General features: G+C 42.1%; 2 protein-coding genes across 4 annotated transcripts; one reads left to right on the top strand and one right to left on the bottom strand.

The window, feature by feature from the left end:
- Nucleotides 1-16,847: 16,847 nt before the first annotated feature.
- LOC102686087 (serine protease 23) lies at nt 16,848-30,437 on the top strand. Of its 2 annotated transcripts, none has more exons than XM_015364164.2 (2): nt 16,848-17,205; nt 26,081-30,437. In XM_015364164.2, the coding sequence occupies exon 2, from the start codon at nt 26,094-26,096 to the stop codon at nt 27,219-27,221; it is 1,128 nt and encodes a 375-aa protein (XP_015219650.1). In that variant the 5' UTR covers nt 16,848-17,205; nt 26,081-26,093; the 3' UTR covers nt 27,222-30,437. The 2 variants fall into 2 exon arrangements, with proteins under 2 accessions (XP_015219650.1, XP_015219649.1); XM_015364163.2 differs by having other exon boundaries at nt 16,849-17,226.
- A 125-nt stretch (nt 30,438-30,562) lies between these two features.
- Nucleotides 30,563-54,724, bottom strand: tmem39a (transmembrane protein 39A). 2 transcript variants are annotated; one of them, XM_006639190.3, is made up of 9 exons: nt 54,429-54,724; nt 44,113-44,306; nt 40,207-40,429; nt 39,517-39,600; nt 39,057-39,211; nt 37,250-37,577; nt 32,479-32,666; nt 31,978-32,098; nt 30,563-31,126 (listed from the first exon to the last, which is right to left on the bottom strand). In XM_006639190.3, exons 2-9 carry the CDS (start codon nt 44,223-44,225, stop codon nt 30,893-30,895), a joined length of 1,446 nt encoding a protein of 481 aa, XP_006639253.1. In that variant the 5' UTR covers nt 44,226-44,306; nt 54,429-54,724; the 3' UTR covers nt 30,563-30,892. The 2 variants fall into 2 exon arrangements, with proteins under 2 accessions (XP_006639253.1, XP_015219648.1); XM_015364162.2 differs by lacking the exon at nt 39,517-39,600.
- Nucleotides 54,725-55,036: the final 312 nt, after the last annotated feature.

Here is a 55,036-nt window from a genome sequence, read left to right on the forward strand (position 1 = left end):
TAATGCATTTTTTGTAATGAAGATACTGTAACACTTTGAAATAATTCACTATTTGAGTTTGTGTGATAGAGAGCAGGGGTTTCAAAATCATCTGAACTGGAATGCTAGAAGAATGTTATTTAATTGGATGCAGGTGGCCTAGATCAGTCCTGGTCTCTAATCATCTAATATTACTGCTCACAGAATTATGGCTATATTGTGTTCACCAATGGTGATCCTCCTGTCAGTATGTAGTTTCTCCTCAGTAAAGAGAGGAGATTTCATTTCATTTCCTGACTGCTGAACCGATCCTTGATTCCTGTCCTCAAAATCCCCAAGTGGACAGGGAGTTCATCAAGTATCATGCTAATTTAATTTTAATGTTTCAGGGGATATTTCAGCTTGAATATTTCAGGCTACATGGCTAAAGTAGATGATTACATTGGTTGGCAAGGATGCTGGTAAAAAAAAAGGGATTCTCAGGCACAACAACATTAAAAAGTTTCAAGTTCCCAAAAACGTTTACGAAGCAAACGTCTTCTTTTGATGTATACAATGCTGGCATGGACTTTCCTTTGTATCCAGTAGGTTTTAATTTAATGTCGCTTTTTTGAGCAGATCCAGTTCCCGTAATGAACCACCATGAAAGGAGGATGGAGTCACCATAAGGACAAATCTTTAGTCTGATGACATAACTCGTCAAGGGACTTGTCACAAAACCAGTTGCCCCACCCTTGAATCCTTTAGCCTGGACATTATTCAGCAGCTGATGAGCTTTTCTGCCTCAGGCCTGGCTAACAGGACACAAACTGCCGAGGACCATGTGTTTCTGATCAGAATGGCCACTTGTAAACAACACAATCTCTGACAACAGCAATTATCTTGAATGCCTTTCCAGTGACCCATATTAAGAATGTGCATGTCCTTCAATTTAGCCTCTTCTTGCAAGATTTTATCTGTTTGACATTTTCACTGTTTCCACAATGTCCAGATTTTCTACAGGTTGAAAATATGTATGAGGGTACAGTCTTCCAAAAGTATACATTTTGCAATTCTAACACTTTCTAACTTACATTATTGATAACATGCATATAATGGACAAATATGTGGAGTATAATAAGTAAACACAGACACAGCCAGACCTGCACAAATCTAAGTGCTGTAAGCTATAATCAAAAGTGGCCTGATTTAAGTCCATTGCTATGTTATCATCTGAAGAAAGATTTCCTTTATATCATTTCAGATTCCTGCAGGCACATATACTCACCACAATGTGGGGACCTTTATCCCAAAGCCAGGTGAATGTTTAGCACATAGGAAGAATTTTAAAGTGACCTGTCAGGTGTTTATAATGTTGGCTGAGTGAAAGCAGCTGTTCTCATTAAAAGCGACCTTTGAAGCGAAAGATGAGAACAGGTTCTTCTACAATACAGCCTTCACAAAGGGCTGTGACTTGGCACTGGTTTTGTCCAGAGAGGAGAGTCTCACCTGCTCCAGCTGTGATCAAATTGTCTAAGTGTCACTCTCGCTTTGCCTCTGAGATACGACAGATCAAAGGTTCCTAATGATATTACTGCCCCCAGCGGAATAAGATGTATTTTAGTCTATGTTTGCTTCACAAATAAATTACTGTAGCAGGCAAAAAGCTTCTCAGTAGAAGATTCAAAATGAGCCAAATGAACGGTCCTGCAGTAAAGTATCCCATAGGTAGGCATTATACACAAAATGTAACTTCGCAGCATATTTACCTCACAAGGGTTGATTGACTTAACACAATTGACTCACAGAATATTGAAAATGTAGTTCACATCCCTTCTAACATATCAGAAACTGAACTGGAGACTATGTTTCAGAACTGTGGGCTATGTTCTGAAAGAAGAAAACGCAAACACAAATTGTACATTGTCAGAAGGGAGAGAAAAGGTGGTGGAATAAACAGAATCTGCATTTGCTTCTACTTGTTTTGATAATGGTTTCTTAACACAGGCATGATGAGTAACTCTCTCCGTGTCATGAAGCGGAACACCCACACTGTTCTTCAGAAAATAGTGTAATAGGAGCAGCCAGAGCCCAGTATGACTATTGTGCCTAGGAGGCAGGGCAGCAACAGGACAGGGGCTGGAAATCACGTTGGTGTGACAGCAGCCACACCCAGGAGAAGAGAGCTACAGCACTTTCAGTGCTGTGACTGTCCTCCCTGCACCAGGGACACAGTGCTTGCTAGACCTCACCCCTCTGTCCCATCCATCCTCAATCTAGAATAGCCACAAACTGGTAGATGAAGCAGTCATGATTATTCATTATTCCTTAGGTAAGGAAATACAGAAGGTATGAGACATCACAATGCTTTGCGTTTTTCCGGAGGGCCGCTGGGTATATTGTACAGTAACTGCTGTGCTGCTCCAGCAGCTCACAGCACAGCAGATAAAAGGGGGAGGTGAGAAATCAGTACAGCAAATTCATCTTGGGACTAAACTCAAGATTCAGCAATCCCCCGTCGAACAGTAGCCAGCACATGTGGATATGTACCCCTGCACTCGGGAAGAATGGGGAAATTCAATAAAAGTGCAGTTTAAAATCTCATCAAAAGGATGGTTTGTTCCACGGCGCAGGATCCACTATGACTGCCATAGTGAATATTGTTGTTTCTGGGCCAGCATCATTGCTTGATGGTCCACCAAAATCACACAGAGGAGCGAAGACGAGGGCCAGTCTTTGCCTGGCTTATGTCAATCAGCAAGATCAGACTTCAAACTGCTAACTTGCAATCAGTATTCATCAGCATATCACGGGAACGAAGTCAGGCCATCCACATCAGGATCACAGGATAGGTAATAATAATTACCATGTAGGTGGTTCGACGGTGGTATATTGGCCAGCAGCCATATCACCCTGCAACTCACAACTGCCAACCCACTGAAGCTAAGCAGGTGTGAGCCTGGTGAGCACCTGGATGGGAGACCTCCTGGGAAAAACTAAGGTTGCTGCTGGAAGAGGTGTTAGTGGGGCCAGCAGGGGGCGCTCACCCTGCAGTCTATGTGGGTCCTAATGCCCCAGTATAGTGACAGGGACACTATACTGTAAAAACAGGCGCCAGATGAAACGTAAAACCGAGGTCCTGACTCTCTGTGGTCATTAAAAATCCCAAGGTGTTTCTTGAAAAGAGTAGGGGTGTAGCAAAGCTGTCAGAATACAATTATAATAATTGCTTACACTTATATAGCGCTTTTCTGGACACTCCACTTAAAGCGCTTTACAGGTAATGGGGACTTCCCTCCACCACCACCAATGTGCAGCATCCACCTGGATGATGTGACGGCAGCCATAGTGCACCAGAACGCTCACCACACATCAGCTATCAGTGTGGAGGAGAGCAGAGTAATGTAGCCAATTCATAGAGGGGGATTATTAGGAGGGCATGATGGGTAAGGGCCAATGGGAAATTTGGTCAGGACTAATATAAGGCTATATAAGTGTAAGCAATTATTATAATTAATTATTATTTTCTGAGAACTAAGAAGGGCAAGGAAAGATGATAAACATAGTGATGCACGCTGTGAAAAATCTCAGAGAGGCATTTATGGAAGGGTGAGGCATAATTCTTGGCTAAAGCGTATAGCTAAGATAAACGAGCGTTGGCACTGTCAGTGTTTTTGACAGTCCAGAAGCTCTAGCATGTTGAACGGGCCATTTCACCCCAGAACTGAAGAGCTGCAGAGGAATAGAAGCTGATGTGGCAAGAAGGAAGCAGACACCCCAGCCAAGCTTTCAAGTCTTCAAAGAAATGGTCAGTTACCATGGCAAAAGCACATTTTCATAAACAAATACCACCTTTCACACACTAATTCAACACACGTGGACAAAACCGGGATGTAATATTTTCTTAAATGCTCATACTTCCCTTGCACAGCAAGTCATTTCAGACTCCATGATCCAGCGGACATGCCAGTTGACATTTAGCAGAATTTGTTCTGTTTTCTGTTTGAGTGTCTTTATTTAACAATTAATTCAGCCGATTAAGAGAGAAATAAAACAAGATCTCTGAAGCACCCCTGTAATCACCATGTGTATGTTTTCATATCCACTCAGGATTCAATGAGGTGGTCATGGAAGAATTTTAAAACAAAAGGTTAGATCCTTCACTACCTTCCAGTGTCTCTATTTTCACTCCAAAAATGTCTGTGTGAGGTTATGAAAAAACACAGGGACATAATCCAATACACGTGGATTACAGCTGCTAGTTAATACAAGTTAGTTTAAGTATAGATATAGATTTGGGAAACTCAATAATATTTTTTTGAAAAAGTGCATCACAGAATTGTATTACTTTAGGTTTTAAAGTCCATAACGCTGGTCCCAGGGACACACATGTGTGCTCATTTGTTCGAGCTGAGCTTTCAGTTACATAATTAATTGCTATATTGATCTAATAATCTACTTAATCTGAACTCTTTAGTTGTTTTAATTTCCTAAGCACATCAAACCCTGCCTTTTAATTACTGTGCTCCTTAAGTAACTTAAGATTTCCCGTTTTAAGGAGTTTAAAGCATTTTACAAAGTTCCATTCAAGGAACTTGTTATTAACTTGAGCAAAGGGCTTGGCTGGACAGGAAAGTGGGTGGGGGGAGACCCAGGGCCAAGAGACAAACGAAAACAGGGAATACAAGGGAACATTTTTTCCTCCGAAAAGTGGAGTCATCCCAACATTCGTCCATCAGCCCGTGATGGGTTTTATTCTGCGCCGGTCATCTGGTTTTCATTCTGCAGTGCAGACATGGGGTCAGGAAGCGTCTGCCAATGGGCAGTGTTGGCATGCTGGAAGTTTTTTAGCTCTCCTCAAAGCACCAGCAGCTGAAGAGCTGGGAGAAGCGCTTACATGGGTCCCATTAAGCCCATAACAAGCTGATTTAGATCATTAAGAATTGAACTGGGACTAAAACGTTGCAGACACACCAGCCCTCCGCAACAATCCCTGCTCTGGCCCATCTCTGTTATTTTATTACCCAAAGGGCAACTTCAGGAACATTAACAATGTCCTCCTGTGTTAAGTTCAAGTTCATAAAATAAAGGTCAGTGTATTCAAGAGCTTTTAAAAGCGCCATCTGTCAATGAAACGTAAGGAGTGGAAAACACCCATCAGTGTGAAGGGGATCACAGCTGCAAAGCTCTACAATTTTATATTCAGAAGCATTTAATTCTAATAACTTTGCCTGGATGAAACAAAACCCAGAGAAAAAACAATGTTTATCCAAATAGTGCCATCAACGTATTAAGGGTAGAACTTTGGCAAAGCCCAGTGATTTTTTACAATGATGAAATCCTCTGAAAACAATCTTTGGAAAAAAGTGCAAAATGGAGCAAATTTGCTTCTAAACTAGCAGTTATGTATAACATTCCAAAAATAGGTCAGCCTCGGAAAATACTTTGCATTTCAAAGGACTGTCATTTTTTCAGTTAAACGTGCAAATTAGTTTTATGTTCCCCCCCACACACATAACTATTACAAAGCGATTACTTATCAGTTTCCTTAGAAATGTTTGAGGCACTTCTGCTGCAAAGATCAATTCACTGTGCTCTTTATGTTTTGACTTCATAAACACCAATTTTAACAGATGTTGGAGTATCCAAAGCAAAAACAAAACACGGACTCCTCTGTCACGTTCCAGATTTCAGAAACCAGGTACCAGACAGCAAGGCTATTTTGCCTGGGAGCTGTCTACTGGTCTTGAAGAACTAGGATGTGAGTATGTGTAGCCAACAGAGCCCCAGAGATGTAAATGTCCATTCATGGTGGAATGTGCTGAAGGCTGTTGACTGCAGACGTAGGTGGGTGACAGCAGCCTCAGGACGATACCATGGTGACATAACAGAAAACAGAAAGGCTCTTTCATCTCCTCCGTGCCCTCTCAATGCTAAATGTCACCAAAGCAAAGAAAACAAATGTAGTTATTTCAGTTTTCGTACCCAGACACCCATCCAGGAACCTCTTAAGCAGGCAAATTGTACAAAAACCCGCTTGTGAATCTAGGCAATTTTTAAAAAAAAAGTTAGCTTTTGAATGAGGCAAATTCCTTATTTTTCAAGAGAGCTTTTACAAGAGATGGTCGCTGCCGGTGATACCCCTCCAAGCTGCTGAGATGCACAACCATGTGTTCTTTCCAGCTTTGTGTACAGATTTCTGAAGAGCCACGCAGATCAACCCACAGCTATACACAGGCCTTGCCAGCTGCCATTTCAGTGCTAACAGAGCTTATTGTCTGCAGCACGAATTTACTGGATCTCTCTCAGCTTGAAAACACAATCAATTCCCCAGCCTCTGTACGTGGGGGTGAGATGTGACAAGCAGGAAAGCAGCAAGAGAAATATTTTGTGTTACATGACACTGAATTTATATACCATGAGGCTAAAACACATCTCACTGCCATCGATCCTACTGTAGAATATTCCAGTGCAATACACGATCAAACTATGAAAAATTCACAATGATTTAATTTACTATAATTACAATTATAGCACTACATTTTGTAGTGCTTTCAGCTGAAAGGAGTCCAAAAAGTTATCTTCCCTGGAACACATATATATATATATCAGTGCTGTAATTCTTAAAGCTCTCAGCATTCTTCCCTAGGTATAGTGTATGAAACAGTCCACAAAGACAATGCTGCATAGTTGTAGAAGTATATTCTATTGATTCTGTCTTCCAACACACGTGAGCAAAAGGAATAGGTATTAGGGCTATAACCAGGCCTAAAATTGGCAATCCTAGTTACATCCATAGTATAAGAAGAAAACCTTATAAATAGACAGGGATTACTGAACCTATTATTATGTTATATGATAAGCATTCATATATTATTTATTCATAATGGGATCTCACTGCGGACCAGAATTTGTGCAGAATTTATTATGAGTAAACAGTTTATAACAATATTCAGTTATTCACAGATAACCACAAAATTCCTGGATCTTTCAAAGTGGAAATTAATGGACAAGTACATTAAGAGACAAAAATATAGTTTAATATTGTTTTGGACAACAGAAACAGGAAATAAGACATAATTCTCGGACTGACTTTACCATACAGGGTGTCTCTGTGTTACAGTGCCATAGCACATCTTCTCTCTTTGGAAGACTGCGTGCCAAGAAATCATCCTCAGTCAGGACTCTCAGATACACCTGTGCAAAAAATGTCTAAAAGCAATATATTGCCATTCTTAATGATCCTGTGATTCTACTATTAATCCTAAAGTATTAGATGCAGAATTAAGGGCAATCTTTCCTCCTTAAGAATTGTCATTGTCAGAGGAGATGTACTATGTAGGAGTGTCAATCTTACACTTGTTAGAAAAATGTTACCTTTATTTCTGGGGTCACAGTGGGCTTTGGGGTCTGCTTACCCCTGTTTGAGAGCCATTGCATTGAGCATTCCAGCATAAGAGAACCCACTGATTACACAGGAGAAAAACACTGAAATCTAGTTTTCCTTTCAGTATCATTTAAATATTCATACCAGACTTTTCAAAGAAAGGGCTCAGAATAATGAGTTCATTTATTTTGTGTGTAAAAGCATGGAAGCTCTCATGTTGTTAACTCAATAAAAAATAATGAAACCTGTGTTGGTTGGTAAATTAAAAGCATTGCATAAGTGTAGGTTACATGCAATTGTTTGTTTGGATGTACTCTGTTTTTACTTAAATTCCTTTATCTGAGCCAGCTGTCCACAGCTGTTCAAGTACAAACAACACAGCAAAGGAAAGTCCTGCTCTAACAGGAGCAATCAGAAAGGAGGGCCAGGCACTGATGAAAAGAGCATAACAAGAAGTCTTTGAAGCTGTTTCATGAGATTAATAGCAGAACCACACACCCTCAATTATATATAATCAGACAAACGTCAACAATACCGAAACAAATTTAGGCTGGCAGCAATCCCTGCTTTGTGTCTTAGGAAGTGTAATAGCAATACTCTACAGTAATTCTAGGGATAGACCAGTCCTGTTCTGTCATGGTTAACAGGCGTTTTAAACCTGTAACTAAAGATCACATTAATCTACAGTACAAGAAGTGACAAAAACTGATTCAATTAATGTATTAAAACTGGGTTACAATGAAAACTAGAATACTGTGTGATTTTCCAGGACCAGAGCTGCACAGTGTCTAGTAAATAACCTTTGGTAAATTTCGCCTTCAAAACTAATATAGTGCTTTTCTTTGCATCTGTTTATTTCAAGATTTCACATCTGCCTTGTTAAGTACTGTAATAATGCTTTTAATGTGCCATTAAACAAATGATTCATAGTCTAAATATTTGTGCATCACCACACTGCAGGTCATTATCTTCTATTAAACTTTTTCAGTCCTGTTGTTCAGCACAATAACATTCCTTCATTCTACTGAAAAATCAAATTGTTAGTCTTTGTCAGGTCTTAATTTCTTGCTATTATACAATGAAGAATGCTGAAATCAGAATTACTGTTAAAAGTATGCTTGATAGGCTACAGACTGCCAATCCAGCCAACATCCCAATTTAGAAATTAGCTCTTTTACAGCCAAATATCAACAATCACAGGTGGCCCGTGCTGTTTGAATTAACTGTGCAATTATTTTAATTTCATTTGTAGATATGATAATTAAAGCCAGCTATTTAAAAAAACTTAAGTAGTACAATAGAAATTAAAATCTTTTTTATTAAGACCGTTTTTATAACCTGAGATTAAATATTTCTCCTATAAAGTAGGAAAAAACACATTAAAAAATTACCTTGAGTTTCAGCTACTATATTTCAACTATCTATAATTGAAAATAAGATGGTAAATGTGGCTACAGATTGCTTTCTTTCTTAGTCTGAACACCTACTAGAGGCAACGCCTGTACTGGTCTGGTGTTTAAAAAAATTCAGACAGAGGTGTGAGATTAGAGAATCTTATTTTGGTGTGCTTTAGAGTCTATTCTGAAACCAAACAAGCAGAGACAAAAACAAAGGATTATAATTTTAGGAAAGCAAACTATAAAGTAATGAGTAAGGGATTATAACAGGATGGGACAGAATAAATATGGAATCAGCTGATGGCAAAATCTTAAAGCTATTCCAGTTAAAGCACAGAGCAGATTTATCCCAGGAGTAAGCAAATGCTACAACACAGTGGTCCAAATCACTGCTAACATTTTTCTTCAGTATTACAAGATCAAACAAACAATAAAGAACTAAGTCATGTATACAGTACCAAAGATAAAAATGGGAAACTTTTGGATGATGAAAGGGAAATGGCTGATTAAGCAGAGGCATATCTGTCTCAGTTGTTCGCCAAGGAAAAGCCAGACAACACGCCACAGGTGACGAAAGACAAAGTTCTTTATTAAATAATATTAGCATACAAGAAACAGATGTGTTACAGTATTATTGGAATTACTTCTAATAATTTAATAAATACATCTCCAGGATCTGATACTGACAAGTGTACGCAATGAAACAAGATTACAATCGTCAGTCAAGATAGGGGTAATACCTATTGATTAGAAAATTAGACTAGACTAGACAATAACATAGTATGTAGGGCAATAGAATTTTGTGCATGGATTAAGAAAAGGTATGGTTTCCTTAACTAATTTGTTATAATTTTCTTATTACACAACATAAGTAACAGATACAAATGGAAGGCTCTTGATAAAGTTCAGATCCCAGGAAATTTGAGTTTTTGAATTAAGGTTAATAGAAATAAATCTCAGCACTCAAATAGGTGTTATATCATTAGTGAAGTACCACAGGGAACTGAACAACTCCAGGACCACCACCTTTCCTCATTTAAATCAATGATCTAGATTCTGGTATAGTTAATGTCATGTCTTGACATGGTTAGCATGTCAAGTTCACCGATACTTAAAAAAGGAGGATTGCCAAACACTGTAGAAGGAACTTCAAAAGATTTAGAGTTCAAGGCTGGACAAACATCTCAGAGACAACATTTAATGGAGACAAGTGAGGAATTGTAAATACTTTGTTTTATTACATGCATGTACAAGAAATGGGAATCATTGAACTAGAAACTTTGAAAATGGCTTCGGCATTTATGCTGACACATCATTTTCGTCTTCCAGATAACATTTTATCTGTGTGGAAGCAATAAAAAATTGCTACTATTACGCGCACTAGGGAGCTCAAGGAGAATCCGCAATAGTGAGCGGGGAGGTGAGAAAAAACAGGGGGAACTAAACTGGTGACGGGAGTGAATGGTCATACAGTAGGTAAAGCCAGCAGCCATGTCACCCTGCTACTCACAACTGGCAGCCCACTGAAGCTAAGCAGGTGTGAGCCTGGTCAGTACCTGGATGGGAGACCTAAAAACTAAGGTTGCTGCTGGAAGAGGTGTTAGTGGGGCCAGCAGGGGGCGCTCACCCTGTGGTCCATGTGGGTCCTAATGCCCCAGTATAGTGATGGGGACACTATACTGTAAACAGGCGCCGTCCTTCGTATGAGATGTAAAACCGAGGTCCTGACTCTCTGTGGTCATTAAAAATCCCAGGGCGTTTCTCGTAAAGAGTAGGGGCGTAACCCCGGCGTCCTGGCCAAACTTCCCAATGGCCCTTACCAATCATGGCCTCCTAATAATCCCCCTCTATGAACTGGCTATATTACTCTGACCACTGATAGCTGGTGTGTGGTGAGCGTTCTGGCGCACTATGGCTGCCTGCCAGGTGGATGCTGCACATTGGTGGTGGTGGAGGGGAGTCCCCATTACCTGTAAAGCGCTTTGAGTGGAGTGTCCAGAAAAGTTATTATTAATTATTATTAATTATAAATTAATTGCGGCGTGAGCGTTTGTTAAGCACAGTGCGCGTGGGAATGTGAGACTGGAAGGCGTAACAGGCAGAAACGCAAAACATGGAACTCCAGAAATTCCAAAGTTTCATCCAAGTTACTTCAAGCTCAACTGAGTGCTCACACTCACAGAGAAAGTATATGTTGTTTCATGAGTTAGAGATCAGGACATCTTTGCGTGTACAGCACCTCTATGTGCTTTAAACACCACTGGGAAATGTACCAGTGAAGGACTGCATAACGCGAACTCCAGCTTCCCGGCTCAAAGACCTGCAGATCATATCTAGCTTCGTGGTGCAGTAGAAAACCGATTTCTAACAGTCAGAGAAAAAAGAAAGAAAAAACAGAAAGACACTAGAGATTCATGATGCCAATACTGTAAATATAAGTTGCAATCTTCTATGGACTGTAGGTGAGAACAGGGGGGAAAATTCTCAGGGAATCATTGGGATTGAATAAGTACTAGATAAGACTTGGTTTTAAGATCACATTGTGCCTGATTCCATTACAAGAATGGAAGAAGGCTGTGCAGCACACATCTCAGTAGACAAGCTCATTGCTATGGTATGCTTAATGACTCATTGCCGGGATCTGGTGATAGGCAGACAAAGAATAAGAAACATTCAGGTGTTCGTGTGCCACCAGAAAACCTTGGCACCCCTCCACACTGGAAGAAAAAACTCTCAGTAACAGCTTAGAAACACATTGTACAGACCAATAAGACTGAAACCTACACCGACACATTTTGAGCTATCCTGTTGCTTTACGCAACCAAATATTTATGATCCTGAAGGAAGTTATGGGGAAGTCCAAAAATACTCCTGGTGACAGATGTTAAAATGTTTATAGAACCAATCTCGCCTCTCTTGGTCCTCTGTAAGGCATGTACAGTATCCCTGTCTGGGACACAAGGGCTCCATCACTCCCGACAACATGAGTCATAAGAATCTGGGAGACTGGGAAAGAGGATTTTTCATCATGCAGAATATTCCAGCCACAATTAATAAACCATTAACACCCAGCGATCCTTATCAGGCTGCAGAAGCATTTTACTGAGATTCGTAGCATATGCATGTAAGTGAGACTCTCTGTGTTTAATTATGTCTGCGAAAGATTTAGGCTTAGAACATATTAACAAAATCAACCAAAATAACTATAGCTCCCTTTGCAGCACTTTCCCACAGAGTGCATTACAGCTGCGTATGGCAGTTTACAACATAGCAACAGTTGATCATATGGGCACAGAGGAGAGGAAAACAAAATGACCCGTATTAGAAAAGAAACCTCTGGGGTTCCCCTCCAGGCAAGTTAATCATAATAAATCATGACCAGTTTCTGCAATGTCCTGTCCTGTTTAGTCTGTCGCTGTAGTTCTAGGAGGGAAGAAAACTAAGAAAATCAAAGTTAGGAAAACAGTAGCCCAGATGGTTAAACAAATCAATTTAGAAGAATATTAAGAGAAAGAACACACCCCAGTTCAGGAAAGGCACATACGGCGTAGCAAGTAGAGGCTGGAAAGGATATTTACAAAGGTCAAGAGAGCGAGAAAAAAGGAATATTGCAATGACGGCTAAAATAAAAAAACAGATGGGTTTTTTTTCCAGCATGGCGACAGCAAAAGAACAAAAAAAGATTAAGTAAAGTGTCCCAGAGATAAAAATGGGAGATGACAGGGAAATAGCTGATGTTCTCAAATAATATGTTACTCAGGTGTTTTCCAAGGAAGGAAGAAACATCATTCCACAGGAAAAGAAAAGACAAAGTTAAATAAATTTGATTATTTTTTTCACTGGAGAGGCAGTAGTGTTACAAGTGCTGAAACAACATAAGATAAACACAACTCCAGGGCCAGATGGTACGCTATCAATAGTACCGCAGAAAAAAAAGAAATGTTATTTACATACCATTTCAGCATTCTCTAGACACAGGGGCAATACCCACTGATTGGAAAAATTGCTAATGTAATGCCCATCTAAAAGAGTGATAAAACTAAACTGAGCACTTAAAGACCATAAAGTCTCACTTCTAGTTCCTGCAAAGTTATAGACACCACACAAGAATTAGTACGAAGCAAGATCATATCTATGACAACACAATTCAAAAGATGTGTTTTCCAGTCCTAGTCCTGGAGTACCTTTGTGTCTTCTGGCACTCATTCCAACTGAGCTCTTAATCAATCGTGCTTATTGAACCCTTAATTGGACCAAGTGATTGAGTTTCAGCTGTTTTTTTTTTTTGCACTCCAGACAAAGAATCCTCTTTATCTTTTATGCCATTTCCCAGAAATACTGTATAGTGGCCAAAACTCTGTCTCAGCTCGGTTTACAATTGTTGCTCTCCCTTAGCTTTCTAAACTGCAATTACTGTTTATTAATTAAGGATATGCAGTAGCAGGCGGGAATAAAATCATCAAACACTTTATAATCATCATTCTCAGCACTGCAGGGGCCTCATTAGTTAAATTCAACCATAGAATTCAAGTCATTGAACCATTAAACCTAAGAGAGAGGAGAGCTGAATGCCAGGCCTCTGGTATCTGGCACAGGTTTCATGCTAATTTCTACCCTCTTTCTATGATTTGAGAACTGAGACGTTTCAATCTGGGGGTTTGACGAGCCCAACGGACAAGGTTCAGCTGGAATAAAACACAGAAGAGACAGGGGCTTGAGCATGAGGCCTGGGAAACACCAGTGGATAATCGGAGTGGTGGCTCTGTGGCTCAGGATCTGCGCCTGTGGCTGGAAGGTTGCCGGTTTTTATCCCGTGGCCGGCAGAGGAATCCTACTCTGTTGGGCCCCTGAGCAAGGCCCTTAACCCCAGCTGCTCCAGGGGTGCCGTATAAATGGCTGACCCTGCGCTCTGACCCCAAGCTTCTCTCCCTGCCTGTGTGTCTCATGGAGAGCACATTGGGGTTTGCAAAAAGACAATTTCCTAATACAAGAAATTGTATATGGCCAATAAAGTGATCTAATCTTATCAATATGAGTAAAGAGAAGAACAGGCAACAGCAGAACTGGATACCATTACAGCGTGTGGCGGAGTATGTTTAGCACTTCAGTTGTCTTCTGCTATAACTCCTCATAAAGAAGGCACTCTTAAAATATAAGATGGTGTGCAGCCAAGATAATGTACGTACATTGTGAATTAGACTAAAATCAAGACTGGGCAAATACCTAACTGCAGACATTCAATATAGAAAAGTGCAGGGTGTTGCACAGATGTAGCAGAAATGACCTAAAATGGAAAATACTGAGTTTAATCATTTTTATTCTTTAACAAAGAAGAGAGCGAATGGATTCATGTATTCAAAATCCTCAAAAGCACGGTAGATGTGCCAAGTGGCCTCCTCTCAGTTGTAACTATTTTTTAAGGGAAAATGTCATCAGAGAATCCCGAAACACATGTGCAGATACACAATACGTAGTAGGACACGAAACGAAGCCATTTACAGCTTTAGGAGCTAGCAACAGTGAAGAACAAAATGTGAAACTGACGGAAAAAACACCAAAAAAATGAGCTGTCCGCACAGAGTCATGACCATGGAATAGAGAACTGGACTGAGGGGTTTCTTTTTCATAATATTCCTGTAAATCTGTACTAAACGATAAGGATGAGAATGGTGCGGATTCCAAAGTTCCTTTATCCCCCAAAAATCGTTGTTTTGTAATTGAGAGAGCCGCAGTACATTTCTCCTTAACACACCCTCACGAGCTTTGCTTTGACCCAAACAAACACAGCCCCTGCCTGAACTGCGGCGAGTCCCAGTGATGTGATGAGGGAGGCTGGCAGGAATGTCAGGCAGACTTGCCCGAGCTCTACCAGTCAGGTGGGCTCAAGCACAGCCCCTGGCTGACTGGTGCTCTAATCCGAAGCCTGTCTAGACAGACACAGGCTCTGCCAGCTGTTATCACAACCGAGAGAAGCACAAGCAGAGAAACAATGGCAGCAGCCTCCCAGAGTCATCTGACTAACCACAAAAGCAGGCGTGGTCACCACATTTCCCAGCACTCCACTTCCCCCAGAAAGAATGAACGCAGGCCAGGTGATTGGCATGTGTTCCTGGGTGTCGATAAGACATTCAGGCGCACGGCGCTGAGGCAATAATCGCATCTGAATACTCTGTTACCTGTGACGATCGAACGATTACCATCCTAATAGCCTTGCAGCGTGGGAAAGACTGGGGTCTATGAGAAATAGTTTTTGAGGGTGTCTTCTTTTTGGTACATGGTTAAAGCTTTCCTATGCCAGAAAATAAATATGCTGGAAAAGCTAAGAATACAAGTGCTTCAACTTTCCTCTTTCACATGAAATGTGGGTTGATTAGAACTTGCTTAAGGTGACACTGTGGTTAGCAGAGCAGCCTTGCAATGCTGGAGCCCCAGGTTCAAATCCCTGCCTAGGGTACTGCTTGTGTGGAGACTGGATATTCTTCCTGGGTTTCCTCCAGGTGCTCTGGTTTCCTCCCACAATCCAAAGACACACTGTGGTAAGCTGGCTCTAGTGGGGAGGGGGTGGTGTCAGAAAAATATAATGCACCACACCAGTTTCCCTCTGGCTTTTTGAGCATCAGTCTGGAAATGTATTACTTTTGACTGTGGGGCGACTGCTCTGTGATGGATTGGTGTCTCACCAGGGTGTACCCCGCCCCGTGCCTGTTGCTTGCTGGGATAGGCTCTGGTTCCCCCATGACCCTGAATTGGATGAAGTGGTTGGAAAATGGAAGACCCACTGTTGTATCTCTAAACAGATATACAGCTTTATCTGTGAGCTGTTTTGAAAGTTCCTTGGTCTTCATGGTCGAATCCTTGCTTGAACATCACTATCTTACGAGATGCAGGCAAACACCGTGGATTGCTTTTGGTACTTTGCGAAAGGAGTAACAGGGCAGACCAGCCCAGAAAATACAGCCCATATTGGGAAAATTCTGCCTTACAGAGTAAGAGGAACATCCGCCTTTGGCTGTAAAAAATCTCAGAATATGAATTGCAGAAAATAAAATGATAGGTATGGCACTTACACAGCTTGATCAAAAAGTGGGGAAGAATGACAATCGTTTTCAGAGCCACACTGTCTGAATTTGAAGCTGGAGTGTCTGAGGGGCACCTCATTTTTACTGCTTCTCAGTCACGATCAATCGCTTGCCTTCTTAAACTGCCCACTGACTCGGTATTGTTCTTTTCCGAACAGAAACGTCACGTTCAAAGTTGTGCTTGAAATTCTGCGCTTGAAAAAAAACAACGTCCTTGATTCTTGCAAAGAGCACCTCCACAGCTCAGGTGAGAGCCTCCCTGTTTCTGACAGACTCCTGTAAGACCATGTCCATCCTAACCCCGAGGTTTGAGCAACCAGCACAAGGAGATGAGAGAGCTCATGCAGTTCTTATTCCTTCCATTACCATGAAGGATGCCAGGCAGTTCCAGACCACGGTGGTACTGCAATCCTGACAGAGGTCACAAATTCATCTGGCTTGTGGCCTGAGCCCAATTAAGGCTTGCTAATCAGCTCGGTTAGGTTTGGCTCAGATAGGCTGTGTCTTGGCCTAAAGATGTAAACGGTAACATGTAACAGGACACGTACGCAATCCGTATAAATTTGTAATACCCATCCCAAGAAAAGGGATATTTTTATTTATTCAGCTTTCTCATATCATTGTGTTTGGTTGATACGCTTTAATTTGTGGGGGGAATTCATACAGTACATTGCAGATTTTCCGCACTTAAAGGGGAAAATTGTTTACCTTTGTCGTTTAGTACTGATATGATTTATTTTAAAGGATAAGACTGTTACCTGTCCAGGACGAAATAGGGGTTATACAGGGGTAAGAAGAATATCGTCTCCATTCTGCTGTGCATTTGCTCCTTTCTGAATTCAAATTCGCAGCGTACGGCCGAATCTCCGTGCAACAACACACGTACTGTACAAATATAGAAAAATGCTTTTCGAAAACAATTTAAAAACAAAACCCTCCAGGGGTTGCTTCGCCCCAGCACCGTGCCAAAACGCTGAGCTTTCAGCAGGCTTGGGGCGCCGAAGACGGCGAGGGGCTTGCCGTCACGTGGTCAGAAAGAGGAGGCTGGAGTTCTCGGCGAGCCCGGCCGCGCTCCTGGGGTCCGGCAGTCAGCGGAGTTTCCCCACCGGCCACCTGAGCCTGCTGAAACCCGCCCGTTCACGCTTTCCACCACAGCGTGCGCTGCCAGCGGGGGAGAGAAGGAAATGAATCCCGGAGCAGGAAAGGGGGAGAAGGATTTCCTAGGGCTTTGACTGAAACCGCTAGGATTCGTTCCTGTAACGGAGTCTTTCGGCAAAGCTCCGTCCGTCGAAGAGTTCGCTCCTCGCATCCGCTGATGCCGGTCTAGGGACGCGCTCCAGTGGGTTCTCACCTGCCGCGGAGGCGGAGATCAGCTCCTTCTGCGGTGCGTTTTAAACTCGAATAGGTAAGGCTGTGATTCACTCATGTCAGAATGAGCCTGCGTTTACCACAAAAAAAAAGCATAGCGAAATAATGAACTTGATGGATATAAATGAGCAGACTTCAGATGCGCACAGGGTGTGTGAACAGAGCTGCTTTTATATTGTCCGAGAAGGTTAATGGTGAATGCATGACAGGTATTGTGTATCGCAAACATTGTGTTGTTACACAGCAGGGAAAAAAATGCTGCATTTTGATTTCCTTTGAATTAAAAGTTAGAAAATCGATGAGGATAAAAATGCCTTGTCGAATAAATAGAAACATAATACATTGGATTTAACAGTCGTTAAAATAAGCATTTTCCAAAAATACAGTTTTCAAATATTATAACTAACTGTTTTTTTGTTAAAGAATAGCTTTGTCGCTGTTTTCCTCATGGTACTCGTTAACCTTTAACCACATATGAATGTCAACGAAGCGCTAGAGAAAGCTGGTCACTGATGAATAATTTTCAAGCAGATTTAGTTTCTGGATCCATGTGAACGAGGAAGTACAATCTAAGGGATAGTTAAACTAAAGCTTAACTATCGATTTAATTGATATGACTTTAAAGTAAGTCGGTTATCCCATTATCTTATCCGTATTTGTCTTCAGGATGGGATTGTTCTTCCAGAAGCAATACTAGATAAGGCAAAAGTCAAACAGCTTTCACAAAATCCTGACATTGTCTAGAGCTTACATAAAGCGTCGTGTTTGTTCTACGCGCTAGTGTGCTTGACATATTAATGTGACGATTAGGTTGGCATTCATATAATTACACAGCGATGTATCAAAAAGTAGAACAGGCGGAAAAAGTCGACTGTACAGATCTACCTTAAGAGTTTCATTAAGTCAGAGCTAAATTTCAGTTTCATTATGTTACTCCTTTTACATATCAAATTATTTACATATCGTTATTTTTATATTAAAAAGGCTTCTGTTCAAATAACATAAAAATGGTTTAAATGCTGACATCACTAAGAACATTACATTTCTTTAAAAAACATCTAGGTACTGTATTAAGGAAAATGTGGTTCTTCATTCGACTGCGCAACTTGCTAAATAGACTGACTTTATTCTATATGTATAACGCAATCAGAGGAGTTACTTAAATATGGTGATAGAGTTTAGCATTAATTAAAGCATGGAGAAGACTACCCAGTATATCTTAGTGCCGATTCTTTATGTGATAACTACAATTCTCGTCCAATACATTGGAATCAATATCTGAATTGTTTAAATATGTGAGATCAGACGTTTATTTCTGGTGACATTTGAATGAATATTGCGTTCTTAATCGAGCAGTGCAAATACAATGACAGGCGATGTTATAAAATGATGAAAAACGTGTGTTTGATAGTTAAACCCTTGGTTTTGGGGTACGGTGTGGTCATCTCGCTTGCACTGCAAATAATGGGTGTTGTCTTTCGTATCAATCGTAAAAAGTAACAGACTGGTTAGGGAAAAGTACAGCGCTGATAATGTACTATCTAAAATAAACTTAAGCGAGTTTCAGCAACTTTAATACAATTTCATTTTACCGAAAGTTTGGGCTTGGAGTTCAGATTTAAAGCAAAAATTGGGGTTTTCCCCCTCTCGAAGGAGCTGTGCTCTCGAGATAAGACTTCTACAGAAAAGAAGAACGCCCCCCTAAACTGTTCGGGTTTTAATGATCTGGTGAAGATCCTATCATCAATTAACGGTAATTGCGCGCAAAGTACGAGCTCCGTCCAAATACCGCCTGCCTCCTTCTAGCCAGGCGAAAACCCCTCTCCTTTTTTCGCTCTTGCTCCGTGAAGGAACTGGACCGTGAGCACGAAGTGGGGGCATGGCAGTATTCTGGAGATTGTCACTGAGCGCCCGTACTGCACTTCTGCAGTTCTCGTCTTTGCATTCAGCCTCCGTCACTTTCGAGTTCTTTCACTTGACGCGGCTGGGGCTGTCCCCGGACAATGAGAGTAAGGGTCTCCCCACAAGACCTCGGCCGGGCAAATGAGCGGGTGACTAGACAAGACAAACTGTTGTGCAAGAAAGAAAGCGAGAGGGATCGGAACAGCCTGTCGGGGGAGACAGCGGAATGAGCTGCGCCAGAATTACCCAGAGGGTTAGATCCCACAGCAACTCTTAAATACACACAACACTAATCCGAAACTATTTGCTTCTTTGGACTAAATAAAAGAAAGGGTCTTGGGAGCCTTAAAGACAGCAGGAAAGATCTTGGCTAAATTCCAGTATGGATCAACATTCTCTGCTGGTTTCCTTTCAGTGCACCCAGTCCTTCAGCTAAAAATAGACAGCATTCAGTTCATGACACCCAACTTATCAGCTTCAGAAATAATTCAGGACTTCTCTAAGGGAGCAACATTCCTTAAAGAAAAGAACTTCTCAAAAGGAACAATTTAGACTTTCGTGGGGTCTAATTTCCCTCTATGGGTAAAAACTACCATCTTCTTACCACCTGATTCAACAACTCCAGTTCTCTGGAGCTTATTTTAGTCAGCTCTATTATAAAAATGACCTAGTGTAAGCATTTGTTTGCTTATAGTTTAACTGGAAAAGTAATATAAAGGAGAATTAAGTTCATCTTAAAATGCGTAGGCAATAATTAGCGATTTCAGCTTTTTAACAATACATTGTGTCAGCCATTTCATGTGCATGGATATCGAGTCACTTTGAATCAATTACAGAATTCACATTTAAAAAGTTACATAGTATAAAATAAGCATTTACATACCTTTGAGTTGACATTCTAGCTGATTCTGAATGAGAAATTCACTGTAGGTTTGACATAAAATAGAATGTCCTTTATTGAAAGGTTAAGAGACACAGAAAGGTCTGCGGGTTTGCATCTCTGCAGGCCCTGCATCTTCACTGAACTACAGGGCTGAACATCCCTCATGTTGCCTCTGCAGACTGGCTCCCCTCGATGTACTGTGAATTCCCAAATGAGCTAACTTTATATTAACAGGGAGAGAACTGGGACTGCAGCTCTACTGATTAACCAGCGACCACTGTAGACTTTGTCGGAGCAGGTTTCCTATATACTGTAGCTTAAGCTGATTCCACTAGGTAATTTCTAACCATCAGATCTCAAATATCCGCAGGTTAGTACCAAATACCCGGTTAATATTCCTTATGCCTTAAACAAGTCCAAAGATATAAGAAAACGAAAAAATCCCCTTCACAAAAATGATTCAGTGTTCTGTGAATGACTCCTGCGATACACAACTGTACTGCTGGAAATTTCTATCTGAATAGTGTCATAACATGAAACTAATTCAATGCTCTTTTCATATGTCTTATAAGATCCTTAGAGCATCGGGACTATATTCTGCAGTTAATTTGATTTTGCAGTGGCTTTGAAGTAAAAAGGAGAAATTACTGTTTATTTTGGGACAATGCAGATGGCATCTAGATGGAGTAGAAAGTAGCTGCACACTTAGCAGTTACAGCTTGACTAGGTGAAGCCCTTTACTGTAGTATAGCCTGGATTGCAAGACCACAGAAGTATTTGACGCCAGTCCCTGTGTCTGCAGCACCACTAGGGAACCTCGGCATTCACTGAATCACCTGTGCACATCATCCAGCCTGCAGGACATGAGTGAAAGTATCGGTTATTCCCTTGTTATACGTCTGCTTCTTTGTGTACAAAAGCACAGCCAGAATTATACCCCATAGTTCAGTGGAATGTAAAACAAATGGCAAGGGAAGGAAAAGCAGTTTATTGGGCTTGTACACATTCAGTCGCTCACAAGATGTTCCTCCCCAGGGGCTAAGTGTGACAGAACGTCTAATTCCCTTAACGACCAGTATATATGATATCTCTCGCGTCAGTAGTAATAATGGAGCCAGTTAGTTAATGATGTAACTGCTGTTTCAACAAAATGGAATACAATGCCAGGACAGTCAGAGCTGCTATAAGCACATTTCTGCAGAGGAGGAGCAGAATCAGGACTGCAGGGCTTGGGAGGTCTTTCCAGTGCAGACGAGTAGAAAAAAGCCCAGTAGTTTTCCCTCTTTGAGATGTGACATTCCACTGCTGCACTTTTAGCCAAGTGTTTTGACAGCAAAAGGGAAATATTCTTGGAATGGGTGACAGAAGACAAACACAATCTTTGGTTGACCCCCTCAAGCATAGACATAGACAACAATGTCATGGAATTACTAATGCAAATGTGTGGTGTTTTAGGAATTGGCCAGCGTTATTCTGTAGCAGGACTTATTAACTATGGTATGTAGCTGGGTTATTCCTCTTATATGTTTTACTTTTTCAGGAAGCTGTGTTCTTGCCATTTAATCAGCAAAACCAAAGTATTTAGTAAGCAGGGGACCTGAGGGTGGAATGAAGGATGAACTGCTGTTGTTATACGGCATTCCAGTTTTGTTTTACATTCATTGTGTGCGATTGTGTCACCTGCCTTCCCAAAGCCAGGCCCAAAGAAGTCAGCTACAAACAATGCAGAAGAATTACCAATCATTTGTCCATTTAATGCTGAGGTTTAGCAGTAACATCACTGGGATGCCAGTGGGTACTGTGTTATGTGGCGGAGAGTGGAGTTGTGGTTCTGGGTATCAGTTGCTAGGTAAGGCTTTCCCCCTGACCAGTGATCTGTGTACGTGGTCAGATTTAGGGGAACAAATGAGTGTGAATGAGATTGTTGTACTGTCTCATTCAGATAGTATATTCCTATCCACATGAGCTCTGAACAATTTAGTGACCCTAGTAACCCAAGCACCAAGAACACTAGGACAGCGATCACTTTAGAAGTCATTAGAAGTGTCAAATTATGCTTTGAGTCCTTTTTAGTGTTTTTTAATCCTAAAACAGGGTAAGAGTCAGGGAACAGGTGAGATGGGAACATGAATGTGAAGACCTATTCCTTTTTCTCCATCTGAAATAAACGTAAGTTGAAAATGGTCTTTCGGAGGACATTTGTGTTCTTGCGTACCTCTTATTCTTGGAGATTAAGAGTTGTGTCAACAACATTGGATGTTGACAGACGATTACATATGTGTTACAAAATGCCTAGGGCATTAGCATGTTTTAATAGCTAACAGAGGGTGGGTATTCTGATGTGAAGTCTGTAGTTGAATGACAGTACAACTTGAAGTATGCTAAAATTTATTTTGAGGCATTTTTATTATGAATCAGTAAATTCCTGGTGATTCTTTCCATTTTGGTTTCAGCAACATTGTTCAAGTGACCATCATAACTGTGCCTGCCATTGTGTATAAATGAAATATTCATGCACTGCAGTCCTTTAAAATATTGTCAGTCAAATGTCCAGTTACCACAGGGCCTCCAAACTAAGCTCCACAGATGTCATCTCAGGATCAACCATACTGTAACCTTTACTGTAACACGCTGTTCTTGTGCTACCTTCAAACCTAGTAGTAGTGCAGAATGTAAAAGATTCTTTGCAACTTTTAAAGTCAGAGCCTTGTCTTTGCATAGGACAGTTCATATATAAGGAATACTAACGGTGAGTGGAAGAATTGACCCCCCTGGCTCAGTACAAAGTCCTTCCTGCAGGACCTGTGAGTGAAATAAAGAAAGCAGTGAAAGGCTTTGATAATGTTCAACCAGCGGAGGAGTGTACCTGCAACACAACTGACCTTGTCTGTTGGAGTGACAAACCAAACACAAGTAGGAGGTATGCTTCAGTGGTTTTCCTTTAACATAGCATTGTAGGACATCATTACAGTAAATCCTTGGTTTGATGGACTAATAAGGGCGCTGACTTATTTTTTAACGATTGCGAATAATGCAGTCCATAAAAAATTGTTCCTGTGCCTTTACTATCATAAATATACAAGCTCTTTTTTATCTCATAAATATTGTGTATCAAATTCACTAAATCATAGGGAAAAACAATACCCACTGTAAGCATTTGGCCTACCCTTATAGGGCACTATTGATGTTCCTGAATTTTAAACCTACGCAGCGTTTATTGCATTTTTATTTTTTTTTTTATTTGCGCATTTCCATGTTATTGCATGTCTGTCCTGATGGGAGTGGAATCTTCCAGGATATCAATGGTCCCATCCACAGGGCACGAGTGGTCACTAAATGGCTTGATGAGCTTGAAAATTACGTCAGTCGGATGTCATGGCCGTCCCAGTCACCAGGTCTCAACCCAACCAAACACTCGAGAGATGATGGAGCAGCACCTGAGACAGCATTTTCCACCACCATCAACAAAACACAAAAAACGGTGGAATTTCTAGTGGAAGAATTCTGTCCCACCCCTCCAGTAGAGTTCCACACACTTGTAGAATCTATGCAAAGGCCCGTTGAAGCTGTTGTGGTGGCCTGTGGTGGCCCAATGCTTTATTAATGTAACGAACAGTTCTTTCCGGACCCTATGCGGACGACACAGTCCGACGGAGTGGGGAAACACTGGGGAAACGTCATGCAGGAAAACGGGGAAGAAGACAGGGGGGCGTGTCAGTAGGTGCGCTGGTGCACGGGTGAGGTGTGGCCGAGGCGAACAATCCAAAAGAGAAGTCCTTAGGGAATATCCAAAACACAAGGGTAAGTCCAAAACCAGGAGATCCATCAGAACAAAGAATTAAAAAACCACGAAGGCCGGGTCGGAACCGGCGGACGGGGAACAGGAACGGGAACAGGAACAGAGGTTAAAACCTTAACGGGACCAGGCGCTTCCAGGTCCCGGACTCGCACGATATGGAAATCAGATGCAGAGCCCGGATGAGCGTCAGCGCCTGGCTTTTAAGGTGGGCTGGGAATGGGAAACAGGTGCACAGAATAAGGTCTTGAGTGAAAGGGCTGGAGCACCCTTAAGGAGGGGGGACTATAATCGTGACAATTAAGACACTTCATGTTGGTGTTTCCTTTATTTTGGCAGTTCCCTGTACCTAACAGAACCCCTTAATCTCACCCATGTGGAAGTATGAAATTGTAAAATTTTCCTCAGTCATCGAAACAATGAGCCAGTCATTGTGTCTATTTACAGGTATCAGAGCCTTTGAAGGTCTGTAACGGCAGGTCAGCTTTCCTGACCAGGCCTGCCACAAAGCCAGAGACCGGAATCGCTACAGGGAAGCAGCCCTGGTCGTACAAGTCCTACAGAATAAATCTGTACCAGAATTCCCACAGCTCTGCGCCGCCTCTCCCTTAATCGACTGTGCAGCTGCTTCCTCTTTTCCCTAGTGTGAGCCCCACCCACACAGGGCTCATCCTTTCTGACACACACGGCTGCTGACGAAAGAAATCTGAACAAGAAATTTGGGAGGGAGGAGTATACAAAAACTAAATTGAATCCCATGGGGCTCAGCTTCCGCTGTGTTTGCCTGGTGGGGGTTCGGCCAGCTCAAGATTTTCTGCATTACTGCCTGAGCGCTGGCACCTACAGTACAGTGTGTCTAAGGAAAGCACCTTCCTTTGTTTACTCATTAATTTTCCATCTGCGGCACAGACTAAACCTGGAAAAGCCGCTGCTAGCAGTGACTATGCAGTACCGGATTTCCCATTTAGGCCCTGCAGGCGCAGTGCCTAGGGCCTACAGAATGTTTTGGGCCTACGAAGGAGGGAAACACCAGTGACACACGAAAAACGAGCTGAAACAACATGCTTGCGATCGACTCTAGGTGCTCCAAATCAATAATCAGATGCTGTCTAGTGGCTGGACTAGAAACTAGAGGAACTGAAATGATGGTCGCTCGACTCCCTCCATCAATCACGTGGTTTAGCATTAGAATAGTTCATCATGTCAATCGACGTCATTCAGTTGGCTTCTACCCCTCTTTTTGCACATTTCGGAGTGAAAGTGCCTAGGGCCTATTATCAAGCACTATGACCCCTGCTCTCATTTTTAGAATCTCAGAATTCCCTAAAGGCAAAGTAAGCAAGATTTGGACCATATTCATTTTTCTCAGGAAAAGCTTTTTAGATATTTCCTGTTATAGCACTCCCGCCAATTGTCAATCAATAAAGAATCAAAGGTTTGGGAAACGAACTGGGACTCCGAATCACAGACGTACTTCCCCATGTTGACCATAGCCAACTACTTAATGTAAGCAAGCTGGTGATGTACTCCATTTATAACTAATCTGAAAAGTAACTTTCATTAAAGTCTGTAACTTTAATGGAAATGAATGAGAAATGAACTCTCAGTCAAGTTCTTGACAGACCATATGTGATTAACTGCCTGCTCATGCCTCAGATTGATACTTGCAGGCAATTGATTCTGAGTTGCTCATCTGTTTTGTCTTGCATCTCGTGCCAGTAATCAGGGTTGAGTAGTATCCACTTTCGTCCACGGTTGCCCCTAGTTGATGATGTCTTTCTGTCAGACGTCCAGGTCAACATCACCTCAGCCACTGCTCCTCATGGAACATCAGCAAGTTGAGCCGTCCTCCTCACTGAAGCTCCTGCTCACAGTCTCCCAGATCTCTTTTTCTAGCCACAGTAGCCAAAATAATGGGCAACAGTGCCCGCCCAGCATTTATATACATGACCCTAAGCATGATGGGATGTTAATTGCTTAATTAACTCATGTCCCCCAGCTGTGTGGAAGCACCTGCTTTCAGTATACTTTATATCCCTCATTTACTCAAGTGTTTCCTTTATTTCGATAGTTACCTATATATTAAGGTCTTAGTGGTGGTAGCTGGTGGATGGGTGGCTGCTGTTCTGTTCAATAAAGACTATTTCACTGCACTTCAAGCCATTGTGAATTTTTAATGTGCTCTGTCCCCTTTTTTAGGTTGGGGCTAGTCACATGCTACTTAAGTAAGATCATTTTAGAGCAAGATAAACCTTTTTTTATCCTGCTGTACAAACAGTTTGATCTAATGTGTACATGGTCTTTCCACAGGCTGGTCTTCAACATGGAAGCTTTACCTACTCTCCTCCTCCTGCTGGGTTCGGTCCAAGGTGCTTATCACTACAGCCCCTTCTGGAAGCCCTCTTGGCCCAGGGCAAAGCTGCCAGTGGTCCTGCCCCAGCTGACAGAGGACTTGGGAGCTCCAAAGTTCAACGCAGACGCCAAGCTCGAGGTGCTGTCACCCTGTGGGCCAGAGTGTCACAAGCAGGCTCCAATACCAAGTTATGAGGATCTGAAAGAGTTCCTCTCATATGAAACTCTCTACTTCAATGGGAGCCTGACTGAGACCAAAGTGGGCATCTATGGCTTTCACCTGGCTGACCTGGCAGGGCCCCAGGGAGCCAGGGGGCGATCAAGGGCCAAGAGGCAGATCTATGGTCACGACAGCCGGTTCAGCATTTTCGGGAAGAACTTTTTGTTGAATTACCCTTTCTCCACGTCGGTCAAGATCTCCACCGGTTGTACGGGGACGCTGGTGGCGGAGAAACACGTGCTGACGGCTGCCCACTGCATTCACGACGGGAAGAGCTACGTGAAGGGTGCGCAGAAACTCAAGGTTGGCTTCCTGAAGCCCAGACAGAAAGAGACAGCAGAATCGAACAAGACCGGCTCTGACGTGCCAGAAAAAATGAAGTTCCAATGGATTCGGGTCAAACGCACTCATGTTCCCAAGGGCTGGATCAAGGGGAACGCCAACGACATCGGCATGGATTATGACTACGCCCTCCTGGAACTCAAGAAGACCCACAAGCGCCGCTATATGAAGATTGGAGTGAGCCCCTCCGCCAGGGAGCTGCCAGGCCGCAGGATCCATTTCTCCGGCTTTGACAACGACCGCCCAGGCAATCTGGTGTACCGGTTCTGCGAGGTGAGAGACGAGACGTACGACCTCCTGTACCAGCACTGCGACGCCCAGCCCGGGGCCAGCGGCTCGGGGGTCTACGTGCGCATGTGGAACAGGCAGCATCGCCGCTGGGAGCGCAAAATCATCGGCATCTTCTCGGGCCACCAGTGGGTGGACCGCAACGGCTCGCCGCAGGAGTTTAACGTGGCTGTGCGCATCACCCCCCTGAAGTACGCCCAGATCTGCTACTGGATTAAGGGGAACTACGTAGATTGTCGAGACGGGTAGATAAGAAGATTTGCGACGGAAAGTGAGTGCAACACAAGAGACGTACATCACGAAATCCCGATGTTAGACTGAGAGAATCTGGCTTCTTTTAGGAGAAACCGAACAGAACTTTTCCAGAACTTCTGCCTGCAGAGTGGAGTAAGCAAGCAAGACGAAGAAAGTAACTGAGGCACAGGGGTCCTCGGTTTTTGAAGTCTCGTGTAATCGGAAGGATGGAACATCCCGAGTTCTGGAAAAGGGAGTTTGTTTCCCTTCGTATTTAAATATTAATCATCTTTTCTCCACAAGACTTAAGTAATGTCGTGGTAGATGTTAAATATTTTGTATGCCTATATCAAATGTAAAATTCTTCAAGAAAATATTCTAAACACTTTATTGCACATACATATCTGAGGTGAAGACAACAACATCGAAGCACTGTTCCTAATCTTGCCACATGTGGTGCAGCCATTTCTATTCCTTAAAAACCAGGTGCACATTTTGACGTAAAACGGATTTGGCGTATTGCACTCGAAATTCCAACTAAAACCAGAGATGCTTTTAAAGATTATCTTAAACATTTCAGATGAGGGGTTTTGTAACGTGTATCTGTATTTCAAACAGCTCCCCACATTTTGGAAAAAAGAACAGCACGACTGGAAACACAGGTTATAGTATGCCATGAACAGCAGTCTGTACTGTACCTTGCACTCTACACAAATGGAAAGTGTGCCAGTAAAAACAGGATTATATTACGAATATAATGAAAGAATTTGCAGACATTTTCCATCCATCATTTATCAGAGAGATGCTCATCCTGGTGAACTCTGGGCACAAAGCAGGACTGAAAGCACACTGCTGTATTCCTGAATAGAACACCTGCCCATCACAATATTCAACATCCAGTTTAAGAAGTGTATTTAGACACTTGTGTTTCATACTCTGCAAAAAACATTGGAGAGAAAATGAACAAACTATGACTTGTTTAATTTATTTGATTTGCATATTTCTGAGTCCATTTATATGCATATACAGTGTACTTAGACACATGCATGAACAGAGGTGTTCACAATGATCTGCAAGTGCTTGTCCACAGTTCAGAGAGTTTAATTCCAGTGTTTGTCAATCCCCGAGAAAGTTAAAACAGTGAAATAGTGAAATGGAAACTAAAGGACCAATACTGATTATTAAGTTTTGGGGTGTTTTCATTCTAACACCATAGGTCGCTTCACAAATATAGTAGTTTTGAATTATTTTCTACACAGTCCTGTTATTCTAAAGCTAGAGCAGAGATCATAATAAGCAGACTGCTACAATATTGCAGTTGTATCTGAATACATGAAGTACTGTACCAGCACTGGGAAATTAATTTTTTATCAGAGCAGTTTCGGCCAAATGGTACAGCAGTCTTTGACAATCTTGTCCAAAGTCTTTTTTAGGAAAAAAAATAGAAATACTTTCTTAGGCAACGATCAAAAGGATGTCGTTTGGCACTCTTTCTATACATTTTTTGAAACAGTGCTGAAGGAGGCTACCGTGTCCGTTAAACAAAAAGGAGATATTTTGCGCCTCCTTGTGGGCGTAAGTGAAATATTCAACACATGGTTTTCAAACGCAAAAATCCTGCAAAATAGTTCCATAATGAAAAATTACCCACATTTCTACCTAAAGTAAAAAAATACATAAAATTAATTTTAACTGTATATAATAAGATCAGAGATGGGATTTACATTAAAGCATTCCCCATAGCTGATATATTTCTTACTTTCTGAACAGAATCCAAAAGCAGTAGTTGACCCCATTATCCTTGCACACTTTAAAGACAGAAGAGGGTTTTAAATTTGCCCTGAAGCCTAAATAAATTAATGTATGAATTGGGTATCAAACTGATACTGCTTACGAATTGCTGGCCAATAGCCTGATGTGAAGTTTTAAACACAACTTGCAAAATGTTCAAATTTGACTTAAATCTACAGCTGTTTATATTGAAGATCTGCCATTTACGTTTTCTTTGCACTATTGTCCTAACTTGCTGCTGATTCAATTATCAGTTGTGCACTACTCTTTTGGCAGCTGAATGTTAGATTAGTAGTCAGTGAAAGTGAATGAAGTCTTCTTAAAAAATTAATAATTTTACTGACCAAGTTAAATGGAAAATAGAAATGTTCCTCTGCCATTTAAAAAATCAGTCACTATCCTGGAATAATCACTAAAAGTACACTGTCGTTAGCTGTGCCTTATTTGCATTTGTGCATCTGGTAGTCTTGGAACATTATGAAGTGCAGGTTGTGCACAGTGGAATATTTCTACGGAATGTAGCTTGCCAAAAGAGCAGAATTAAATGTGGCATTCTGAAAACTTTGTCCTAATTTGGACAAGATAAACGTGCACTGCTTAAAAAGTTTTAATTTTAGCAACCATCTTAGCAGTAGGCATGAATACATTCTATTCTGAAAAGGAAAGAGCATTCCTGACAGTCACTTTAAAATCATGACCCACTTTAAGGGAGTAAATGGCCAATTCAACTAAGACTGGAGGGGAAATAATTTCCGTGATTGAAAGTGTGGCCAGAAGTATTTTACTCTTAGCCTTAATTTATAAAACCCCTACAACTGCCCTTTCATATTAGTCTGACACTTTGATGAAAGTCGGAGCCATTTAAAATGTACAAGATCTCATTGAAAGATTATACAGTTTTAATTTAATGTGCATAAAATGCACAGCCACAGGTCTGTGTGAACCACTTCTTCCCAAGAGAGAAGAGTTGAGCCTGCCTGGAATGTAAATGTTTTCGCGGTTGACCATGGAACTACTGTCTCTGCATATTTCTCATTGTCAGTGCGTTGTGATCTTTGACACTGAAGAATGCAACAAAATAATTAAATATCTAGCTGAAGTATCTGGAGGATGTCTTGTTTTCTATAAAGGTCTACAAATCTATCACTGTTTAAGGAGATGATAGAGGAATGTCTGTCAGAAAGGGGAAGAGATTTAATATACTACAGCAGCATTAGCTGTCGGACCCCCTGGTATTCAAAATATTCAGGTAATAAATGGTGCAGTGCAAAAAAACAACATGGATTTAAATGTTTAAATATTCACTTTCTAATTCTGTCATGCTTAACCTAAACAGGCCTAAACAAGAAAGATTGTTTTTTGTTGCTGAAAGTCAACTACCTTTTATGTTCATTTTTGTAAACAGAGCTTGGAATAAAATGCTGTTCTTGCTATATTCTACCTACCTGTATCAAAAATGGGTTTTTTATTTGATCATTTAGTCACACATTTGCAGCTTGGTGTTGCTATGAATTGACTTGCTTTGCTGATATATCAAAAAATAAATGCAATATTCACAAGAAGGGTAAGAGACAAATTTGTCTTTATTCTTTTCCATAATCAATGCTGCAGTATGGCATTTGGCTGTGACAATCTTGGCACTCCGGTAATTAATTGGTCGTTGTTCAAAAGGTGGAGCAAAGCAGATGTTCTGAGATGGCATACATAACACGTGCACAACACAACATCTTGCATATGCAAAGAAACAGAAGTCTTGAAACGGTATACAAAATATAAAATATTTTTTTTAAATAGATACAAACATTGCATGAAAAATAGAACCGTATCAAAATAATATTTCTGAGTTCAACATCAGTTTATCCCCCAATCCCGCCCATCCCCCACCCTCAGCCTGTTCAATGAGACTTGATTCCGAAGCTGTGCAGAGGATAGGAGTAAGCTTTCCCCAGTACAATCCTGTCCCTAAGCAGTTTAAATAAAACATAATAATTACAAAAAAGAATTAAAGCCAAGGAGAGCGTGTGGTTCCATTTTTCAGATCTGAGCAGTGAGTAGAGCTGGTACAGCACCACGCTGCCTTCAATCAGGATCAGAAGGTTCAGAATCCGTAACGGCTTGTGAAATAGGAACTGCAAGACAAGGCAAACATCGCACAGGTCACTCCATACTACAATACGAATCTGAGCCCACCCTTGAAAGCCAATCCCATGCTAGATCTGAAACCAATTAACGATTGGGCACTGCCTTCAGTTACTGGAACGACACAAACAGTGGGAGGAAGGTGAAGTGTACATGGGAATTTTGTGGGTAACACAGCGATAAAAGGTTGTTTCCTCAGCCCAGTGGCTAAAATAACACCAGTAGAAGACAGGGATCCGTTTGTGTGTACGACTGTTTCGAGAAGATGGGAGGGGAAAGGTCATTGGACCTCATGCTGCTACACAGTGAAAATGTTGCTCTTTCGCGCCTCTGCCTGACTTGATCTCAACAAACCAGATTCTCCCGCTCACAGACCACACTGACCATGAGATGAGCCACGTTAAGCCACCAATGGCGTCCTCCACTTAAAATTAAAGCAAAGACCTTAACACCTTCAGCAAGCGCCAATGTTGATGAGCCATTTGCAAAGCATTTCTTCGGCTGTCCCTCTCCCTGTAAGCAAGGCTGCACTGAAACACATCAGGTCTTGGTTAAAGTAATAAAAAGCTGGAGCTGCACACTGACAGGACAGTGATGATCTGGAAAATGTCAGTTCCCAGGTTCCCAATTTGTGCCCCTCCTTTAATATTCTTCAGGTGAACATTGCTGAGAGCTAAACGGACTAAACTGCATTCATCCCAAAAGCTCACTGTGATCCCCAACAACCCAGCCCAACAGACATGTTAGTTAACTAGACAAGGGCTGTCTTTTACAAATGGATACTTAATTGTTCCGCGTGTATTAGGAATACAGTGAAGTTTCAACGAGAATATTTACTTACATAAAATCTGGCATGGGATACATCTGAAGGCACTGCCACGTTACACGGCCCTACAGCTTTGTATAGGCACCGGTTATGTCGGACCAACACACCCTGGGGCCATATTGTGTTTTCTGACCATCTACAACAACAAAAAAAAACGGAATCAAGGAGAGCTGATGTACAGATCGAACATCAAAGAACAGGAGGAAAAACCACCTACTGAGCGGAACTGGACCCGATTTCACCAACACTGTCGAGGTTTGTAGTTTAGCAATGAAATCAAGGTACGATATGTGGATGGGTGGCGCACTGCCAGAATTGACTGGCTATGCATAACTACCATAACTACTCTGGCCTCACAGACACCCCAGCCCACCTCCCTGACAAACGTAACAGTAATGCTGACAAACGAAGGCCCCGAGGCTCAGCGTGACAAAGTGAGAAGAAAAACCTAAAGTCAGTCTCCCAGTCGGAGGACAAGGGCGCCCCGTCGGCCGGCGCCCAGCGGGCGGGACTCACACGTGCTGGGGCGCGTTGCTGTACGAGCCGTGCTCCAGCTTCTGCCACTTGCCCAGGTGGGCGGCGGACCTGTGCAGGAGGTCGCAGTACTTCGGCGGCAGCAGCTGGCTCATCAGCATGACGAAGGCGTTGATCCACACCATGATGAGGTGCTCGCAGGACCACTGCATGTCGTAGTACTGCGTGCTCTGGAAAAACAGAACAAGCAACCCCTCGGGTTACTTTTGCATCCGAACAGGATGAGAACGCGCCTCTTGTTGGAGAAAACCTGCCTTTACACTGCATCTGGGCAGAGAAATAAGCCATCAGCTAATGTCTTAAATACAATGAGCAACTTTTGAACATTAGCCAAACCTTTCAATTTCAAGCCTAATAACATCTGCTGTATTTTATTACCACAAAACACACTTGTAAAGGAGATTAGTAATTACTAAAGAGTTCAGGCAAAAACTTTGATCAATGAGGCATTTAATTTGTTTAAACAAGCTTGTTTACATTGAGATTTAAAGTATGATAGAAAATGTCTGAAATATTATGATAAGAAATTTTTCATTTAACCTTTTAACTCAAGAGGGATATAGTTATGCCATCTAAATACGGATTACTCATCGCTGATGTAAATACACTTGGATTAATAGCACGTTCACACGTGAAATGTTTTGCCAAAGTGAGCAATACATCTTCCTGTTACTGTTTTTTCCTATTTTTTCCTAGTTAAGTTAATGTTTCTTCCTAAATATTTTGCCATGACTAAGAACTACTGCAACGAGAACATCAGTGGAAAAATGCTTAGAGCTAAGAAGTATTGAAGTATGGAATATTTTTGAAATGGTAAATTATAATACAGTTAAGTCTTTTTACAAATGAGTATCAGGGAACTAAAATAAAAGTGAATTAAACAAAACAGTTTTTAATTAACATTCCATATTCACTACACATCATTAGTACGTTGACCACTATTGTTACTATAGCACATTAAGTTGTTTTTGAATATTTCTATATCCATATAATATTCTTTAGACTGAATAAGTTTTGTCATAGCTATTAAATCTATGGATGTTTTGGATTTCTACAATAGCAGTAGAGCACATCACTTCTACTAATTAAATCTTTTACAAAGTTAGTTACTGTATATGCTGGTTTGTTTGCTGTAGTTTACCACAAGAAATGTTCTCTGGATCTGAGATTTTAGAAATCCTCTACTGAACAATGAGAGTGCTAGGCCAAAAATCTAAGGGGATTTGAACAGTATTTCTAACATCCAGTCCTTCATTCTGAATTCTGAGAGCAGCAACAACTGGATACAGCCTCCAGAATGACAGATATTGCCTTCAGATTTTATTTGGTTGTTTTTTATGAGTGTTGTACGTCCAGGGGAAAAAAAAAACGATTGCAGATGCATGCATTCTTCAAAGCAGGCAGCAGCTCTGTGTGGTTGTAGTGTGTTAGGAACAGGAACATTGAGTGGTAAAAAAGAGAATTATTTTTTTGTCATCACTTCAGTTCTACAATTTTACTTTCACTGCCAAGTGACTTCTCTTATGTAAAGCTTATTCATTGCTAGCTAGGAATTTTCAATAATCTGATTGTATGACTAGCTACACCTCAAAGGTACCATGTTTTTTTTTCCCCAATGTAAAACAAAATAGATTCTGTATAATTGACAGGTCATCACAAACGACATGAAACCGCATTAATTATGCAACTAATTTTGCCCCCAATTATTTCTTATGAACAGAATACCTCAAATTTGTTTGTTGCGTGAAACACATAGCAACATTAAACCCGGCAAATTGTACAGCTTCTGAAAATCCAAAAGCCACTGAACATACAGTAGCAGGACACCTAAAGCTCACCAGAACAAACTAGAAATTCTATGAAATCTGAAGAGATAAATTGTAATTTAAATTATAATGTTAAGAAGACTGGAGATAAAAAAGTATTCCAATAGAGTATTCGTGCAATTGTCGTAACTGATACCAAAAGCTTGATGTGAAGCACACAGTACATACAAAACTCTCGAAGGAAAAGGGAAATTTCTCTTTGAACTTCTGTCCACAATTATCAAGGGAAAAAATGTAATCTTTATGAGGACAGCATAAACAATTCCACCTTCCTTTTAATACTTCCTACTCACTGTACCAGCATTAATACGACTTACAGTGCCTTGCGAAAGTATTCGGCCCCCTTGAACTTTTCAACCTTTTGCCACATTTCAGGCTTCAAACATAAAGATATAATTTTTTTATTTTATGTGAAGAATCACCAACAAGTGGGACACAATTGTGAAGTGGAACGAAATCTATTGGATTTTTGAAACTTTTTTAACTAATAAAAAAATGAAAAGTGGGGCGTGCAAAATTATTCGGCCCCCTTGCGTTAATACTTTGTAGAGCCAGCTTTTGCTGCGATTACAGCTGCAAGTCGCTTGGGGTATGTCTCTATCAGTTTTGCACATCGAGAGACTGAAATTCTTGCCCATTCTTCCTTGCAAAACAGCTCGAGCTCAGTGAGGTTGGATGGAGAGCGTTTGTGAACAGCAGTTTTCAGCTCTTTCCACAGATTCTCGATTGGATTCAGGTCTGGACTTTGACTTGGCCATTCAAACACCTGGATACGTTTATTTGTGAACCATTCCTTTGTAGATTTTGCTGTATGTTTGGGATCATTGTCTTGTTGGAAGATAAATCTCCGTCCCAGTTTCAGGTCTTTTGCAGACTCCAACAGGTTTTCAGCCAGAATGGTCCTGTATTTGGCTGCATCCATCTTCCCCTCAATTTTAACCATCTTCCCTGTCCCTGCTGAAGAAAAGCAGGCCCAAACCATGATGCTGCCACCACCATGTTTGACAGTGGGGATGGTGTGTTGAGGGTGATGAGCTGTGTTGCTTTTACGCCAAACATATCGTTTTGCATTGTGGCCAAAAAGTTCGATTTTGGTTTCATCTGACCAGAGCACCTTCTTCCACATGTTTGGGGTGTCTCCCAGGTGGCTTGTGGCAAACTTTAGACGAGACTTTTTATGGATATCTTTGAGAAATGGCTTTCTTCTTGCCACTCTTCCATAAAGGCCAGATTTGTGCAGTGTAAGACTGATTGTTGTCCTATGGACAGACTCTCCCACCTCAGCTGTAGTTCTCTGCAGTTCATCCAGAGTGATCATGGGCCTCTTGGCTGCATCTCTGATCAGTCTTCTCCTTGTCTGAGCTGAAAGTTTAGAGGGACGGCCAGGTCTTGGTAGATTTGCAGTGGTCTGATACTCCTTCCATTTCAAGATGATCGCTTGCACAGTGCTCCTTGGGATGTTTGAAGCTTGGGAAATCTTTTTGTATCCAAATCCGGCTTTAAACTTCTCCACAACAGTATTACGGACCTGCCTGGTGTGTTCCTTGGTCTTCATGATGCTCTCTGCGCTTTCAACAGAACCTTGAGACTATCACAGAGCAGGTGCATTTATACAGAGACTTGATTACACACAGGTGGATTCTATTTATCACCATCAGTCATTTAGGACAACATTGGATCATTCAGAGATCCTCGCTGAACTTCTGGAGTGAGTTTGCTGCACTGAAAGTAAAGGGGCCGAATAATTTTGCACGCCCCACTTTTCATTTTTTTATTAGTTAAAAAAGTTTCAAAAATCCAATAGATTTCGTTCCACTTCACAATTGTGTCCCACTTGTTGGTGATTCTTCACATAAAATAAAAAATTTATATCTTTATGTTTGAAGCCTGAAATGTGGCAAAAGGTTGAAAAGTTCAAGGGGGCCGAATACTTTCGCAAGGCACTGTATATGCAATGAATTACAAATCAATTTTGAAGATGACAGTACTCCATAGGTTTTGCTCTGTGGTATGTTTTGGTATGTTTTGCTTAAAAAATATTAAAATAAGAAAAAGAAAAGGTGCAAAAACTTCAGGATTCAACACCATCTGGAAAAGGTCTGACAAGTCCTCAAATAAATATGTTTTAAATAATGAATGTACAGTTAGAGTTTTAGAACTAACAGCAGTGTCCCCGAGACTGGAATATTTCACTAAATTGGAAAGAAAACACTGTTTTATATTCTGCTCTTTCAGATAGCTCTGGTATTTTCCGCCAAGGGGAAAGAAATGAGAATAATTTATTTTAAAAATCTGAACCAGGTGTCTAAAAAAATACAGCCTTGGCTCGAAGAATATTAGTAATTGCTAATAGAAACACGTTTTAGCCTCAGGTAACTACTTCTATGCAATTCAGGATTCTGAGTAGTAAAGATTTAGTATTTCGGAAGAAAACGGTCTTGTAGGGTGGAATCTTGTTCAGCTAGGCGTTAAGTATGTATCTTCAGCTTCTCTTTGACATGAGATTGATTTGTTCAGTTTACTGCACGCTGCACTACATTACTGCGTGCACGGAAAAATCGGTCTTGTATATCAGTTTTCGAAGTGAAGGCAGCGAGTTATTCATTAAACTAAGAAAACTAGAGCAAAGTTTATCTACGGTCTGCCTCAGCGCAAGAGAACTGGCATATTCAGATTAAATATATACCTAATTAAAAATGAATGATCAAACTAGGCCTCCGCTACATTAACCTTCCCAGCAAGTGGCTGCTACAATTATAGTTATTAGTTAGGAGCTCAAATCTACTAAACAAAATGACAGGCAGTTCACTGAAACATATTTCTGTAATGGTGGAATAAAAAGCTCTGCATGGTGACATTTCATACAAAAATAGACCTACACTTGGACAAACTGAACTAGATCAAACACTGATCAAAAGCACGCTTACTTTTACAAAACAAAGTGGCAGGAAGGCTACATAGTAGGCACTGAAGAGGGAGTTGAAGAGGACTTCCTTGATCCTCCTGTTGAAGTCGGCTTTCAGGCACTCCACCTCATTGCGGATGAGGTCGGGGGACAGGGGGCAGGTGTGTGCAGGAATGGAGGTGGGGCTGTTGAACTGTTCCCTCAAGTTCTCCCGCAGCAGAGTCAAGAAGTCCTTTGGTCTGAGGAGCGGCCCGTCCATCTGCTCCTGCTCCAGGTAGCCGCAGTCTGCCGGAAGAGTCTGGGTTCGACTCTCCTGGTGGAAACAGCACAGCGGCACATACACCCCAAACCTGCAAGGCACATTTCGGTTACTGCCACGTTTTACACTGCGCAAGAGCCTCGCTGCCTGGCGAATGTGTTAATCAATGACTCGCACTGCATTAAGAAACATAAGACTACTTCAAACAGGTCAGAAGCACTGGCTTGTTAAGGAGGCTGCAAATGCAGAAGACCCAACTTTCATGGTAAATGTTATCATGGGTTATATAAACTAAATACAGGACTATTTTGCAGGAATAAAAAGTGCTTCCCTCCGCAATGCAATCTTGAATACTCATTTATTGGTCTTGAGCTGGTCAACCCAAGACTGGCACCTACTTTCAAGAGCAGCCTAAGGTGGGAAATGCTGGGCTGGAAAAGCACTACTTGTTCAACAAGTTGAGCTTTATAACATATGAGATGGCTGCTTCTTCCTGGCTACATCACTGGCTAGCACACAAATGGCCAGGTGTCACAAGGAACCTGGGCTGGCCACAGCACCCTCACTCTAGATGCCTGAATTATGGAATTTGTGCTGTGCTGAACAGCAGGTGGCTAAACCTCAAAGCATACTGGAGGAGTGCATGCACTGTCCTCAGGCTGGCTCAAACATGTAGCAGTGAGCAGAGCTGGTGTGCACCATACTCAAGAGACTACTTCACTTCAAAAGCACTCAACACGATTTGTGATTAACAGGTTAAATTTACAGTTCACTATTAAAAGGTTGATCAATGTCTTTATGGATCTGCAAAACAGCTGCTTCCTATATGCACTTTGATCAAACTGGCCGCAAGGATGGAACGCAAAGGAATGAAAAGGCAAACGTTTTTCCACTAGAGGCCTGGGAAAGATTGAAAATGCTTCTGCACACAAAAAACAGCACTGTAAAAAGGCAATGGAATGAGTAATGGGAAATGATGGCCTTCTGGGCAAGGTCAGACACAGAAACACAGAACAAATAAAAAGCCTCATTAGTTATCTTGCTTTAGAAACCACAAATTCTGTGAGTACTGAGAAACATATTTTCTCACACGCAAGGAAGGGAGACTACAAGATACACTCCGATTAAGACAGTGATTCTGATATGATCTTTTTAGCCTTAAGAATTGTGTGTTTGGAGGATAATAAACAGTGGCAGACACACCACACTGCTGATTCCCTGCTGTTTTTCCTACCATCTTTAACATTTCAGGCATTTCAGTTAAATTTCCGTTCCCAGTATATTAGAGTAAAAGCCCTTGCTCACTTTATTTCACAAATGTATTTTCACAATGATCTTAATATACTACTGGTATTTTAGTAAATTAAGAACACACCAACATTGAGATGTCTATAAGGTTCTATAAAGACCCCAATATTTTTTAATCCACAAACAAGACTCACAAACGTACACTGGATGAGACAATGCAAAACAGGGGGGCAGAGTGAGATAAAAGCATTTTTACTTAGATGACAAAAAGCCAGGAAACCTTTAACATGAAGCTGTTAATGAAAGGAAAGAGCGTACTTACGGGTACCCTAGAAACAGAAGGTTGAGCACCGAGTGATTTTTGAAGAGGCTCACAAGAGTCCAGCACAGCACCCATCCGCACAATGTGAGCAGAGTCAAGCGGGCTGCGATCAGCACTGTGTACCTTACCACAGAGGTGGGCCCAGTCTGAGAGGCCTGCAACCCAAACCAACCAGAGTGACTTTTCAAGCCTTAACCCTGCATAACACACAGAATCACGAACTTTACATATTTTAACGCTTTTTTTTTTAAAACTCGAAATCTGAAATGGCCTGGAAACACCTTATCAGTGAAGGGGAAAACAAAAAGTACTTTAAGAAAGTAAAATAGAACACATAATTGGTTCCAAGTTCCATTAAGCTTTATGAATTAATTATTCAAGAAGATTACGAAACACGACTCCTGGTAAGATCTTTCCAGTGCAGTAAGGCTGTGAGGAAATAAGAAGCCAGAAATGCTACCTCTGAAATGATTGTCCACACTAATCTCCGCGCCAGCATGACAGTGATGAATGTGGCCAGGTGATAATCAATTAGATGGAAGTTCTGGAGACAAGACAACATAGCTGTTAATGCACACAGACACGTCCTCAGTCCTGCAGATATCACGTAAGACAGGAGAATACTGCAAGGAGCACCTCGGGAAAAGAAACTGGCTCTGGTCTTCAGTGCTAGTCTACTGTCCAAAACTAAACGCTCCGCATTCAGAGTAACCCATAGAATGATCGACTAGTTCTGGATCTGCTGCCTTAAGGCGGAATAATTTGAAAGAACGTTGGCACTTCACAAACTTAACAAAAATACTTTGAAAGAGCTCTCCAAGGGCCAATACAAGGTGCAATACAACCAGACCACCTGATTCTGCTTAGGTGTCGGGTTCACCTATGCAAGAGAGGCCGACACAAAGGATAACGTCTGCAGAAGATCACTTGCTGGAGTTAATAGTCTAACATCTAAAAAGCGTGCAGAGAAGCAAGCCTGAAGTGTGAGGGCACCTTCACATTTCTAAAGCCTCTCTAAGCATGAGAGCGTGGAAAACGAAGTCGATGTCAAAGTCATGACGTACGCGGTTCTTAAGTTTCGGGATACCGCCCGAGACAGGAGGGACACGAGGCCCAGGTCCGTGAATCAAGCTGGCGCGGGTGTAATTACCAGTGAGGTAGAGGCTGCGGGGTGGCTGTACGGGTACCACCAGACAGTCTTGTAAATGTTGATATACTGCACGAAGAGCGCCACCAGCAGGTACGTGAAGAGCAGGAACTCGAAGAGCAGGCTGCCGTCCAGAGGGAGCTCTGGGATGCGGGAGTGGCGCACCGGCTCCGGGGTGATGAGAGCCGTGATGGGAGGCGCGGACAGGCCCACGGAGTTGCTGCTCCTGCACGGGACGGGGGGGCAGCGTCAGGCGCGGGGTGAAACACCGCCTCCCGGACCCCCAAAACCGAGCCATTCAAACAGCCGCACCAGGACGCCTTGTTTTAAAACCTGCTCGTCCCCTCCGGGTCAAAATCCACAGCGGGAAGTAAACCTGTCACATACGCGCCCCTGGGAACTGTTCCCACGGCAACGCGCCAAACCACTCCGACATCCGTATCCCCGTTCATACAAATGAATCCTGCATAAAACAATATCTCACAAGTTTGAATCCCGCTCACACTGTGGCGTTTCGCTGATCAGTTTTATTATGTTACTGAAGCTTCATCGGGGATGGGGAGCACCGTTTTTTTTTAACCGTTTTACCATTTTTAAATTGCTACATGTTAACATGTCATTATTGTATAACTTTAGTTAATTTTAATGACTAATCGCAGTTACTAATTACTATAAAATATGCACGTTTTGCAACTCATAAAAATATTTCATACAGCCGACTTGTAACTTATGTAGGGGTTAGGGATTTTGAGTAGCTTGGATTCATGTATAATTTACTCTAAATTCACGCACAGTCAAATTTACCCCCCCCCCACTAAATCAAGATATCAAATATAAGCATAAAAACAGAAATAAAGGTAAACAAGACGGCTGTATACGGCTCACTAACTATTCTCTGAAAGATTCTCAGAAAAAAGGAATATCCCAGATTCCTCTTTTGGATGCTTCTTCCATGTTATGCTAACTGTACCTCATTGTTATCGCCATATTCTTCTGGTGGTCAGATAAACTGTGCTCTTCCCTTCCTGTATGAATTATATCAAGATGACTAACCTGTCCTGCTTGTTCCCTTGGTTATTTAAATACTGTCATATCTTAAAATCTCTCAAATGCTGGAATGGGGCCATATTCATTATACAGGTTCAAGTAGGCATCAATTACATGCTGAAAGGAGGAAAAACAGGGTGTTTTGCTTCCTGTCGTGCTTCATTTGCTACACCTGAAGAAGGCTCGACAGCTGAACGTTGTTCTCATTTTCAGCATCAAACTGTTCATTACAGTTCCATAATTATTATTAAAACCACTTGCTCATCAGTTAATCCATAAATAGATGTGCTCCAATAAGGCCTCTAAAAACTTGCGATTTTTTCCAGCACTGTCTGCGTCTAACCACAGACGTTACCCCTTGCTGCATTCTCTCTCTCAAAATAACTCATGGGCAAAACTCTCAAAGCCCTACTGTGAACTAACTCCCCCCGGTTTGCTTTGGTGCTCAGGCTTCAGAGAGTCCAACTCCTTTCACGGTACTCTAATAGCTCGGTACCACTTAAAAGAAGCAAAACCGACAGTTGATCAAGGCTCAATAAATCCAATCCCCTCTACTCCTATTTAGACTAACTTGACTGACGGTGCTCAATTGATCCTCTGTTCTTCAGTAGGACCCGGCAAATAGTCTCGTCTAACCGGCTCTAACTACCTCGATGAAGTTCAATCTAAAAAGCAGTCTTGATTACTGACAAGTACTTCTGGCCCCTCTTCAGATCAGCACATCCTCTATTCTAGTTCAACAAGGATCAAACTGTTTTGAGTAGAGACTCGTGACCAGCCTACCAACTGTACATCAACCTGGCCCTGATCTTACATTCAGCAGTTCGGAACATGCCTTTTCAGGACCCATGTGCTTCTGGGGATTGCAATGGCCTCATTCTTATGGTCCAGCTGACATTCCCTCAGCCAGGCAGGTTAATACAAATATTAAAAATAAATCACTTCTAACATTTTCAGAACTGGGGTCATGTGACCTTCTGAATACTGAACAAATTACCCCTTTATGAACTGCAGGAGCAAGTATTCAAATTCATGAATGAATAGGCTAGTGTTCACGCAAAAACCAAGAACATTTTTTTCTGAAAGTGTCATACAAAACATCATTTTGTATAATTTTGATAACTGTTAAATTTTTCACATTTAGAGAGAATTCAAAGGGCTGGAGATGCTAATTTCCCAGTGACAATGAATAACTGGATTCTGACATCATTACGCATGTACATAAATTAACCCTGTGCTACAACCTGGAGGACAGAGAAGAGTATGCTGTAAAATTCTTTAAGCAGTTCACTGTTGGTGGCTGTACAGAAGTTTGATTTCAGAAAAAACCTAAGAAGAATGCTTCCTATACCTTTAAATGATAGCATACACCTTCCTACAAAGTCATGGACTTTGTACAAGTGCTGCAATCTAAAGGGCTGGAGGTAATAGTGAAGTGTATCATTACATTTTTAAGAGTGAGGATTTGTGCTCATCCGCATAAGACACCTGAATGGTTTCTGAACGGCAAGGCCTGTTCAGACAAGCTTTCCACTTCCTGCAAACAGGTACTTTATACAACAACCACACAATTGCTGAACTAGATGCTGATACTGCAAGTGGTTAACAAAATAATACTGCCTGTCTAGCATTTTCCTGCTGCCTGTAACCAAAATGCTTAAGACATCTTATGTTTTGATCAGTCAGATAATACAGAAAATACTCTGTGGTTAAAACAGTGTTGTTTAGGGGACATGGAGCATCAAGATGAATAAATGCAAAAGATTTAATGTAAAAAATACCTGGCCGTCTGGTCTAATGCCTGTTCATAACTTAAATATCTCTTTAATAATCCCCCCTTTTCCTTCTTACTTTGTGTTTTTGATGGATTGTGAAGCCAAAAAAAGTTCAAACATGCAAGGTCTTCTCCACTCCTGTTAATACCTCAGAGTTTAGTTTTCATCTAGAGCAAAAAACACTCAATCTGAACTAAAAGAAAGGCACAGATTGCAGAGATTAATCACTTTTCTGCAGACACTGCCCTGATTTAAAGAGATTAGCATTTGTACAAGTAGTGCCTAACCTCATTGCCATCAGCCTGAAACTAAGTACAAGTAATTAAAGATCAGCAGCCTTGATTATACTGGAGAGTGATGGAAAAATGAAATGGTGGAATATACAAAACAAAATAGAGAGGGGGAATAGTGGAAAACTATTTCTGACAAAGGAATGGCAATGTAATTTCAGCTTTCTCTGATCCCAACTAGCCAGCTGCAGTGTGCGACATTACTGACACATTACAGTCTTTACATGAAAGCCAGGAAGGCCAGGGAACACTGAGGTGGCCAAGTAAATGGACCTGCAAAAGCAAGAGCAGGGATAGGGTTCATTGGCAAAAACACATGATTTATACTGCACAGATCTGCTTTCATCGTGCGCTGTGTCTGTGCCCCTAACCTTCCAGATGGCTTCTCAAATTGAAAACGGATGCCGTACAGTACAGTTCCTCCATCTTCGGCGCAATTCGAATGGCACGATTTTATCGCGGAGGTGCCGTCTTGTCCTGTTCCATGTTTTCCAAAGTGGTTCCCCCACCACGACACATGCACACAATCCAAAATGCAAATGCAAAGACCAAGGAGCGCAGCTGCACTTGAAGTGAGAAAGAGCAGAAATGGAGTAGAAACACATCACTGGAATGCACCTTAGTCTTCACTGTAAGAACAAATCAGAGCACACCACCCTGCAGGGCAGTCGGAATGTGGTGGCAGCTGTCAGGAGAGAAGAGCACGCCTCCAGCACTCTTCCTCTGGCCTTCTGGGACAGGGAGGGAAGAGCGGGCCGACGGGCTGGCGGGGCGCGGCGCGGCGCGGCAGCACTTACCTGTTTCTGAGGCCTGTGCCGTTACTGCAGCCGCCTCCCACCAGGGTTTGCAGGGATGGCAGGGCTGACCTGCTCAGCTGCTGTCGGCTCGGGCCCCTCCGTCCCCCAGGCATGGCGAGGCACCCCACCGACCCCCGAGGCTCCGGGCTGCTCCCCCCCGCGCTCTCACAGCTGAGTCCGGCGCTGCCCGACCACTGCAACACAAGAGGGTGGTGACGACAGCGAGCCGGGCACCTCATCTCTCCCGAAACCCAGGAGGGTCTTCTGCTGCACGCGGAAGGCAGCGGTAAATCACTCCCTGACCCCCAACGTGAGCCACACAGGAACTCCAGACTTTGATCACTTGGAGTGGAAAGTCCTCCCTGGATCATGTTTAACATCTGAACCTTTCCTCTTTTACAACAGATTAGGCATGAAAGGGCTTTTATGCAGCATAAAATGGCTACTGTGAGTAACTGCTGACTCACCACCCACGTCTCTCCTATTATCTGGTCAGTGTCACTGCTTTCACAAGGCTTGGAAGATAAACAAGTTAATGGTATGAAAAGTCTTAAATGTTCAGACTATGTACGCCATTATTCTCAAGGGGGACAAGCAGTACAGATTTGTTTTTGCCAACGGAGAGTGAAAGAAATAAGCCTATATTGACTCATGAAATGGGCAAGAATTTTTTATTTCAGTTTAGCCCAAGTACGAGGACGTGGACTGCCAAAAATAAGATTAATGCTCTAAGAAATGAGGCTGAGCATAGAAAGATCAGAAATCCAGGAACATTTGCAAAATGACTTTTTTTTTTTTTGCTCAAGAGGAAGTAGGTGTGGATCTGAAAGAACTGGATGATCACACATTGGACAGCTCATTCGGCTGCACTGTGCCACCCACAAGGACACACCAGAGCAGTAAAAACACTGCAAAAGTCCAGTCTCGACAGGCAGGAGTCCCAGTGGCAGCTCTGAAATGATGGAAAAAGTCGACCTTAGCAAGATTTAACACGTGATAAACGACTATTTTAAACCCACTACTTCAATGTTAATTCAAGGGCAGAGCACAGAACAGCACATTTCCTGCAGCATTCTTCAAATAATGCTGCGAGAAAACGAAGTAGCAAAAATTGTTCGGAAGATAAAAACACCAGAAATTCATGTGTCGTATCTGATCCTAGTCCTTGCTCTCCCTAGACCAGATCACTACAACTGCAAGCCTAGCTGGTCTTCTTGCATCAGCTACCAGCCCATCTGAAACTCTGCGGCTTCGGAAGCATTCTCTCTGCCCGACTGGTGTCAAGCAACCCTTTTGCGTGGCGTCTTCACTAGCTAACTACTGTGAGTCATTCTCCAATCCCACATTCCTCCCTAGACCGGCTCTTGTCCTCTCCACTGCTCCTTCTCCTGGGCCTTCAGCTGCTCAGTCTCTTCCGGAGCTCATTCCTGGGAATACCTAGAATTGCATCTTCGCCCACCTCCTGAAGACCCACCTGTCTGGAATTGACATTTTGACTGGAATGATTGTCGCAGATTCTCTGCCCTGGACTCTATTGCTTTAGTTCAAGTTACCACCATCTGTATTTCGGTCATTTTTGTTTTGCTTTGCTTTGGTGATAGTAGTATGTGACAACAGAGCATTCATTCATTTTTATTACACAACTGCGCGGCAACTCACACTTGTACCCATCTGTACTGCTGATTACAGATCACTCAGTAATCTGAAAGAAGAACCCTTCTCAAGGGTACTACAACAGCATTTCCACTCAGAATTTGAACCTAAACGTTCAATTAAATGTCCAGAGCCTTAGCCACTACCTACATGACATATTTCATACCTTACTGTTTCAAATGCAATTTGCCATCTTGAACAAATGTATTAGACACACATTTAAAGAGTGAATGACACTTGAAAACCAAAAACAGCATAAAAATATCACAGTGATGATCATGGCTCAACAGAATATGTGGCACTACAATCGCTGTTGTTCAGAGGATTTTTCAAGAAGGGTTCCAAGTCAGATATCAGAATAAATATGACCTTTTTGACAAACCACAGGATAACATTACAGGTACCCATTTAATTGGCCTGCAAAGAGGATGAAGAGCTTTGCAAATTGTAACATATATTATTGGGTTAAATCCCTGCATTCAATTGAGTTTAAATTCAAATTTCTGGGCCACAACAGGAGCCAACACATCTGGCGACAAAAGAGATGCACAACATGTTTACACTGAATAATGAGAAAGAGTGAAGTGGTTTCCTTAAAACTCCACTATCCCTGAAAACAGTTTTGACACCACAATAGCGCAATACAGCATTGGTTGTGAATAACTAAGAACAGACATTCAAAATATTAAGCTTACTCCATAAAAAACAGTTGCATTATTAATTTGTAGTCTGATATTATGTATTCTAACATGTCTCTCCCAGTAGCAAAAATGGGTGTTATCCCAAATATCCCACCGCTAACACCATTACCATTACACCATTATTTTTCATTTGATGAAAAATAACTTTTGAGCGAACCTGAGGAATTAAAGGGACTGTGCTATTAATACCCCTGAGTGTCTTCCGACTGTATTTTCGGAGTGAAAAATGGACTGACACAGGCTTGACAGATCACTTCGGTGCGCAAATCCCACTTTCACATCAAATGTGACAAATGCCAAGCCATGAACCATATTTGTAGCTTTGAGTCAGCTGCTGGATTACACACGTGCATCTGATTTTGGTCTTTTACCATGTTGCAAATAGAACCCTTCCAGGCTCCAATTATTGGACATGCCCTTTCAGGGAAGCCTGTTCAGTCCAAGGATCGGTTCATCACTCAGAGGTATTATTGGCACAGTATCTTCAATTCCTCTTTATTGGAGATCAACTCTTCGATCTTCAGTAATCTTCAGTAAAGAGGATAGAGTAAATTCCTTTCAAGACTCCATATCTCCATTAAATAAAACATACTTGTCCTTTTCCTTCTCTGGGATCCCTGGTGCACTTAACTGGGCTTATCTACTTACGGGCAGTCTTTGCTTAAACTGGCAGAAATCTGTCCCGCTCTCCTCAGAGACATCCTGGTGCCTTGGGTTAGCCCTTCATGCTCAAATTTTCCACCTCTGCTTTAATCAATACTAATCAATTCCCTCATTGAGACTCTGGAGCTTAAAAACTAATTCCAGGAATGCGCTAACATTCACTCTGGATCTTCCTGCCAAACAGCACACAAAACCTTAAATAAGATCCTTCACTGACACTGTGACTGCAGGGCTGTCTGCTGATGCCAAAAGACTTCTCCTGTGCAATCTAAACTCCCCACAGTCCGCACACAAACTACTATGTATTGCAGGAGCTTTGAAGCAGCCCTCGGCCCACGTACACCTGACGACTAATATCCACCAATTACTAATCCCGTGGAGGGTCCGATTACCCACAAGGCCAGTCAAATGGGCCCTGTGCAGCCTGTGGAAATTTCACTCCCACAGGATACAAATCTGTCAATCCTGTCGGGTGTGTCTAATTAACACTCCAGCAGGAGACTTCAATCAAAGCCTCTGCTTGCGCCTTCACAGGTGCCCTCTAGGGAAATCAGGGTATTGCTGTAAGTGGGGTCTGTGGACCACTAGGGGGCTCCCTTCCCTCTGAGCTACAATTTGCAAACCTGATGCCTTCCATTGGATAAACCAAGAGTATCTGGTCATTACAGACCACAACTCTGTTTATAAGAGCAGGGGAGTCAAGCTAAACTGCATTCCCAGCTTCCTCGGTCCAGCCTACTTCAATTTAACTGAAGGAAGTCCTCACCTCTCCACCCATTTCTCATGGTGGCAGTGTTACTTGTGTGCAACTGCTGCTACTCGTCATCCTGGTGTTGTGCATAACACGCACATATTACACCAGAGCTCAATGTCACGTCTTTCAGCACTCGCTTCTTTGCAGTATTGTATCTGAGGAGAAAGTGGAAAGTACTCAGGAAGGTGACCATCTGGGCCATGATGGTCATCCTTGCAAGTGGCAATACAGTGAGTAACACAAGCAGGGCACCTGCTACCACCATCTGCTAGTCCATGCTAATGAACTGTCACAGAGCCTGCTAGCTGAAGAACATTAAGACATTAATTCAGACATAAACCCACATCAAAACCCAGGCCTAAGCTACTCCAATGGTATACTAAGTGCTGTTTAAAACTGACAAAGGGAAAGGTTTCAGGTTACCAAGAAAAAAAGGAACACGTGAAATAAATGTTGGCAATCCTGCTACGTTTAAAACTGGCAAAATGCCATGGTTCACATATTGACTTTTTTGAAAAAACAGAGCACTAAGTATAACCTGCTATGTGACAGCAGGGGAATTTTATTTGCATTTTGGCAAACCCCCAAAGGTCTATTTAAAAATGGCCATTCTATGAAGTCTCAAGATCAAACGTACACACACTGGTACAGTTACAATGCATGTCAATAAAGGAAGAATATCAACAATAATGTTTAAAACCAGACTCGTTCAAAAATAAGGTGCTAGTAATGCACAATGTGTTCTTCCTCAATTCTGCAGCAATAACTGAACTCAGAAATGCACTGCTTATAATTCACAACTCCAATTTCACCCACAGCGGCGCAGTGGTGAGCACAGCGGCCTCACATGAGCTGGGGCCTGGGTCCAGTTCCTGGCGTGCCATCTGCGTGACTTTCGTATGTACTCCCCGTGTTTGCATCGATTTCCTCTCACAGCTCAGAGACACCGACACGGGTAGCTTAATTGTCTTCCGTGAAACTGGCCGCCCTGGCGCAGGTGTGTCCATGGTCGCATTTGCCCTGTGATGGATTGGCGTCCTGTCCTGTCCCCGGTGCTTGTTGGGATAGGACCCCGCTCCCCTGCGACCCTGCACTGGACCGGGCGGTTAGAGGCTGGATGGATGGAAAATGATACCGAAGTGTACAGACCAGGACCACCGGGTTTCGGAACAGCTTCTTTCCCCCAGGCAGTAAGACTGCTGAACAGCCAACCACAGCAGACGCCTGCAGTTACCCCAACGAATAGGCAACCTCCTTGAACTGGCAGGGTGCACCGGCGCCCGCCTGTCACTTGCACTCTCAGGACACATACGAACAGCGCTAAATACCTCCTATCCTACCACGTCTCCTAGCGCTCCGTTCGTACAATCTGTAACTGTATTGTAAATAGCAATTATATCATTTGTTGCATCGTAATCCTAACCTAATCCCTATAAACTGTCTTCTACTCTTCTATCCCTCTTAACCAGCTCGCAGATAAAGCATTTCATTGCTGACAACACCGCTGTATGCCGTTCTGTCTGTGCATTGATAAATAAGCCTGGATTGATTAATCCATCTTTTCATGTGACAATTTAGCACTGGCTGCACTGCAATCTTAGTTCTAAGACGCTATGGAGGTATGGAAGTCAATACTGCTACCTGACAGCGCTATGGTCCTGGACTCAGTTCTGGGCGGTCTACCTACTAGGACTTGGAATACTTCAATCAGCCCCCCTCGTATCCTTCTCTGCTCAAGTCAAGCTCAGGTCCTTCAGCGTGCCTGGCAAGTTTTGAAAAGTAGTGAAAGAATCAGAATAATGTGATTCTGCCACAGAAGAATCACTGAGGCCTTGGAATAATGCTGCCTACACAGAGTGTCACTGAATGTGCAGGAGTACACCGAGTCCTGAGAAAATGAGATCCGTGGCCCAGTGCAGTACCAGCTATAACAGAAACTGTCACGCTAGAGGCTTTGTGTTGTAGGCTATGATACAGCTTGTGCAGCTAGTACAAAATGGGAACTCTGCCTGGCAATGCACACAAATTAACAAAACTGTCACTACAGGACTGACAGTGATCAAAGTCACGATTAGGAAAATAAAACTGATGCTATCTTGCATGATATGTAGAAAAACAAGGAAAAACGAATCATTATTTTCAACAAGGTAACTTCATGCTGGGTAGCACAGACTGCAGTGAAGTTCTGTGAACTCATCGGTGACAGATTCTTCCAGCCACACACCAGGTGTAAAAGGAAAACGCAGTCCAAAGCCACTTCTTTCAAGGTACAGCTCGACTTTTTAATGAAAAACTATGCTTTTTAATCAAGTATTGTACAAAGTCATAGAGAAACGGCATTCATGCTCAGATCCTTAGTGCCAGGGAAGAAATCCAATGTGTCTGGGAAAGAAGTGGAGAGAATACAGAAACACTGTTAGGCCCTCTCCCATCTCCTAGTTGCTGATCTGGTTTCGCAGGATTCCTAGGACTGGACATTACGGGTGAACTGGGTTTTGGGGAAGGCGGAAAAGGGTTTAGCTCCCGTCTTGTTATGCCTTGGTCCTGTGTCAGGTCCTGACCACAGGACCGCCGCTGGCAGGGTGTTATTAGGGTTGCGGCGTGTGTCTGAGCACTAGGGGCCACATGATGCCCAGTGCACCCCCAAAACATCCAAATAGTGCGGCGAGTAGGGCATCCAGGGTACAGCTGTCACATGCTCATCACACAATGATGAGTCGCACGCGAGCAGGATGAGGGCAGTGTCCTGTAATAGGAAGGGCAGTAAGTGAAATCCCAGCAACCCATCAGATGGCCATCGTTCACGTTGCCACCTGGCGCTCCTGATGCAGTGGAACCGGCGCCACAAAAATCATGAATCCGCGATGACATATCGGTGCCCTGAGGGGCCGCGTGACCTGAGGGCTCCCAGCTCGGGATCCTTCATGATGTATTTTATTCAAAGAAGCGCCTCAAATTCTCAGTTGCAACGCCCTTCCCCTTAGTTTCCAACTGGAAGAGCGCCTGAGCGTCCTGCGCGTGACAGGCAAGATGATGATGGGCATTGTGGGAGAAAAAAAACACAACCTCGCGTTGAGGCCTGACACTGGCGCATATTTTTGGGGAAGAGGGCAGGGAAATCTGAAAGCTAGGCACATTCTAAAAAAAAGGTCACACAGTGTGTTGAACAAGTATGAAGAAGTATTATTAATATATTAAGTCCTAATATGCAACTTAAATTGATACAGAGTAATTATCCATGTTGACGCCAACATAATGATTTGAGTACTGTAATATGGCAGGGAAAAGCAGTGCCGTATTTCTCTTTGACGTCGCAAAAATTCGGGAAAAGGAGGAATAGAGCGTTCACACCGCACACGGGACAAAGATAACAGTGTTCTCTTGTCAATGGCAGATACAAAATTAGTACATGAATGTGTCATCTGAACAGCAGTAATTTCAATCAGATAAGTTCAATTATACTAGGAAATACAAGGAAAAAACAAAATAGTAGGGAAATAAGACAAGATACATCACAGCCAGTCTCTAAATAAACCAACAGCCACTGAACAGAAAGCTTAGCTTCGTATGGACAGTACAAATGCAGCAAATAAGTACTAAACTTGGTTTCGCTTTCATATCAGACAAGACAGAATAATACTGTAACTTCAATATGGCAGGCCAAATGGTCAGCTTGTGACATCAGAATCTGCAGAAAACGGCACTAAAGCAAAGGCCATTCAGTCCTGGTCCAGAAGATGTCTGAAGGTTTTCTAGGTCCATTGTAAGCCGTAGAGAGGAATTGATCCAGTTAAGCCCAATTTCACACACGAAGACATGAGCTTGAAAACAAATCTGCAAACACACTAGCCCTCCAGGATCTGGATAAGAGAGCCTTGTTATGGAGACTGCAAGGGTTTGTGATCATTTTTTAAAATATTCATGATTAAAGACCAGGTACCTTAGACAGATATACAATGACAGAAAAATCATCAGATTTTTAGCAAAAATTGGAACACCGCATCTACCAAGATGGCAGCCTTTTTCACGTACTCAAGAACCCTGTCAAAATCTTGTGGATTGAAATACCGATTGAACTGAAACACAGCAGATTTCATCTACAACCTAAAGATAACAAGTTGTACATGAGAGGTGGCGTTTTTGTCCTGTTTGTATACTTTCTCTGTTTGCATATTTGCACATTTCTTGACGATATTGCACTAGCACCATACTGTTGTTTACACTGTCCATTGTCTTGTCTTCTGTCCTATTTATATACTGCACCCGAGAGACTCGTGAGAAACACTTTTCACTACACTATACACCTGTGTGTAAGTATAACGATAAATAAAGTTGAACTGAATTGAATTAGTAGCTAATTGGTCCAAGTGTCTCATCCAGCCACTTCTTGAATGATGGCCAGGGTATTGGCTTCAACAACATGGTTGGGAAACTTGTTTCATGCTCCCACGCCACTCAGGTAAAGATACATCCCCTGTACCCTGTTTTAAACACAATTCCAGTTTATTTGAAAACTGACAGCTTTCATTTAACAGCCAGAACTGCTGCAGTGTAGCCACTCATGTAATTCGCTCCACTGAGCAAGCTACGTACTTGATGAGAGCATCTCCTGAAGGAAGACAGGGCATCTTGTTCCATACTCCTACAACCCTTAGTGTAAAGAAGTGCTTCCCACTCAGTTTTAAATGGAGTTCCTCTAAGCACCTGAGCTGTGCTTCTGATTGATCATCGGACATTAGTCTGGTCCAATTATACTGTGTCTCATGACCTCCTTTGGAAACCAGTTTTCTGCCAGCAAACCGAACCGTAAGTCCTGCGATACCACGTTTTGTGGCACAGCCAAATAGCTCCTGCTGCCGTTCCTAACAGTTGGCTCGAGTTTTGCGTAGGTTGTCTAACATTCATGCGTGCAGTCGTCAATTACACGATCACACAGTGAATGTTTTTTTTTGCATCAGCACACTGATAAACAGTTACCATTACTCAGCAATGTCAATTTAGTATGCAGGAATGCAGAGGAAATTAAACTTGTCGTATTTGGTGGGGAAAAAAATAGCTGAATGTATACTTTGGAACCTTAAAATTACTGGAAGCCAAACGGGTTTCATTTCGCACATCAGAGCACGTTAACTAAGCTGAGCCATTGAGGAGTACTTCAGTTTCCGCGGAGAAGTGAGGCATAATTGATTACGCATCGGCTAGTAAACTACAGGGCGGGTCAGAGCAGGCCAGTAACGCCCAATACTTCGACACAAAAGCTTGTATGGAGCCACAAGTCATTTTTTTTCCAGGCAGATCTGTTGTCGAAAGTGGGACGCAGCTGCGTCTTTCTCACCCGGACAGACTGGGCTTGCACCTGGAAACAACAACAAAAAAAAAATCGCATCGCGCTGTCGCATCACCTTTGAAAATGGGGCCCCCACTGGGTATGACCCTTTGTTAAGAGGTGCTCCAATCATACACAACCACAATAGTGGGTATAGCGTCATCAAGGCTCGATGCTTCGGTCGTGATCTCCGCTTACACCAAGAAAAGACGACTATTGTCGCTAGAATCAAAGTCGCATTCAGCCCGAATCAATACCAATCCCCCCACCACCAAAAATGCATGTAAATCGATCCCTAACCTGTTACGAAAATGCTGTCCAGGTATATTTAAAACGGTTTGGTGCATTCATTAGTCTCGTGCAATATTTACACGCTGCTACAGTACTACTGAAAAGACCGCATACCACTAAAAAATGAGCACACTCATATTTCCTTACACCAAGGTAGGAAATCACAATCCCACCACGTAAAGTCCACAGATGTTACACTTAGAACCACAGTATCACGAATACCTGAAATGGTTTCTAGAATAAATTAGGACTTAAACTTATAAAAATACGAAATGCGGGAAAGGAACGGCTCACATTTATCCTAAAATGCCCAGCCACAATATTCATATGATATTCGTGCAGTTAACACTTTTCCTAGTGCCGTCTGGATCCACATGATATTTTCCTACACGTGGAATGGGTTTCAAATTAACTGCTGCCAATTGCTTCACTGCGCAGACTGTACAGAAGTAGGTGCATTTTCAGAGTCTTTTACGAATTGTTTGTTCATTCATTTCGCTCTGACAAAAAAAATGGAATGACACTATTATGATTCTAGCACACGAACACAGAGAGAAAAAGTCCTTCGGAAATCCCTTTTCTGCGATGAATGTTTACATCATTGGCTAAAAATGAAGTTACGTGTAGATGCTCGATGATAAAAAATATTTATGAGGATATTTCCTACACTGTGGGAAACGTACTGTTTATACTGAAGTTCAATGCATTGGCAGTAACGTGCAATTGCTCTCTCGATCAAATCCAAATTCCAAAAGTATGCTGAACACAGGAAGCAGACAATCAATAAAAAAACTGAACAGACGCCAGGAAATGGTATTTCAAAGTTTCCCACACTAATCAAACGTTAGTCTAACCGTTAAAAATATTTTAAAGAAAGACATCCTATGATTTTACTTCCTTGTTGAAGAAAAGAAAGATCTTTACTCACACATTAATGAGCAGTGGATGGAGTTGACGCTGATACATCAGTTGTGGTGAAACTGATCGTGGGTTGCAACTATACAGGTCCAAAACGGAACATTTATTTCTGTGATTTTGGTTTGTGTTTTATGACAGAAGTACACCGGAATGCTATGCTTATTCATGCACTCAGGGACCTGAAAAAAGTTTTTCTTTCTTCTTATTTCAATACTTCCAAGCAAACAAAAAAAACTTATCACAATTTCTCCCACTCCAGACCTGTCGCTTCCACAGAGCGACCGACGTGGCAAAGCAATACCTCCTTTTCGCTGACGTCATCATCTCCGCGACACGGACAGGCAGGTCCTTTCAGTGCGCAGTCGCAGTGGAGGTGAAAGCAAGCAGGTAGATGGACAATGTGCATGACACGTGACTGGAAAGTCCCCTGCTAACTGTATGGTCGAGAACAGCTTCCTCTGAAATCTTTGACACTGCGATTCTGTTTAAGATGTGGCTTCATACATAACTAAAAACATTAGATGCTTTTTTCCGTTTACGTATCTAATTTTTATCTCTTACGGTATTTTGAAGATAACATTGTAACTTTGAAGTTAATTGTTCATTATTTTGCAAGGG

The sequence above is a fragment of the Lepisosteus oculatus genome, chromosome 15 (assembly GCF_040954835.1).
Source record: "Lepisosteus oculatus isolate fLepOcu1 chromosome 15, fLepOcu1.hap2, whole genome shotgun sequence".
In the NCBI taxonomy this organism is placed as follows: Eukaryota; Metazoa; Chordata; class Actinopteri; order Semionotiformes; family Lepisosteidae; genus Lepisosteus; species Lepisosteus oculatus.

Bases quoted from the DNA above. Each gene is read 5' to 3' on its own strand.
- LOC102686087 (XM_015364164.2), top strand. From the start codon at position 26,094: ATGGAAGCTTTACCTACTCTCCTCCTCCTGCTGGGTTCGGTCCAAGGT.
- tmem39a (XM_006639190.3), bottom strand. From the start codon at position 44,225: ATGCCTGGGGGACGGAGGGGCCCGAGCCGACAGCAGCTGAGCAGGTCA. The intron at 37,578-39,056 runs GTAAGTACGCTC...TGTGCCTTGCAG, and splicing joins CTTCTGTTTCTAGGGTACCC to GTTTGGGGTGTATGTGCCGC. The intron at 31,127-31,977 runs GTAAGTAAATAT...CTTGTCTTGCAG, and splicing joins TATCCCATGCCAGATTTTAT to TTCCTATTTCACAAGCCGTT.